The 60,948-nt window shown below is 35.1% G+C and overlaps 8 protein-coding genes across 23 annotated transcripts; 3 read left to right on the top strand and 5 right to left on the bottom strand.

Moving 5' to 3' along the window:
• The first annotated feature begins 530 nt into the window (after window positions 1-530).
• On the top strand, window positions 531-5,620 carry LOC109188349 (vacuolar amino acid transporter 1-like). Of its 2 annotated transcripts, none has more exons than XM_019338983.1 (13): window positions 531-855; window positions 1,372-1,614; window positions 1,911-2,233; window positions 2,452-2,666; window positions 2,818-2,841; window positions 3,157-3,337; window positions 3,447-3,666; window positions 3,831-3,966; window positions 4,061-4,080; window positions 4,351-4,499; window positions 4,672-4,715; window positions 4,805-4,867; window positions 5,313-5,620. In XM_019338983.1, exons 2-13 carry the CDS (start codon window positions 1,400-1,402, stop codon window positions 5,409-5,411), a joined length of 1,689 nt encoding a protein of 562 aa, XP_019194528.1. In that variant the 5' UTR covers window positions 531-855; window positions 1,372-1,399; the 3' UTR covers window positions 5,412-5,620. The 2 variants fall into 2 exon arrangements, with proteins under 2 accessions (XP_019194528.1, XP_019194529.1); XM_019338984.1 differs by lacking the exon at window positions 5,313-5,620 and adding an exon at window positions 5,252-5,276 and having other exon boundaries at window positions 4,805-4,899.
• A 2,531-nt stretch (window positions 5,621-8,151) lies between these two features.
• Window positions 8,152-12,566, top strand: LOC109187440 (pumilio homolog 4). The gene is made up of 10 exons (XM_019337627.1): window positions 8,152-8,811; window positions 8,903-9,611; window positions 9,705-10,272; window positions 10,346-10,487; window positions 10,577-10,684; window positions 10,967-11,179; window positions 11,254-11,364; window positions 11,450-11,644; window positions 11,761-11,935; window positions 12,202-12,566. Exons 1-10 carry the CDS (start codon window positions 8,152-8,154, stop codon window positions 12,234-12,236), a joined length of 2,916 nt encoding a protein of 971 aa, XP_019193172.1. The 3' UTR covers window positions 12,237-12,566.
• A 105-nt stretch (window positions 12,567-12,671) lies between these two features.
• Window positions 12,672-15,883, bottom strand: LOC109187207. 7 transcript variants are annotated; one of them, XM_019337336.1, is made up of 4 exons: window positions 15,740-15,883; window positions 15,527-15,640; window positions 13,892-14,350; window positions 12,672-13,731 (listed from the first exon to the last, which is right to left on the bottom strand). In XM_019337336.1, exons 2-4 carry the CDS (start codon window positions 15,635-15,637, stop codon window positions 13,033-13,035), a joined length of 1,269 nt encoding a protein of 422 aa, XP_019192881.1. In that variant the 5' UTR covers window positions 15,638-15,640; window positions 15,740-15,883; the 3' UTR covers window positions 12,672-13,032. The 7 variants fall into 7 exon arrangements, with proteins under 7 accessions (XP_019192881.1, XP_019192880.1, XP_019192884.1 ...); XM_019337335.1 differs by having other exon boundaries at window positions 15,527-15,883; XM_019337339.1 differs by having other exon boundaries at window positions 13,892-14,406; window positions 15,527-15,881.
• Window positions 15,884-29,382: 13,499 nt separating this feature from the next.
• On the top strand, window positions 29,383-38,319 carry LOC109188164 (ABC transporter G family member 24-like). Of its 3 annotated transcripts, XM_019338717.1 has the most exons (14): window positions 29,385-29,765; window positions 29,891-29,967; window positions 30,679-30,951; window positions 31,466-31,529; window positions 31,617-31,763; window positions 32,389-32,423; window positions 32,573-32,646; window positions 33,320-34,236; window positions 34,972-35,268; window positions 35,598-36,092; window positions 36,665-36,813; window positions 37,247-37,536; window positions 37,642-37,775; window positions 37,960-38,319. In XM_019338717.1, exons 1-14 carry the CDS (start codon window positions 29,530-29,532, stop codon window positions 38,114-38,116), a joined length of 3,345 nt encoding a protein of 1,114 aa, XP_019194262.1. In that variant the 5' UTR covers window positions 29,385-29,529; the 3' UTR covers window positions 38,117-38,319. The 3 variants fall into 3 exon arrangements, with proteins under 3 accessions (XP_019194263.1, XP_019194264.1, XP_019194262.1); XM_019338718.1 differs by lacking the exons at window positions 37,642-37,775; window positions 37,960-38,319 and having other exon boundaries at window positions 29,383-29,765; window positions 36,665-36,787; window positions 37,247-37,437; XM_019338719.1 differs by lacking the exons at window positions 36,665-36,813; window positions 37,642-37,775; window positions 37,960-38,319 and having other exon boundaries at window positions 29,383-29,765; window positions 37,247-37,437.
• A 48-nt stretch (window positions 38,320-38,367) lies between these two features.
• On the bottom strand, window positions 38,368-39,679 carry LOC109188166 (lysM domain receptor-like kinase 3). Its single transcript, XM_019338721.1, has one exon. It carries the CDS (start codon window positions 39,675-39,677, stop codon window positions 38,460-38,462), a length of 1,218 nt encoding a protein of 405 aa, XP_019194266.1. The 5' UTR covers window positions 39,678-39,679; the 3' UTR covers window positions 38,368-38,459.
• Window positions 39,680-41,359: 1,680 nt separating this feature from the next.
• Window positions 41,360-44,335, bottom strand: LOC109188165 (transketolase, chloroplastic-like). The gene is made up of 7 exons (XM_019338720.1): window positions 43,793-44,335; window positions 43,605-43,695; window positions 43,368-43,473; window positions 43,004-43,286; window positions 42,779-42,930; window positions 42,546-42,699; window positions 41,360-42,440 (listed from the first exon to the last, which is right to left on the bottom strand). The coding sequence occupies exons 1-7, from the start codon at window positions 44,309-44,311 to the stop codon at window positions 41,469-41,471; spliced, it is 2,277 nt and encodes a 758-aa protein (XP_019194265.1). The 5' UTR covers window positions 44,312-44,335; the 3' UTR covers window positions 41,360-41,468.
• Window positions 44,336-45,351: 1,016 nt separating this feature from the next.
• On the bottom strand, window positions 45,352-49,490 carry LOC109187876 (phenylalanine ammonia-lyase G4-like). Its single transcript, XM_019338248.1, has 2 exons — window positions 48,861-49,490; window positions 45,352-47,314 (listed from the first exon to the last, which is right to left on the bottom strand). Exons 1-2 carry the CDS (start codon window positions 49,277-49,279, stop codon window positions 45,565-45,567), a joined length of 2,169 nt encoding a protein of 722 aa, XP_019193793.1. The 5' UTR covers window positions 49,280-49,490; the 3' UTR covers window positions 45,352-45,564.
• A 6,137-nt stretch (window positions 49,491-55,627) lies between these two features.
• LOC109187878 (pentatricopeptide repeat-containing protein At2g36240) lies at window positions 55,628-58,125 on the bottom strand. Of its 7 annotated transcripts, none has more exons than XM_019338254.1 (4): window positions 56,624-58,125; window positions 56,505-56,532; window positions 55,962-56,114; window positions 55,628-55,815 (listed from the first exon to the last, which is right to left on the bottom strand). In XM_019338254.1, coding segments are annotated over exons 1-2 (1,419 nt in total). In that variant the 5' UTR covers window positions 58,042-58,125; the 3' UTR covers window positions 55,628-55,815; window positions 55,962-56,114; window positions 56,505-56,531. The 7 variants fall into 7 exon arrangements, with proteins under 7 accessions (XP_019193799.1, XP_019193800.1, XP_019193801.1 ...); XM_019338255.1 differs by having other exon boundaries at window positions 55,962-56,086; XM_019338256.1 differs by having other exon boundaries at window positions 56,505-57,342; window positions 57,514-58,119.
• Between the last annotated feature and the right edge of the window lie 2,823 nt (window positions 58,126-60,948).

The following is a 60,948-nucleotide window of genomic DNA, read 5'->3' as shown; positions in this document are numbered from 1 at the left end:
TATATATATATTAAAAACTTTGGTTAACCGTTCGGTTAATTCGGTTAACCTACATTTCGAACCGAATTAACCGTTGACCGAAGTTTTAAAATTCCTTTAACCATTTACCAAATCGAAAAAGTTCGGTTCGAAAACGGTTAACCGAACTTTGACAGTTCGATCGGTTAACCGAAAATTATCCGAAGTTTGCACACCCCTAATAATATCTACAAATATTATTATCATAAAGAATATAAGAAAATATATGGTGGATACATGTGCATGGTAACAATAATGAAAAAGATAACAGAAGTTATAACGGTAGTGATATTTTTGTCCAAAGAATTATATAGTACAACTCTAAAAACACGATTTACAAAATAATTAGTATTAAAAACATGGACATAAATGAGGGACATAACTTTGATTGAGACTTATTATGTTTTTAGATAATATAAGGAGTATCATTGTATTCGGTATTATTAAGACAAGTGCAAATTGGTTAGGAATATCCCAAATCTTATATTAAGAATAAATTTTAAAACATTCTTAATTAAACCAAACCTTCAATTCGTCGCCTTGCACATTCATGAATCATGATAGCTTCAAAGTTCAAACTCATAATAATATTTGAGCCCAACATTTTATGTAAATTGCATTATTACCTCTCCACCAGTCCACTGCATGAACTGCAATCAATCTCTTTCGATATATATATATATATATGCACAACACATCCCTGTATTTGGCAGTTAGGCACTCATCCAAGCTGTTCTCTTTCAGAAAGGAGAGGTTTTGGAGCTTCTGGAAAGTACTAAAGGGTGAAAAGCGGTAGCATTTCTAACTCCGGAGCATCCCTACAAGAAGAATAGCAGAGTAAGATTTTCGTTTCTTCTTCTGCTCTTTCTGTATGTATACATATCCGTGTGTGTATATATGAGCGCGAGGGAGATAGCATTTACTCTCGGATTCCAGAATCCTCCAAAAGTTCAATTTTTGCAAAATGTTTTAATTTGCAGCCACAAAATACTGTAGTCTATGTATGATTAACTTTATACTGATTTAGCCTTTAATCCTTCTTCCTCATGGAGCACCCTCAATTTTGTTGGTTATGTCTGCACTTACAATTTTACATATATCTGTTTCTATATAGGTGTCTGTGTGTTTTATTTTTTATTTTTATTGTTGTGGGCAGTATGTTTGCCTCTTTTGGTAATGTGAAATTGAAAATTTTCTTCACCTTTCTATCTGTTGATGTGTTTTGGGAATTTGGGATAAAGTTAAATCAGTATTTGATTTTTTTAGAGGATATAGTGAAATGTCAAGAAAATTTGTTGTGTGAAGAGTTGACATCTCATTGTATGCTGAATTTTTTTTTTTATATCTGTATAGATTTTAAGGTCTTCTAAGGCAAAAAGTTATGAAGAATTCAGTGTCTGACCACAGTTTCTACATAGAGAGTGAGGAAGAGGATGAGGAACAGGAGAAGGGTGAATATGGAATTGGGGAAAGACATGGATCTGATTTTTCCAACTACTCCAATGATCGTGAAAATGAGAATGAGAACGAGAACGAGAATGATCACCAGCAGAGTAAGCCCAATTCGTACACCAGTGCTTGGCCGCAAAGTTACAGGTACAAATCATTTTCCCTGACAAGTTTGATGAATATCTTAGCAGGTCTAGTCTCCAAGGTGTTTGATGAAATACAATGTTGGTTTTGGAACTGGATGGAATAAGGGAATAACAAGAAAGTGAAATGCAATTGCATTGTGTCTTCAATTTTTTCTGTTTCTTACATTGCTAATACTATGTTTTTTGGCCTTTCTAAACAATTGAAAACCTCAAAATACAATAGGATTTTTCATATCCTTTCTAGCATTCCTTAAAACACACTTCAGAAGATTAATATTCTCCATGTACTTGGTACAGGCAATCTATTGATCTGTATAGTAGTGTACCCTCTCCAAGTATCAACTTTCTGGGTACACCCTCGCTGTCACGTCTAGGCAGCTCGTTTCTTTCCTCATCACTTACAAAGAGACACACTCCTGAGGTATTGCCTACACTGCATAAACCACTCTTACCACCAAAAGAAGAGGAGCAGCAAAGACGAAGTTCGCATTCTTTGCTGCCTCCTATACCATCAAGATCTTCTGTTGTAAAGAAAGTTACCCCTGATGGGAAAGTCACCACAATCACACATGAAGTTCCCATGCCAAAGCAGAGCTCATTTGGCCAAGCAGTGCTAAACGGTATCTTTTGACCACATTTTCATCACTATGTTCAAGATGTAGTCAGTCAAATCACTTCTTAAGTACTCACATTACAATTCTTCTCATAAGAAATAGATTGAAAATTGTTTTTAAGAATCCAGATTTAGTTTTAAATTTTAATCGACTTCTGACCTCACCATTATGCAGCTAGATTACTCCTAATTTCATCTGATGCATAGTCCACATGTTTCAAACAGGCATTAATGTTTTATGCGGAGTAGGAATACTTTCTACTCCTTATGCTGTCAAAGAGGGCGGATGGCTTGGGCTTCCTATATTGTTTATCTTTGCTGTACTTTCTTACTACACTGGGATTCTTCTGCGGTCCTGCTTAGACAGCCAACCAGGGCTTGAGACTTACCCTGACATTGGGCAAGCTGCCTTTGGTTCAACCGGGCGGGTTGTCATATCTGTAAGTTCTTATGGCTCTCAATTTAGGTAGCTTTTCACTTAAAAGCAAATGCATTTTTTTTTTTACCTAGATGTTACACATTAAATTGAAAGTTTTATGGCTTGCACTGACACTCTTTTGTTTATTTCTCTGTTGTATTGTGTGGATGCAGATCATTCTATATGTGGAATTATATGTAAGTACAGATGCCTTAACTATGCAAGTCTTTTTCTGCATGTTTCTAGTTAGTTATGTAGAAATACAAATTAGAATAGTTTTATATTTCCCCAACTATTTGTATGGTATAAACTACTTACGCATTGTAATTCTTTCTATCTGGCAACATTATATCTTCATAGAAAAAAATTGGGGAAATATTCCTCTTCTAAGTGATTTTGCAAGTAATTTGTCAGGATTTATTACTGAGATCCTGATTTAATCGGTCCATTTCTAAGAGAACTACCATGGGTATTCTAATTGTGCGGAGCTCATATGTGGTAACTGCTTGCAGGCATGTTGTGTTGAATATATAATTTTGGAAGGTGATAACTTGTCATCTTTATTCCCAAATGCACATTTAAATTTGGGAGGGCTACATTTAGATGCACACCATGTTTTTGCACTGATGGCAACCCTGGCTGTTCTTCCTACTACCTGGCTGCGTGACCTCACTGTTCTTAGTTATATCTCAGGTGATCATAATAGTTCCTATTATTGGCGTTTGAACTGGGAAATGGGAAAGATCATAGCTTCTTTCTGCACACACCGACACATGCTTATTTTGAGTTCTTTCTGTTTCAGCTGGAGGAGTTGTTGCATCTGTACTGGTTGTTGCTTGCTTGTATTGGGCTGGCTTCGTGGATGATGTTGGCTTTGAAAGCAAAAGGACGACATTGAATCTATCCACTCTTCCAGTTGCAGTTGGTCTCTATGGTTATTGCTACTCGGGGCATGCTGTGTTTCCCAATATATATACATCAATGGAGAATCGCAACCAATTCCCTGCAGTCCTCTTAGCCAGGTACTCTAAATCAAGTGTAGCTTGGAATTTATTTATTTATTTAACCTCAAAAGTCAAATCCTAAGATTTATCTATAAGTGAAAAGATAAAATCTATTCTTCCTGTGAATGGCATTCAGTTTTTTCACCGTGTGTGTTCTTTGCTTGTGTTGATTATGGATGTAGTTTCGGGATAGTTACTCTGCTGTATGCTGGAACTGCTGTAATGGGATATATGATGTTTGGGGATTCATCCGAGTCACAGTTCACACTAAATATGCCAAATGATTTAGTTTCCTCCAAAGTTGCTGTCTGGACAACTGTATGTCATTCTATATCAGCTTCAGTTTCATCTTATAATTAGTAAACGTGAAATTTGCTATTCTAACTTGAATTTTATGCTATATCTTTTGCAGGTTGTCAATCCATTTACAAAATATCCTTTCTTGCGAAGTCTTTGTTTTAACCATATGCACCTCTACTTGAAATTCTTAGTAGCATTTTTTAGAAGTAATCACATCACACACTATACAGAATCGTTCTAACCAACAATTCCAACACAAAAGGATACGTGAACTAGCTATATAGATGCTTTCTTGTAAGAAATTTCTACTGCCATTACTCTCCTGATTGTGTTTCTACCTGAAATAAAACAATAAATTTCCCCGTGCATAGGCCAGAGGTTGTCTTCCTTAATTAGCTACACGTATGCATTAACCATTGCTCCTGTGGCAATGAGTCTTGAAGAATTGATACCCTCAGGCCAAGGCAAATCTCGTTGGATGTATTCAATCTTCATCAGGACAGCACTGGTGGTATCGTCTTTAATTGTTGGTCTCTTGATACCCTTCTTCGGTAAGTTTTCATGCTACAGATCTATTTCCTGCTGAAAAACACATCCTAAATTAAAGCTACTGTAAACATTCTATGTTTCATATTGGTTAAAATGATCATTCTTTAGCATTGCATCTTTGTTAAGGATGCTAGTTGTAAGTTCTTTAATCACAATAAATTCTTCCGTTTACAGGTCTTGTGATGTCCCTTATTGGATCTTTTCTCACCATGCTAGTCGTAAGTCACCGAATCCTATGCCATTTCCCTCACAGTTTCTCTTTTTACAATCACCGTAAGCCAGTATATTGATTCAAGTTTTGTTTCAGACACTGATACTCCCTTGCGCCTGTTATCTTAGCGTATTGAGGGGTAAAATAAGCTACATCCAGGTATGGAATCCTCCTGCTGATTTGGTCTCTGGTTCTCAGTATTCGGTTTTCACTTGATTATGACTTCAATAATTTATCCCAGACAGTTAAATCAAGTTCCAATCTTTTCTACTGCTCTTTTGATACTTTCATCTTAAATAACAAAAACACGATCTTTCCCATCATCTATTCCTCCATCAATCATCGTTTACTCCCACACTATAAAACCATATCATTCTTACCATGTATCACAAACCATCCATTATGCATAAACCGAAGCATCCATTATTCAATTTACTTATCCTGCATTCTTGACAACTGCTTCATTCACTAGAGAAAAACGCGAAATCCAGAAAACAGAACTATGTAGTGCAGTAACTAGAGTGGCTAGATGTACTCAATTAGTGACTGCTAGCTATGATTTGTGTTCTTAATTGTCTGATGAAAAACAACTTTGTTTTGGCAGGCATCAGCTTGTGTAGTTGTTATGGGAGTGGGAGTGGTATCATCAGCTTTTGGAACATATTCTGCCCTTTTCCAGATTGTTGAGAGTCTGAGTGGTTGAGCTGAATCTGTTTGTAGTTTAGATGCCTTTCACATACATTCATACTATATAGAACTTTTATCTACTCTAGTTGCTGGTTTAGTAGTGGTTTCTCATATTCTTTCTTCTATAATTACTTGGTTTCTTTACCTGTTCAATTGTAGTACCATGTTTATGAATGTTGTAATTTTATTTGAAATATATGATGAAAGAGATGAGTTTGGATTCCATTCCGTTTTAACTCAACAGCTTGATACAGTTCATAGCATACAATTAATACAATAGTTTCAGGGTATGTATGTATGTGTATATATATATCATGTGCAAAAGATTTGTGAAAAATGCTCATAAATCTCAACCATTGATTTAGTTAAGATCAATTGTTCTTTAAAAAAAAAAAATCGACAATTCTAATCTACAAAAATACGCACTGAAATATACAACAATGTGTACTACAAGGCACAAAGATGTGCAATCGAAGCAATTGTGATACCAAAAAGTGGAGTTATTCAACTTCAGTGTTATTGAAGCAAATTACCCTCACAAACCGTTTGTATATTTTGATATGATCAACTCACAACTTTCATTAAAAATTTAGTTATTGAAAAGACGAAACTCAATCATCCAAGGTAAAAGATATACTAAACAATGTCTTACTAGTATGTCAACCTTGATGCCATTTAATAATTTGTATGTTGGTCTTTAATTTTTGACCAATACAGGATCTTCAACACAAATCATAGACGAGCTTTGCATGAGGAGAATGAAAACGTAAAATAGAATGTGTTCGTGAAGTTTGTACTGGTCCAAAATTATGCATTGGAAGGCACAACAATATGCACTCGAAGGGAAAAACTGTGCTTTAGAAAGAGAAAAAAATATACACTTTAAAAAGGAAAAATATGCACTGAAAGAAGGAAAAAATGCACACAAAGACCAAAAAAAAAAAAACTTACACAAAATTACCATAGTGACACACACACACACACACACACACACACACACACACACACACACACACACACACACACACACACACACACACACACACACACACACACACACACACACACACACACACACACACACACACACACACACACACACACACACACACACACACACGAACCAATATTTGGAAACTAAAACATGTCAACCTTGATGCCATTGTTTAGTATATCTTTTGCCTTGGATGATTGAGTTTCGTCTTTTCAATAACTAAATTTCTAATGAAAGTTGTGAGTTGATCATATCAAAATATACAAACGGTTTGTGAGGGTAGTTTGCTTCAATAACACTGAAGTTGAATAATTCCACTTTTTGGTATCACAATTGCTTCGATTGCACATCTTTGTGCCTTGTAGTACACATTGTTGTATATTTCAGTGCGTATTTTTGTAGATTAGACCTATAATGGAAACTAAAACATGTCCGTCAAATTATTTGATGAAATGAATGATTCAAATTATTTTTATTTTAGTGTTCCTACTCTATCCTCTATTATATTATTTTCTTCCCTTAAATACCCTCATATTCCTATAAACTTTAGTAACTCACATGTTCTTTTGGGTTCATCAAAAGATAGCTGACATGCTTAATGTTACCAAGCCAGTTGTCCGATCAATTTGATTAAGGTTTATCGGGATTAATCAATGGTTAGCTGATCGACTTAAGGTTACTAAATCGACTGTCTGACTAACTTAACTGGGGTTCATTTTCATTCATCAATAGATAGTTGGTCGGCTTAAAGTTACCAAGGCAACTATCTAAGCAAATTGGCTAGGTCCATCTGGAAGGTTAAACCATCCTAGTTGCCTAGATTGTCTATAACTTATGCTCTCAAACCAAAAAACCAATAAATATCTTTTATGAAGAATCAAATTTAGAATCTTGTAGTTAATAATTATTAAACTAACTATTCGATCAACTTGATTGAAGTTATCTGTTGGAACCTGACTAATATAAATATATAGATATTATTTTGGTGTGGTTGAATATCAAGTACGTCAAGTTGTGGTTCATTTATTAAATTTGTATATTTGATTTAACATTAACACCATGCACGTCCTACGCGGCGAAACCCCTTGTCGTGTCTCTGTTTCAAAGCTCACTCTGATCTTCCTTAAAGATTTGTTCGTATCTCTCTCAGTCCGACGTAAATTTCCACACATGACCGAAGAAACATTCAGAGCTCTCCCCGTAGGTATTATTATTATTATTATCATTATTATGATGTTCCAGTTTTCGCCTTCCTGAATTTTCTCAACTTCTCGTTATCATTTCCTAAATCCTAATCTGCTCTTCTGCTAATCAACCTCTGTAAAGGAATTCTTCATGTGTACATGCATGTATGTAATGTATAATCCAGAAATGAACGCCAATGTGATTAAACACACACTCATCTTTCGATGTGTTCAACGATTATCTTCACTCGATTGCTGAGAAATTTCATTTTTTGTTGTTTTTTTTTTTATGGAATTCATCCAGATTTGTAGCGGCAGGCAGGCTCGCGGGTGCTGTCCGATGTTGATATGTGAATTGAAGTAAAAAAGGTGTGTAGTGATTTACATTTATTGTCGTGTTTATGTTTGTGTAGATGCGATGGATTTTTATTTTAATTGATGTTATTGAATTAGTTTGTACGTGCTTAGGGTTAGCTGAGATGATTACTAGTCGTAGTAGTGAGGAAGACAACCTTAATAAGGTGCTGAATGTGAGTAGTACGAGGAATCATGGGCTGGGCAGCGATACTGGGAAGGGAATGAGAGGATCCAGTTCTAATGGGAACGTAGAGAGTAAGAAATCGTTGGAAAGTGAGTTGGAGTTAATGGTGAAACGACAGCAACAGCAGATTGATCGGAGCATGTTGTTTGAGAGGGAGAGGGAGAGTGAGCTGAATATATTTAGGAGTGGCAGTGCCCCGCCCACTGTGGAAGGATCACTCAGTGCTGTGGGGAGTCTGTTTAGGAATCCCAACTTTTCGCTGTTTGATAATGGTAATGGTAATGGTGGTAGCGGGGGAGGAGGTTTGACAGAAGAAGAGATCAGATCACACCCTGCTTACTTAGCATATTACTATTCCCACGAGAATCTTAATCCTAGGTTGCCCCCTCCCCTGCTGTCGAGGGAGGATTGGCGGGTTGCTCAGAGGTTTCAGCAGGCGGGTGGGAGTGCATTTAGTGGGATTGTGGATTGGAGGAGCAATAGCTTTCTGGACGAAGGTGGCAGTTCATCGTTATTCTCAATGCAGCCTAGGTTGTCCCCTCAGATGGTAGAGGATGACTTGATGAAGTTGAGGAAGGCTGCTGTTACTGTTAGCAATGTTCCCAGGAAAAATTCTGTTGAACAGTTAGAGCAACAAGCTGAGGGAGCGATATCTGGAATGGGCATAAGGAGGAAGAGTTTTGCTAACATAGTTCAGGTGATTAATTTTCTCTGTGCGTTTCATAGGTACAATGTTGTTGTTCTTGGAAATTTGTGATTAAAGTTGAGAAAACTAACTGCTTTTGCAGGAGGCACTAGACCAACCTGCAACGTTATCAGATCGCGTTTCTCGCTCTGCAAGCATGGAGTCTACCCAAGCTTTACATACACTGCAAGCTCCCCCGGGGTTTTCTAGAGTTCAGAAAGTTAAAAATTCCTTTACAAGGTCGTCGTCTCCCTTGGATTCATCTCTGGCAAGGAGTAGAACGCCCGAGCCTCATCCCGTTGCAAGATCGAGTCCAGGCCTTGCCAATGGAGTAAGTATTGCTGCCTCCAAGAACCTCACTACTGTTCTTCCATCTGAGAAGACTGAAGTTGCTGAGTTAGCAGCCTCTTTTACCGGGTTAACTTTGCCAAGTAATCATCAACGTCTTAAAGACGATGCTCTGCTGCATTCTCAGCTTCAAATGAGAGTGTCAAATGGCGAGGAGCAGCAGCAATTTATTGACAAGTCTGCAGGAGCTAAGAGGTTGGGTAGTGCCACTGACTATGTTGGTCGGGTAAGCGACAAAAAAATTGTATCAGCCCTTCACAATTCTAATTTGGATTTCGAGGGGAAAATGAACTTGTTTAGAAGAAGATCTTTAGCCAACCTTCAATCGCCACCGACTGCTACTACAGAAATTGCAAGTATGGATAACTCTAATGCGCCTCTCCTCCAAGTTGTTGATGATTTCCCTTCTGGGTATACATATGGTCAGAAGCTAAACATGGCAATGAACAACAAGCTTGATATAGGTTACTAACCTTAACTTCTCCATCATCAAATTTAAACCTTAATTTGGTCTGTTTGTCTTGCATTGCTAGCTCCTCACATGTATGATCTTACAGGCTCTCATTTAAAAGGTGCGAATGGGCTCAACTCGAGGAGTGATAGGCCAAATCTTCAGTCCCCGGTTACAGATTCATGGAAAATCCAGTATCTGAAGAAAGCTGCTTGTTACGCGAGGAATACAATGGCTCCTCAAGGAAGAAATTTTATAGGAACTTCCCATGCCTATGGAGATTTGCAAGGTCTCGAAAAGGTGTACATTGAAGCCTTGCTTGAACAACAAAGGCAACTGTACCAGTCACCCTCTGTACATAATTGCGATAGCTTAGGTAATCAGTACCATGGGAATCACGATTCTTGTCAAGGAAATAATAGAACACTTAATTCTTTGCACCACCCCCCCAGGGTTGGGTCTAGAAGTTCTTCGTTCCAGAATGAGCATCCACGCATTTCCTCTACGTACAAAAACTCAACTGCGGAATCTGCACGCCCCCCCGTGTGGCATTCCGAGACTGATCCAAAAGTTGAAGGAAGATTGGCCGCCTCGTCACTATTAGAGGAGCTAAAGAGCAACAAAGCCAGATCCATAGACCTCATAGATGTCCTCAACCATGTTGTAGAATTCAGGTATATATGCTTATATGCTTAGCTTAAGCTCGCTTTTCTTTTCTTGAAACGTCTCTATTTCTCTATCATTTAGCACGGATCAGTATGGAAGTCGCTTCATCCAGCAGAAACTGGAAACTGCCAGCACCGAGGACAAGATGAAGATATTCCCAGAAATCATTCCCCATGCTCGGAATTTGATGACTGATGTGTTTGGCAACTATGTCATACAGAAGGTATGTTACGTTATTTCATCATCCAATGACACTAAATAAATATGAATGTTCTGTAGATGATTGATTGAATCGATTCACGAAATGTACAGTTTCTTCAGCATGGCACAGAGAGTCAAAGAAAAGAGTTAGCTACCCAACTTATTGGTCACGTTTTGCCTCTAACTCTTCAGATGTATGGTTGCAGAGTTATTCAAAAGGTTGATTCCCGTATCTTATCCCTTGATATTTGTCACCTACTTTCTATACACAAGAGACAGTGTGTGCATTTGCAGATAAATAAATACATTCAGCTTTTAACATAAGAATATATATATATTCATCTTGTTATTCTGAAAATAAGGTGATGAAAGTACCTATATCGAGAACATTTAGTAAGAGGAAAAGTATAGTAAATAGTTCATTGAACTTGATTCCTTAATATTGTGGTCTTCTTCTCTTCTCTTTGAGAGCATACGTGCAATGCCATATCAAAATCACAGGCACTGGAGGTTGTTGATGTTGAGCAGCAGACGCAGATGGTTTCAGAACTTGATGGTTCTGTTATGAAGTGTGTTCGTGATCAGAATGGGAACCACGTGATCCAGAAGTGCATAGAGTGCGTCCCTCAAGATCGAATTCGTTTCATTATATCATCATTTTTTGGACAAATTGTGGCTTTATCCACGCACCCGTATGGGTGCCGTGTCATTCAGGTTTGGACAGGCTTTTCTTTCTTATTACCCATTGCCATCAATCATATTCCGATCTACTTCGTTTACTTTTGCAGAGAGTCCTTGAGCACTGCGATGACCCTGAAATGCAAAAGATTATCATGGATGAGATCATGCAATCTGTGTGCACTCTAGTGCAAGATCAATATGGGAACTATGTCATTCAGGTATTTCAATTCTTTCTTGAACTAAACACTATCTTTTCTCATCTAAAAGCTTTGCTTATTTTTGTCTCTCTTTTAACTTGATTAGCATGTACTGCAACATGGTAAGCCACACGAGCGCTCTTCTATCATAAGTAAGCTTGCAGGACAGATTGTTAAGATGAGCCAGCAGAAATTTGCTTCCAATGTTGTTGAGAAGTGCTTGATATTTGGCACTCCCGAGGAGCGCAAACTTTTGGTGAATGAGATGCTCGGTTCCACAGACGAAAATGAGCCACTACAGGTGTGTGTGTGTGTATATCTATCTCATTATTGCATCATATTCCTAACCTCATCTTCTATTCTGAATTCCCTAGCTAACCAAAGAATGCTTAAACTCCTCTGACTGACTGACTATAGGTGATGATGAAAGACCCTTTTGGAAACTATGTTGTGCAGAAGGTTCTCGAGACCTGTGATGACCATAGTCGGGAACTAATCCTCTCTCGCATCAAGGTTCATCTAACTGCTCTCAAGAGGTACACTTATGGCAAGCATATTGTATCTCGTGTTGAGAAGCTCATCGCAACAGGAGGTAAGAACAGCCTTACTTGTCGCGTTATTGAGACATAGCTCAATTGGTTGACTAGTTCAAAGATAGTTAATAGTTCTGCTTCACTAGCCACAACTTTCTTTGAGAAACCTGTAAACCGTTGAACCACATCCCGTGGTTTACCTCTTCCACCAAGACTCCGAGGGAGGAGTAGGTGGGGGCACTCGGGATTGGGGTGAAATTCTTTTCTTTTATGAAAATTATCTTTTGCCTAATGTTTCTGAAGGCCATTAACTTGTCATGTACAGAGAAGCACATTGCCTTGTCCTCCAATTCCTCTTGAAGTGATCCAGCTTTGAACAACAAATGGACAGTTTGTACAGCTGATATGGGTGTCAGCTAGCTTCTAGTGGTAAAGCCTTGAACCATTGATTGCATGAGCGGCTTTCAATAAAAGTTCAAAAGCACTCCAGCAGCCAGAATAAGATTGTACATTGCACCAGTTTTGCTGAGAGCAGAGATGTACATTTGATTCATAACCACAAAGAACCCCCCAGTGTAAATAATGAATGGCAATTTCAGAATGCCGGAGAGTTGACACTTTGAATTACTGCTGTAAATAATAATTCCTTAATCTGCAGGCAATAATATGTACGACAGTTTACGTTTTTGGATTAATCAATCACTTCTTCATACGTTTGATACTAATGATCTTGTTTCGTAGATTAACAACATAGTAATAATGGAATAAAGCTTAAAAATTGGCCCTGAAAACAAGTAAGTGAAACATGATTATTGTACTAGAAGATCACGAGTTTGATTCTTGCCAACACGACTATCGCACAAGGTTGGACTACATGTCTACATGTATATCTTAGAATACATATACATATACACACACACTATCCTTCTTCCCATGAAAATCTCATTATCTGAAAAATTAAATAAATAGCATTGCTACATTTGCACCAAAGAATGCACATTTACAAAGTCCACCTGGAATTCTAAGTTAAAACACATTCTAAAATCTTGGAAGAATGATATAAATAAAACTGGCATGGGCAGCAGAGTAGAAGCAATAACCTGAATTATACCCATCAAGAAAGTATTAGAAATCATAGATGTAAAATTTTGCAATGCTAGAGGCTAAAGCTTGACCGAAACATTAGAGTTGGGAACTTGGTTTCCCCGTCCATCACATATAGAATAGCAGGTTGCATTCTGCATCTGTTCCCCAAGTTAAAATTAAGGAATGCTTCGATCTGAAATTGTTCACAGTTTGTTGGGCCTTGGACCAACCCACCCAAGCTCAAACCCCATCCAAAATCATCCTCGGGGGTATCAGACATAGTAATAGCCCATTGTAGATTTTTGGGATGTGATTTTGTCATCTCGATCCAGCCTCCGATTCTTGTACTGTTGTCAAGGTGTGACTCAAGCATCAAAGCCATAGATCCATCCAAGACACTGTCCTTCCTGATTGTGCCTATGAGCAGATCCTCTTCCTCCACAGATGCCCGAGATTGTTGGTGTCGCCGAAAAATGCCAATAGGAAAGGTCATGGATCCAAGACTATGTTGCTGACTAGACACTTTCAGCACTTTGTGGATACCCATAAGGGTCAGCTTTGTACTCTTGGGAAGTTGACAAACAACTTGTCCAAAAGTGCTGAAACAACTGAGAGCTCTGGAAGAGATAGGTGGTGCTCCTATGCCAGAGGCAAATTGAGCCAATGAAGCCACAATATTTGACTTTCTTGTCATTATACCAATGGCACAACCATTTATATGATTCAAGAAGGGTGGCCCTAGTGTTGAATAATCTGTAAGGGCCTTTTCCTGAAAAATTAATTGAAAATGGCAACTTTTTACCATGCAATTGACTGACTTACTTTAAGGGGGAAAAGATGGAATATAATCTGTAAATTCCTATGCAAACAGTCTATCACTGGAAACACAATATGTAATTACTAAATGGCAGACTGCAAATAATACTTACCTGGTGAGGAGAACTTGTACCAACACTGAAATCCCTGCATCGAGCACCCACTGGTATTGCAACTGCAGAGAACCAGTTGCTTACGTTTGCACAATATAGAACCTTAGCAAGACAAAGTGGACTGCCCAAGACATCACCTCTGCCTCTTTCAGTACCAACAAACTCTGTTACAAGTGTATCTTTCTCTCGAATGGTTGTTTCAAACCAGAGCCTGGAGTCAATTCCAGTCTTAATACCAGCTCTCTGAAGTGCATCACAGGTTGACTGATCAACGGTGTCCATCATCAACAATGCCCCAACTACATCAAACTCTCCCTTCACACGAGTGCTAGCTTCTTGGAATGGACTTGCTTTATAAGTTTTATAGAAGGAAAGCAAGCGTTCCACCTTCTCTTGTCTATCTCTCAGCTTCATGATATCTGAAAATGCTTCTCGCTGCAACCTCTTCAAGATTTCAATCTGAAAAGGACATCATTGGAAGAGTTGTAAAGCTCCATCATACAGCTTGTTGTTACCTATTGAAGCATCAAATTTGAGAAATTATAGAGAGCCAAAAGAGACAGCTATGTTAGTTATAGTTGTAATAGAGCTGACAAAATAGACTGTTAGGACCCCAGCTACATTAAGAACTTATGCTGTCAGTTTGGAAACTAATGATGTAGTCATCGTACTTGAGGTGAAAATAATGCAGCAGGCAACAATTCATTCAATTCAGGTAGTGGCTACAATTCAAATCATATCATAGGAAGAGGGCAGAGGCAAATTTAGACAAGTGTGAATGTCAGAACTTGAATCGATCTCTTAGCAAGGAAATTCCAAGTCTTCAGTATTCTTGGGCATCAACAAAATCAGGCTTCCCATTTTGGCCATTTCAAAGGTCAAATGATATTAGTTCTATTCTAGTTATCGTAAATACCCAATGAACAGAAAAAGACAATCCCAAAATTTCTCTGAACATTGCACCAGCTCTCCAACATATTAAGACACTCTTACTTGATCACTTCATTGGATTTACTACCAAATACATTAACAAAATAATCCCCTGAGTTCATTTCTAGAGAATAAACAATTCCTGAATCCTGACTAGTTTAAGACGTCACATAACAATGCTAGAGTGCAAATTATGCCATGACACAATACTCATTTTCATTTGTGCACCCCAGTAGTTGTCAATTATGTTTAGCTAAATGTCTAAATGTTCAGAATTGTAATGTTTAAGATAAACACTTATTACATTTAAATCAAAGTTCATGACTTCATCACATTTGAACTAAATGTTGACTGGAATTCATGCAGGTAAGTGAGCACGAGCTCATATCAACATACTTTAATTTGGCAAACCTATGCTCCCTCTTCAATACACATGCAATTTATTGAAGTGCTTATCTGCACTCACGTTGAACACTGCACACTCGCAGAGTATCTCCGAAAATACACCGCCTCCAGGACACGCGATTTCAACGACACAGCAACAAAACACAATTCATTCAGAATAAACAACCGAAAGTGTAAATTGCGATGAAAATCCATTATAAACACACTGCTTTTTCCGAAAATAAAATGCGAATCAACATAATTTACTTGCATATTTGAAATTAATATTAATAATATTGTGGAAAGTAAAATGGATAGTACCGGACTGCGGCGTTTGGAATTTTCGCTCCGGTGAAGAATGCGGGAAGCGAAGTCTTGAGTCGATTGCGCGAAAGCTTTCAGCTTTTCAACCACCATGGCTGCCGGCTCCATTTCTATGGGCATCGAACAGACAGTTTTAATTGAGCTGAGCAGAAAATTTTGGAGGAAATTTGAAAACGAAAAAACAAAACAAAACAAACAGATGAGAAGGGCGCTTGGGTCTTCAAAAACGGACCCTATAATTCCGCGATTATGGCATGATTTCCCCCTTAATTTAGATTAATGATAAATTAATCTCGCATAATCTCCTGTTTATCAGCCACCGTTGTTCGTGACTGTTTATTGGGCCATACAGATCGCATACAGTATCTCCCATGCGAAAGTCCAAACAAAGGGTGTGTTTGGTTTATGATTTACAAACAAGGAAGGAAAATCAAAATCATAGTTAGTGTTTGGTTGTTTGGTTATAATTTTTTAAAACAAATTATGAGATTTTATTACTCATTTAATTAAAACTTTTATTTCTTAATTAAAAATGATGAGGATTAGATTAATGATCGTAACTGAATCAAAGTATGTACAATAATGATATAAAGAGATATAGAGAGATAGATAGAGAATCATAATGCATAAGAGTCTTAATACTCCCCTTTAAGCTCAAGGTGGAGTAGCTGCAACGTTGAGCTTGTCTCGCAGATAGGAAAACCGAGCAGATGGAAGAGCTTTGGTAAAAATGTCAGCCAGCTGATCCTTCGTAGAAATAAAATGAACCTAAATCTCCTTTTTGGATACCTTGTCACGAACGAAGTGGTAATCAATCTCCACATGCTTTATTCGGGCATGAAACACCGGGTTTGAACATAGGTACGTGGCACCCAAGTTGTCACACCATAGACTAGGCGCAGAAGTCGGTGGAAAACCAATCTCCTTAAGCAGAGAAACGAGCCATGCATGTAACTTCAGCCGACACATCAGCCAAGGCCTTGTATTCAGCCTCAGTAGAAGAACGCGCCACCGTGCGCAGTTCCCGACAGGACCAGAAAATCAGATTGCTACCCATATAGACTACAAAATCACTCGTAGACTTCCTGTCGTCCAGATTGCCAGCCCAATTCGAGTTCAGGGAAAACATGAATAGCAGTAGATAGAGAATTGTGAAGACAAAGACCTAGACCAAGGGTACCTTTGACGTACCGCAAGACCCGTTTCATCATACTCCAGTCAGCTGTGGTGGGGGACTGCATATGCTGACAGAGCCGATTAACCGCATAAGATAAGTTCGGGTGAGTCACTGTCAAGTACTGTAGCGCGCTGGCCAGACTGTGGTAGTGAGTGGGATCAGCGTAAGGAGTGGCCTCAACATCATCACATCGAACGACCGAAACCGGAGTCGAGACCGGTTTGCAGTCTACCATCCCGACACGCTTAAGAATATCCTGGATATAACGTTGCTGAGAGAGAAAGACACCATCAGAAAGCGACACGGTCTCAATGCCAAGAAAGAATGACGGAGCCCCCATATCACGAATCTTGAACTCCTGAGCCAGCTTAGCCACAAGCCCTGTGACATGGTGTGAATCCGAGCCCATAACCAAGATGTTATCTACATACACCAAAAAATATAATTGTGCACCACCACCATAATAAATAAATAACGATACATCAGTTTTAGAAGGAACAAAGCCAACAGAAATCAAAAAATTGTGCAACCGAGTAAACCATGCACGAGGAGCTTGCTTCACCCCATACAGGGAACGCTGAAGAAAGCACACATGATCAGGCTTCGACTTGTCCTCATAACCGGGCGGCTGACGCATATACACAGTCTTAGCAAGGGAACCATTCAGAAACGCATTATGGACATCCAACTGCCGAATGGACCAACCACGCGAATGAGCCAAAGAAAGCAACAGTCGAGCCGTGGTGGGTTTAACAACCAGACTGAAGGTCTTGAAAAAAATCCTTCCCTGCAACCTGATTGAAGCCCTTAGCTACCAACCGGGCTTTGTGCCGTTCCACAGACCCATCAACATTTCTCTTTACCCGAAACATCCACTTACACCCCACAACATTCATACCAGGAGTGTAAGGAACAAGCCGCCAGGTATGGTTCTGAAGCAGAGCATTAAACTCCACATCCATGGCCTCACGCCACTCGGGATGCTGCACAACCTGCGAATAGCACGTGGGCTCAAGCGAATCGGTAGCAGACATCAATACCACATGCTCCTTAGGGCCCATACTCCGTGTGGCCATCACATGAGAACGCGGTCCAGCCACCTTAGCACCACGGCGAGGCCGACCAGCACGAACGGACCGCTCACAATCAGAAATTGTCCGCTCACTAGAGTCCAAATCCGGCAGCATTGGAGGAGGATCCGGAGGAGCCCCCTCATCGGGTAAGACTGGCGCAGGAACTGAGACAACGGGAGCAACACCCCAAGGCACCAACTGGGGCCTGTCAACAACCTACGAGGAAACACAACCAGCAAACGGAAAGATAGACTCATCGAATCGCACATGGCGACAGATAAAGACCTTATTAGTGTTAGTGACTAAACAACGATAGCCACGAAAAGAATCAGGGTAACTTAAGAAAACACACGGAGACGATTGATATTTTAGTATATGAAATTATTTTCTATATATAGAAAGGTTGTCTAGAGATTATAAAATTATTTTTAAAATTTTTCGAGGGGGTCAATTTAGTATATGAAATTATTTTCATATTTATAAAGGTTGTCTAGAGTTTATAAAATTATTAAAGAAAAATTTTAGGGGGTCAATCTAGTATGTAAAATTATTTTCAATATTTAGAAAGTTTGTCTAGAGTTTATAAAATTATTTCTAAAAATTTTTCAGGGGGGTCAATTTAGTATATGAAATTATTTTCCGTATTTAGAAAGGTTGTCTAGAGTTTATAAAATTATTTGAAATTTTTTTTTAGGGGGTCAATCTAGTATGTAAAATTATTTTTCATATTTAGAAAGGTTGTATAGAGTTTATAAAATTATATTTGAAATTTTTTCAGGGGGTTAATTTTGTATATGAAATTATTTTCTATATTTAAAAAGGTTGTCTAGAGTTTATAAAATTATTTTAAATTTTTTTTTCAGGGGGTCAATTTAGTATATGAAATTTTTTTCCATATTTAGAAAGGTTGTCTGTAGTTTATAAAATTATTTTAAAATTTTTTTTAGGGGGTCAATCTAGTATGTAAAATTATTTTTCATATTTAGAAAGTTTGTCTAGAGTTTATAAAATTATTTTTTAAAATTTTTCAGGGGGTTCAATTTAGTATATGAAATTATTTTCCGTATTTAGAAAGGCTGTCTAGAATTTATAAAATTATTTTAAATTTTTTTTAGGGGGTCAATCTAGTATGCAAAATTATTTTTCATATTTAAAAAGGTTGTCTAGAGTTTATAAAATTATTTTTGAAATTTTTTCAGGGGGTTAATTTTGTATATGAAATTATTTTCTATATTTAGAAAGGTTTTCCAGAGTTTATAAAATTATGGAATAAGGTTCAAATTGGCCACTGAACGTAACCTGAAAATGCAATTAGGCCACTGAACGAAAAAAAAGTACAATTAGGCCATTGAACACTCAAAAAATATGCAATTAGGCCACTGAACTCTCCAAACGTATGCAATTTTACCGGATAGCAGGTTACCATCAATTTTAGCAGGTTACCTGCTTACGTGGCAGTTTAGTTGGCATTTTTAATCATTTTTAAATAATTTTTAATAATTAATTTTAATAATAAATTTTATAAAAAAATGGAAAAAATTAAATAAAAAATAAAATAAAGTCGTTTTTATTTTTTTTAAAAAAATTTAATAAAAATTTATTATTAAAATTTATTAAAAATTTATTAAAAATGCCAACTCAGCTGCCACGTAAGCAGATAACCTGCTAAAATTGAGGGTAACCTGCTATCAGGTAAAATTGCACATTTTTTGAAGTGTTCAGTGGCCTAATTGCACTTTTTTTTTCGTTCAATGGCCTAATTGCACTTTCAGGTTACGTTTAGTGGCCAATTTGAACCTTGTTCCTAAAATTATTTTTAAAATTTGTCCAGGGGGTCAATTTAGTATATGAATTTTTTTTCCATATTTAGAAAGGTTGTCTGTAGTTTATAAAATTATTTTAAAATTTTTTGGGGGGTCAATCTAGTATGTAAAATTATTTTTCCATATTTAGAAAGTTTGTCTAGAGTTTATAAAATTATTTTTAAAATTTGTTCAGTTGGTTAATTTTGTATATGAAATTATTTTTCATATTTAGAAAGGTTGTCTTGAGTTTATAAAATTATTTTTAAAATTTTTTAAGGGGTCAATTTAATATATGAAATTATTTTCCATATTTATAAATGTTATCTTGTATTTATAATTTTTTTTAACTTTTTCAGGAGGTCAATTTAGTATACGAAATTATTTTTCATATTTAGAAAGGTTGTCTTGAGTTTATTAAATTATTTTTAAAATTTTTTCATGTGGTCAATTTAGTATATGAAATTATTTTCCATATTTAGAAAGGTTGTCTGTGTTTATAAAATTATTTTAAAAAAAATTTTAGGGGGTCATTCTAGTATGTAAAATTATTTTTCATATTTAGAAAGGTTGTCTAGAGTTTATAAAATTATTTTTGAAATTTTTTCAGGGGGTTAATTTTGTATATGAAATTATTTTCTATATTTAGAATGGTTTTCTAGAGATTATAAAATTATTTTTAAAATTTTTTCAGGGGGTCAATTTAGTATATGAAATTTTTTTCCATATTTAGAAAGGTTGTCTGGGTGTTTATAAAATTATTTTAAAATTTTTTTAGGGGGTCAATCTAGTATGTAAAATTATTTTCCATATTTAGAAAGTTTGTCTAGAGTTTAGAAAATTATTTTTAAAATTTGTTCAGTGGTTTAATTTTGTATATGAAATTATTTTCCATATTTCGAAAGGTTGTCTTGAGTTTATAAAATTATATTTTAAATTTTTCTAGGGGTCAATTTAATATATGAAATTATTTTTCATATTTAGAAAGGTTATCTTGTGTTTATAATTTTTTTTTTAAAAAAAATTAGGAGGTCAATTTAGTATACGAAATTATTTTTCATATTTAGAAAGGTTGTCTTGAGTTTATCAAATTAATTTTAAAATTTTTTCATGGGGTCAATTTAGTGTATGAAATTATTGTCCATATTTAGAAAGGTTGTCTGGAGTTTATAAAATTATTATAAAAATTTTTTAGGGGGTTAATCTAGTATGTTAAATTATTTTTCATATTTAGAAATGTTGTCAAGAGTTTATAAAATTAGTTTTGAAATTTTTTTTAGGGGGTTAATTTTGTATATGAAATTATTTTCTACATTTAGAAAGGTTGTCTAGAGTTTATAAAATTATTTTTAAAACTTTTCCACGGGTCAATTTAGTATATGAAATTATTTTCCATATTTAGAAAGGTTATCAGGTGTTTATAAAATTATTTTTAATTTTTTTTTCAGAGGGTCAATTTAGTATATGAAATTATTTTTCATATTTAGAAATGTTGTCTTGAGTTTACAAAATTGTTTTTAAAATTTTTTCATGAAGTCAATTTAGTATATGAAATTATTTTTCATATTTAGAAAGGTTGTCTGGAGTTTATAAAGTTATTTTTAAAAAGTTTTTAGGGGGTTAATCTAGTATGCAAAATTATTTTCCATATTTAGAAAGTTTGTCTAGAATTTATAGAATTAGTTTTAAAATTTTTACAGTGGACTAATTTTGTATATGAAATTATTTTCCAAATTTAGAAAGATTGTCTGGAGTTTAAAAAAAAAAATTTAGGGGGTTAATCTAGTATGTAAAATTATTTTCCATATTTAGAAAGTTTGTCTAGAGTTTATAAAGTTATTATTTTTTCAGAGGGGTCAATTTAGTATATGAAATTATTTTCCGTATTTAGAAAGATTGTCTAGAGTTTATAAAATTATTTTAAAAATATTTTTAGGGGGTCAATCTTGTATGTAAAATTATTTTCCATATTTAGAAAGGTTGTCTAGAGTTTATAAAATTATTTTTGAAATTTTTTCAAGGGGTTAATTTAGTATATGAAATTATTTTCTATATTTAGAAAGGTTGTCTAGAGTTTATAAAATTATTTTTAAAAATTTTCAAGGGGGTCAATTTAGTATATGAATTTTTTCCATATTTAGAAAGGTTGTCTGGAATTTATAAAATTATTTTAAAAAAATTTTTAGAGGGTCAATCTAGTATGTAAAATTATTTTCTATATTTAGAAAGGTTGTCAAGAGTTTATAAAATTAGTTTTGAAATTTTTTCAGGGGGCTAATTTTTTATATGAAATTATTTTCTATATTTAGAAAGGTTGTCTAGAGTTTATAAAATTATTTTTAAAATTTTTTCAGGGGGTCAATTTAGTATATGAAATTATTTTCCACATTTAGAAAGGTTATTAGGTGTTTATAAAATTATTTTTAATATTTTTTCAGAGGATCAATTTAGTATATGAAATTATTTTTCATATTTAGAAATATTGTCTGGAGTTTATAAATATATTTTTAAAATTTTTTCAGGGGGTCAATTTAGTATATGAAATTATTTTTCATATTTAGAAATGTTGTGTTGAGTTTATAAAATTATTTTTAAAATTTTTTCATGGGTCAATTTAGTATATGAAATTATTTTCCATGTTTAGAAATATTGTCTGGATTTTATAAAGTTATTTTTAAAAATTTTTTAGTGGGTCAATCTAGTATGTAAAATTATTTTCCATATTTAGAAAGTTTGTCTAGAGTTTATAAAATTATTTTTAAAAATTTGTTCAGTGGGTTAATTTTGTATACGAAATTATTTTTCATATTTAGAAAGGTTGTCATGATTTTATAAAATATAATTTAAAATTTTTTCAGGGGGTCAATTTAGTATATGAAATTATTTTTCATATTTAGAAAGGTTGTCTTGAGTTTATAAAATTATTTTTAAAATTTCCCAGGGGGTCAATTTAGTATATGCAATTATTTTCCATATTTAGAAAGGTTGTCTCGAGTTTGTACTATTATTTTAAAATTTTTTCTGGTGGTCAATTTAGTATACGAAATTATTTTCCATATTTAGAAAGGTTGTCTGGAGTTTATACTATTATTTTTAAAAAATTATCAGGAGGTCAATTTAGTATATGAAATTATTTCCCATATTTAGAAAGGTTGTCTGGAGTTTATACTATTATTTAAAAAAAAATTTCTGTGGGTCAATTTAGTTTACGAAATTATTTTCCAAGTTTAGAAAGGTTGTCTGGAGTTTATAAAATAATTTTTAAAATTTTTTTTGAGGGTCAATCTAGTATATGAAATTACTCCGGTTTGTCGTCCTTGAGTTCGATACTCGGGGGTACGGTGTCACAACTTTCGTTTACACTTCACTATCTCATATTCCATCCCACCAATATACACAAACATCAAAATGGCGCTGTTGCCGGGGATGGCAATAGGTGCTAAGTAGAGTGTGTCTACTTGGACAATTTAGGAATGTTTTGATAAGAGTGTTAGGTAGCCCATCAATTTGTCTTCCTTGTTGTTTTTATTGCTTTTGTACATATTTTGTTGCTTCTTGTCTTGAAATTAAGGTGAGTGCATATACTATTTCTACTTGTTGTCTCACCTCACAACTACTTTTAGTTGCGAAAATATATTTGTTTAGTGAAACTCTTGTGCAGGAAATTTGTCAAAACCATAGTAAATGAGCTCACCAATGCCTAAGGATTCATATCCTTGTGGTTGTCCATCTGGTGAAAAAGTCTTATTAAACCATTCTCATTAATGCAACCGTTATAAAGACTATATTTGTACCATAATATTCTTATACGCTGTATTTTTTTTTTTTTTTTACAAAAAAAACAATATGATTACATCACTTATTGTTTCATCAATGTGAACTGTAAAGCAAGTGCCATAATTTACAATATCTTGATAGTTGATATATACCAAATTAGCCATGGACAAAACACTTAAAATTACATTATTATGTTGTTAATTAATGACTTAGTCAGTTAGTCCACATCTTCAAAGTCAAAGGCATCAACTGTTTGAATCATTCTTGTTTTTTTTTTTAATGCAGATCCATATATTTATTTATAACATTAATGGCACGATAACAATCCATTCAATAATAACAATAATAATAATAATAATAATAATAATAATGCGCGAAAAGTAACCTATTCATCTCATTATGTGGGGCTCACAAAAAAACTAACCTTTGCATTAGAAAAATCTAACAAAAACTCACCCTCCCCATTCATGTAAAAATTTAAAATTCCATTATGATTTTTTGGCCTACAAAAACTTGATACAAAATCACAAATGTAATTGCTCTAAAATATAAAAATACTGCATTTTACAATGATGATGATGATTGATGGATATGAGAAATTAGTTAAGGGGGATATGATGTATGTAGTAATAAATTAAGGGAAATTCTATTTGCACCACCCATTTTGCTATTTACACCCCATATTTAATAGGTGTAATAGCTTTATAGGTGGTGCAAATAAAAAAGTGCTATTTACACCACCTCATTAAATATAGTCAAACATTAATCTTTTTATTTTTATTTAATACTCAATCTCTTTATTATTATTATTATTATTATTATTATTATTATTATTATTATTATTATTATTATGTTTTAATGCCTAATTATTTTGTGCAATATTTTTTAAGTTTTTATTTTCAATACATATATTTTTTTTAAGTTTCTTTTTTCAATACATCTTTTTTTGTTCAATACATGTTTTTTTTTAAGTTTATATTTTCAATACTTATTTTTGTTTATGTTTTAATTTTAAATAAAGAGAAATAATAATTAATTTTGTTATTCTAATATTTTTTATAACTCAAATTTGTTGTATACATTATTTTAAATTGATTTAACTATAAATTGAAATATAAAATGATTACTAGTGATATTTGAAATGAATAAATATAAATTGATTTTCTACCTATCTTTTTATACTGTAGATACCGTAACAATTTTATAAAGATGTATGTGGGTTATAGTTCTAACAATTTTGATGTAGTTAAAATTCTATAAAGATATGTGGGTTAGAGTTCTATTGAGACTTTGAAATATAAATTGATTTTTTACTTATCTTTTTATACTGTAAATACTGTAACAATTTATAAAGATATGTGGATTAGAGTTCTAAAAATTTTGAGGTAGTTAAAATTCTAATCATAAAATAAGTGGAGGTCAAGGCTTCTAATCATAAAATAAGTCTACTGCATGCGTTCCTACACTCTTTCTATTTTGAATTTTGTATTTACGGTTGTCCTTCCGTCTCTGTAGAATAGTTTCCTACAATCGTGTATTCTTTGTAGTATATATTGCTCTATGTACTCAATATTACTCAATAAATTGATTTTTTACCTATCTTTTTATACTGTAAATACAATAAATTGATTAATTTACAACTATATTCACAACAAATTAAATTAATTCAATATATAGATAGACTCACCAGTCACCCAATAAATAAAATCCCAAATTCATTATTCTTTATACTATAATTTTCTCTCTTGAAATGGAACAAAGAGATTGTTATTTAGTCAATTGAGAAATTATATCTAATTTAAATGAATCCTAATTACCTAGCAAGCAAGAACAAAGTGGCTTAAAATACAAATAGCAACACCCATAAAAATAAATAACAATTCATTAACAATTCAATTCTGCCTATTTGTTTATACTGTAAATACAATAAATTGCTTAATTTACAACTATATTCACAACAAATTAAATTAATTTACAACTATATTCACTAAATTGATTAATACTATAATTTTCTCTCTTGACATGGAACAAAGAGATGTTATTTAGTCAATTGAGAAATTATATATAATTTAAATGAATCCTAATTACCTAGCAAGCAAGAACAAACTGGCTTAAAATACAAATAGCAACACCCATAGAAATAAATAACAATTCATTAACAATTCAAATTCAAATAACAACTTAAAATACCTCATAATATCCTTGACTTTGATTTTGATCATTGTAACTAAGTAACTGGCTTTGATTCTGATTATTGTAACTAAAAAAATCTTCTATCCAATCATCCATGACTTATAGATTGTGTGATACATATACATAACACACACCCCACATATATATCGAGTCATATGAGTCCAATTTGTATTATCTGCCGCCCAAATTATCAGTAATTTCATCTCACAAACATCAATATTGACTAATTATTTAAAAAAATATGTATTGAAATTATAAACTTAAAAATATGTATTGAAATTAGAAACTTAAAAAAAAAGTATTCAAATTAGTAACTTAAAAAAAATATGTATTGAACAAAAAATATATATATTGAACAAAAAAAAAAAGATGTATTAAAAATAGAAACATAAAAAAAAAAATATTTATTGAAACTTAAAAAAATATTGCATAAATAATTAGGCATTAAAACAAATAAAAACAAAAAACAAAAAATAAAAAAACAAAAAACAAAAATAAAAAACAAAAGCAAAGCAGTGACTGGGTTCATCTTTAAAAAAAAAAAAAAAAAATTAATGTTATAACTAATTAGGTTTTGAATTAAAATATTATTAATTATACCTCATAAATGAGGTTTGGTCAAGGTGGTGCAAATAGCAAAATAAATTCTTATTTGACTATTTGCACCACCTATGCAATTATTAAAAGTTTTCACCATTTTATAATTTCAAGATACTTTATATTTACTTTTGGTCAAAAGGGGGTGCAAATAGCAACCCCCTAAATTAATTAATGTATGACAAATTAATTAAGCAATAAATTAAGAACAGGTAAAATCATTATTAGTACTCAAAGTCAACGATGTATGTAGTATAATCAATAATGTATGACAATCACCAGGAAATCAAAGCTGAATATGCGACTATGGCCAAAAGATTTACGCGAATAATGTTTTAAGTTTTTTGTTTTGTTTTGTTTTGTTTTGTTTTTTTTTTTTTTTTTTTTAATCAAGAATGAGAGGGACACCTGCATCTACGTTGATTTTTCTCCACCCTGCCTGAGGTTAGTTTCTTCCAGGAAACATAGGAGTTTATGAATAATTTAAGTTTATTTAATTTTGTGTGGCATTTTATCGTCTAAGATCACAAGACATATTTCATATAAAACGGACGTATATTTTTATAATGGTTGCATGCATTTTCATAAATTAAATAATACAAAATTATAGTGAAATTGCATCGAAAGTTGTGCATAATTGAAAATTTTACAGTATCATGTATATAAGAAATTATATTATTCAAAAAAAAATGTGCATGTTCAATCACTCACATATTTATAAAAAAAAATTATAAATATACCGTGTTAATTTATATTTTGAAAATATGACATTTTTTATGTGTAATATAATAGAATTTATCGTGATATATTATAATTAATTATTAATATATAAAAGAGAAAATGACACTTTTTCCCCCTTTGTTATATACTTATAGCACTTTTTTCCCATAAATTATTTAAGTGGCAGTTTCCCCCCCTGATATATTAAATGGACATATTTACCCTTAAAATAAATATTTCATTTATTTTTCTTCTACAACAAATTATAACCACGATTTGAAAAAATAAAATACATTAAGTGTTGAATTTAGAATATTTTAAAAATAAAAAAATAAAATTTTAAAAGAAAGTTTGAACCAACCGTTCAAATTGAATCCAAAATCGTGAACCGACGGTTCAAAATAAAACTCAAATCGCGATTATATATACTTATATATGAGAGTCAATATAAATGCGGAAAAAAACATATACTATTTGTAAATATTATAATTCTAATTTAACCTATTGCTAGTAGTTGTTCCGATTTAAACCTCCGTTTCACGGTTCAGGATCCATTTTTTTCCAGTTCACGATTTTAATAAACGGAAACCCAAATATTGGGTTATGTTATGAATCATAACCGAAATTTTTTAATTTGATTGCTATAGTGTTTGGTTTAGTTCGAACCGAATCGTGGTCATCCCTACGTATAAGCAATAATTTGTTGAAGAAGAGAAATCAATAAAATATTTGTTTTAAGGGTAGAAATGTCCATTTAATATTATCAGGGGGAAAAACCGTCACTTCTATAATAATTGAGAGGATAAATGTGAATGCATGAACAACTCAAGAGGAAAAAAGTGCTATAAGCATATAATACAGGGGGACAAAATGTCATTTTCCCTATATAAAAATACTAAAGTACCTATTGGCAAATTGGCATCGTGTCAAATAGCACCGAGTATAACTAAAATAGTTTTAGTTTTTTTTTTTTTTTTTTTTTTTGGGTCACAAAACTGGGTACAAATGCACAATTATACATTTTAAACTCTACTCAATTCATATTAGTGCGGTTTTGATCTACACTTTAAAATTTTTTCATAAAAATTAAGAGTCAGTAAGACTCTAAATATATAAAATAACAATTTCTTTTAAAAAAAATATATAAAATAATAATTCTATAATTTCACAAATAATATAAAAATTTTAAAATATAAAACACATCCTTCGATTATTCTTAATACAATCCCAATCACTAAATTGATCAAACTAATTCAATGTTTCTGCACGGACACTGTACTACTGTAGTAGCGTTGTCTTTTTTTTTTTTTTTTTTTTTTTAAATACAAAAATATTTGTTGGGGATTAAGTTTGTAATGTTGTAATTACTTGTAAATGTATTTATAAAGCCCAAAATGGATAGTCTAATTGGTACACGATTTTTTTTTTATCAGAAAATTACAAATTTAATTATTGTTAATACTTTTTCAATCAAATTTGTGACACAAATTATTACACCAAAAAAAGAATTTATTTAGTACACGCATTTAAACACTAACCATGAATCCCTCTCACCCTAAAAAAAAATGTATTTATAAATGGACATGGTTGTTTATGGACAAAATTGAAATGACAAGATAGACATTGGTGCGTTTCACATGTTGGTACGAGTAAAAATAAATATTTTTTAAATAGAAAATTTACATTAAACAATATCCGTATAACTAATAAAATAAATATTATAATTCTTTTTTTTTGATATATTAATGATTAGTTTTCATTACATTCTATTATTATAAATTTTCATCTATTCATCAAATTATTTGATAAAAAAAATTAACTTATAATCCCCATTGTCAATACATTTTTGAGTCTTTGATTTTTATTTTTGTAACAATTAATCATTTGTTCAATTTTTATTATTTATCTGTTTAATAAATATGGTTAATATATAAGTATTATTCAAACCTCTTACGTTAACATGTAATTTTTTCCACTCTCTTGTAAATTCTTTGAATTAAATGATAAAATTAAATGTTAGTCATATTTATTAAATTGTGAAATAACAAAATTTTAAAATGATAATTAATGGTGATAAGTAAATAAAAGTCAATAATATAAAGTGATAAAAATATAAAAGTATAACTAAATTTGACAATAACATACACTAGTCTGATAGTTAAAAGTAAAATTTATTTTTAGTAGATACTAGATAGCGTAATACTACTATAGTAATTTTTTATTATTTTTTTGAGTATTACTTATTCGACTATAGTAATACAAATTAATAAAAAATTAAAATTTGAATATATATGTCAAATAGAGAAATTTCGCATAAATTTTAGTTGGGCAGTTAGTTGAACCCGGTTAGCGTGAAGCGCGAATAGAAGAAATATCCACCCGTTCTGTTCAGGACTTCCGTGCGGGCAAAAATTTTCATGTCCGGTTTACTTAAGACCGAGTCGTTGTCTGTGTGCCTGTGTGGGTCCCAACTCTTTACTAATTCCCATCAAATCGTTTTCTACATTTCCAACGTCTTAACTCTTACGTCTTCCCCTTCAGCTCTTCTTCTTCGATTGTCAAATTTCTAGTTAAGACAATATTAGGAGTTAGAACTTTCACCACAGCTCAACTCGGACGGAGACAGGAGGAGCAATCGAGAAAAACCGGCGGCCGTGGAGGATGCCGCCGTCCATTTCCGCATTTACCGGCGCTGTTTTCGCTGCTTGCCTGTTAGTGAAGTTGGCGCATTCTCAAAGTTTTGAAGACATTGGCGGAGGAGGAACCTCCGCATCTGTAGATAATCTGGCGGTGCAAGAATTGCTGACTCAGGAAGTCTACAGCCGCATCAGGAATGTCACCTCGCTTGCTCTCAGCAGCGAGCTCGCTGAGAAGTCCAGCTTCTGCATTTTAAACATGTGAGTTGCAAAAGAGAAACTCCGTAGTAATATAGAACGAAGATGCCTTTTGGTTTTGTGTATCTAGCATTTTTTTTCAATTTATAATTTTCTTTTATAATACTCGGTATTTTATTGAGGTGCAGAGAAGAGGATTGGAATAATGCCTTTAATTTTACTCAGAATTTGAGCTTCGTGAATTCGTGTGTTGTCAAAACTCGAGGTAAGATTGTACTTCATTTTTTGCAATGTTTACTGCTAGAAAACTTTAAATAGTAAAAAGATATCTGAGCTTTGTGAATTTGTGACAAGATCTATGAATTTTCCAAGTTCATTAACTTTTATCGGATGTATTTTGACTTTTGAATGGTAACACCACCTGAATCACATATGTTGAAATTAAAGACTGGTTTAGGAGGTTCAGTCAAGCAATTATTTGACAACCTAATCTTACTTGTGTTTAAGTAAAAGGAAATGAGAGTGAAAACTCTATCAAGCTTAGTAGTATTTGATTAGGTCATTACAATCAGGATTAGATTAGTTCTGACTGGAAATCTTACCTCCCCACTCTCCATTTAGTAGGGATAGTTGATTAGTTCATCTGTTTATGATAGGGTAAAGACTATATTGCCCTTGGCTGATTGCCTGCTGCCTGCATAAGTTGTTAATGGCTTATATTAGAATATATGGTGGCACTCTTGCTAATGGAATGTTTACATGAAAATAACATAAAACTATCATTTCTTTCAAGAATGTGTTGATAAAATTAAAAATGATGCTATAAGTGAAACTGCATAAAAAATCATGCATGCTATATTCAATGAATTTCTTCCTTCCATACTGGAGTAAATTTTCACTCTCATATATGATATATCTGTCTCCATCAGTTGTAATTTCTAACTAAAGTTTAATGAATCTTTGTATTGGCAAACAGGGGATGTACCGCAAAGATTATGCACTGCGGCAGAAATAAGATTCTACTTCAGTAACACCTTCACGACATCAGGGAGTTCCAGTTACCTAAACCCCAACAGGAATTGTAATTTGACTTCTTGGGAATCTGGTTGTGAGCCAGGATGGGCATGCAGTACTGGCTCAAATCAGAACCTTGACCTCAGAAATTCACAAGACATACCTGCTAGAATCACTGATTGTCAACCTTGTTGTGAGGGCTTTTTCTGTCCTCATGGTATTACTTGTATGATACGTAAGTATATTAAAATGTTTTCCCACACTTTACTTTTTACTTAGGACTCTAAACAATATATATAGTTTATGTTCCTGTTACTTAAATGACCTTTCCTTTATTTTATGACTATAATTCATTGGGAAGACATTATTAGTCATTTCTGATGGGCTTCATAAATAATTAGCTTGAAGGGTCCATAGATTAAAAAAAAAAATTAAATAAGGACATCAATGCCATGGTGGTGTAGTATATTGTTTCCAACCTGTATTGGTAGTTACTGCTAAAATAATTGTGTCTCTCTGCTGAGTATTCAAAATTAAGCTACACATTGGCTGTCTGTTTATGCCACAAGAAAATGTACTAAGTTTGATGGTTTTCCATGCATGTGTGCTTTTGAATTTTGACTGTACTAGACACTAAAAGATAACTCTTATCTTATGACTTCTGTAATTGAACCTTAGATTTTAAAGTAAGTTTTGCTGACTGATCGTGAGGGGTCAAATTCTCTAATAAGTTTCTGTACTTTTTGAAGCCTGTCCATTGGGTTCATATTGCCCACTCGCAACGCTCAATAAGACTACTGGAGTATGTGAACCGTAAGTTTTCTACTTGATACAAGATTACAAGGTCTTATTTATCCTTCTCTTCCACTTTTTTCAACATGCTAATTTATTTGTCTTCAGATATAGCTATCAATTACCTCCGGGACATCCAAATCACACTTGTGGGGGTGCAAACATATGGGCTGATGTTCGTAGAAGCTCAGAGGTATTCTGTTCTGCAGGATCTTACTGTCCATCAAATACAGAAAAGATTCCATGTGGTAGTGGGTATTGATTTCTTCCTGAATCTTCAGTGAAGTTTCTTTATTGTAGTACTTTAAATCTCCCTCAACAGGCTACTCAAAATTTCAAGAATTGGATTGGTATGTGATTATGCGCAGCTGGAGATATCTTAATCAAGGTTAATTGATAAACACCAGAGCAACAATAGGGTAACACTAAAACCAGAACACAATGGAATCTGGAATAAGGAAAATAGTAACTCGTAACATGTCCTTTCAATGTAACATGCTACTTGTGAAGATTGCTTTGAAATCGCCTAGCAAATGTTGTGGTAGTCTTATGTGAAGGCTCTCTAGAAATTTTATATTTCTACCATTGTAACTTTGGGAAACTAATTGAATAAATTTTATATTTCTACCATTGTATTAATTTACCAAAATATAAATTTATAATTTATTGAAGAAATTACCAAGGGTTACAGTGATGAGAGTATGAGACTTATCATATGTAAACCAGTTCATGCTATATAATATGCTAACTTACTAACATTCACAGATACAGTTGTAAAAACAATAGTAATAATAAAACACTAACATATGTCCATATCCAAAAAAAAAAAAAAAGCCTGTCTATGCTTTGGTGAGACTAATTCTTAATCTTTAATCTTCAGGAATTACTGCCCTACAGGTTCCAGATCTGAGAAACGTAAGTTCTATATTGAATTTAAGAAATTATGTGTAATATGGTGGTGCAACAGAAAGTGTGTGTGTGTATCATACCTCTAGTATGTGGGTTAATTTTTCTTTTTAATTGCTGATTCATTCATGGATCATCTGACCTTCTATAGCTTACAGGATGCTTCAAGCTGACATCATGTGATCGCAACTCTGCAAATCAAAATATTCATGCATATGGAGCTATGCTTATAGTGAGTACTACATTGTTATTTATGCTGAGTTTTTCTTGGTACCTCAAAAAGAGTAGGGGGAACCAAATGTTTTGAGGTTTTAATACTACAAGTCCTAGGCAATAGGCATTGTAAACTTGTCTTTGAAGCATAATATTGTGAAAACGAAGAACAATACCTTGGTGATGCTTAAAATAGTGTGGCCCACAGACCAGTAATATCAGTCAAAAGCTTTTGCTTATTTCACTTTCAAATAATTGCTATTTGAATTGTAAAATAGTAATAACAAGGTAGTAACAGGATAGGGAAGGTGTAGCTTGAAAATTTAAGTTGATTGAAATTATTAAGAAAGATATGCAACTTCAAGAGCTCGGATTTAAGGCACAAATGAATTTATTGGAGAGCTAGAACACTATAGCTGACCTCATGCAAATAAGGTTGAATTGAGTCAATATTGATAACCTTTTGTTTTATCATTATGCATTTTATATTTTTTCAGTTTCTCTGTCAATTTTGTGATTTGTCATAGACAGACTTACAAATTTCATTTAATATTTCTTTTGTAATTATTTCAATAAACTTTGGTGAATCAAATAAGCATATCCTTCTTAAACCCTTTTTGTATTTAGACAACACTTCTGGTAACTTTTTTAATCATGTAACGAGGGAAGTTTTTGGTTGCTCTTTACTTCAGGCAGCTTTAACCACCATTCTCCTGATAATTTACAACTGCTCTGACCAAATTGTCAGTATTCGGGAAAGGCGACGTGCTAGAACCAGAGAATTGGCAGCAAAAAGTGTAAAACAGAATGCACAGGCACGCGCAAGGTGGAAATCTGCAAAAGAGGCTGTTAAAAAGCATGCAACTGAATTACATTCTCAACTATCACGCAAACTTTCTCGCAAGAAAATGGTCACATTTGATGAAGAGGCCAAAATTTTAAATGAAGCGGAAAGGGTTCCAGATTATGATCTATATCTATCTAGTTCTACAACATCCAAACAAGTAGCTATCTCTTCTCAAGTCAATGAAATTGAACCAAGTTCCTGTACGAGGATGATGGACGTAGGTGTTGATAATTCTAAATCATTCACTCCATTCAATTTGGAGATCAATGATAAAAATTTAAAGACAAAGATGCAAAAGGGGAAGCAAGTCGACACTCGAAGCCAAATTTTCAAGTATGCATATGCACAACTTGAGAAAGAGAAAGCTCAGCAGCAGCAGAATGAAAGCCTTACCTTCTCAGGTGTAGTTTCCATGGCTACACATATTGAACCCAAGAAGAGACCAACAATTGAGATTGCTTTTAGAGACTTAACTGTCACTTTAAAAGGGAAAAATAAGCATCTGTTGAGGTCTGTCAATGGGGCAATTTTACCTGGGCATATCACTGCTGTCATGGGCCCTTCTGGAGCAGGAAAAACTACTTTTCTTTCAACTTTGGCAGGGAAAACTGTTGGATGTAGAATTACTGGTTCAATTCTTATAAATGGAAAGAAGGAATCAATCCACTCACACAGGAAAGTAGTTGGCTTTGTTCCGCAGGATGATATTGTTCATGGAAATTTAACGGTTGAGGAGAATCTATGGTTCAGTGCAAGATGCAGGTATCTAATACCACTTGCCCCTATACTATTTTCTTATTAATGTATTGTATTGAGTCTCTCAAATTTGTAAATGGTGGCAACGATTGTCAAATTCTTAGAGCATACAATATAGCAAGTTAAAGTATTGTTTTATGCGAGTACCATTTGAATCTATTTGGATCTTTACACAGTCCCAGCAATGATGCTGTGTGAAAAATATACAAAACATGAAATATACAATTGGTAGCATATAACCTTATTGCTTTATGTGAGTACCATTTGAATCTATTTTTCTCTTTAAGCATTGTCCCAGAAGAGATGCTGTATGAAAAATAGGCAAAACATGAAGTATACTATTGGTGGCATAAACATTCATCTACTACACAATTTCTGGTTCATTCCCAGCACTTCATTTACTTCTCACCTCCGTCGTGCTTCTTTCTTTGAAGTAGGCCAAGATTACCTTTCACCCTCAAAAGAGCTCAGGAATGGTCAAAATGATACATCAGACAGCAACCTTGATTGTTCCCATGACAAATCTGGGGCATTGTTTCTCAATACAAAGAAGAAAAAACTTTGGCATCATGTTTGGTTCTATACTTAGCTTATTAACCTTTTGGGATAATAAATCTGTGCACCAACTCTTAAAGAACATTATCTTTGATCTGTAGTATCTCAGTGGATTCCTAGATGTTTATCTCATCAACTTACCATATATATTCACTGCTAATTGCTTTCAATTTAAATTTAATGAAGGTTGTCAAAGGACTTGCCAAAGAAAGATAAGGTTCTTATTCTTGAGCGAGTTATTGATTCCTTGGGCTTACAGTCAGTTCGTGGGTCCTTGGTTGGAACAGTGGAGAAGCGAGGCATCTCAGGAGGCCAGAGAAAACGAGTAAATGTTGGGCTAGAGATGGTAATGGAACCTTCACTCCTGTTTCTGGATGAACCAACATCTGGATTAGATAGTGCATCTTCTCAATTACTTCTTAGAGCACTTCGACGTGAAGCTCTTGAAGGGGTTAACATCTGTATGGTTGTCCACCAACCAAGGTAATAGTTGCTGATAAACTTTGCGGATATGCTTACCAGTATATTTAGTAAATTTTTTCTAGATTCACTTATGGAGTGTAAGAAAAAAAAGATTAAGCTTTAAGCATTTTGGTTAAAAAAAAACATGCACCAATGCCATTTCAGACTCATACATTCCTAATAATTGCAGCTGGGCTTTTGATCATGTTGTCTGATATATGTGCAGTATAGTTGCAAATTAAAATGTTAAAGGATCGTATGATTTGATAGAAACCATTTTCTAGTTTTAAATAAAACTAGAAGGTAAAGTCAATTACGGAGTATTAACTCTTGTCACTTTCCTATCTCAGCTACACCTTGTTCAAGATGTTTGATAATTTGGTACTTCTAGCAAAAGGTGGTCTTACAGTCTACCATGGCTCAACAAACAGCGTTGAAGGCTACTTTGCAGGCCTTGGTATCTATGTTCCTGAACGTGTTAATCCTCCAGACTACTTTATAGATGTTTTGGAGGGACTGGTTAAACCAAGCACCAGTTCAAGTGTGAATTATAAAGAGCTTCCTGTTATGTGGATGCTTCGTAATGGCTATCCTGTTCCCCAAGATATGCAACAAAATTCTCCTGAAGATGCTATTTTGCTAGCCAAAGTAAGAAGTAATGATCATAGCATTTCTGCTGCTGGTGTCAACGACGAACAATCCTTTGCCGGGGAAGTATGGCAAGACATAAGGAGCAAAGTGGAGCAGCGTCATGATATTATACAGCATAATTTCTTGAGGTCAGAGGACCTTTCCAACCGGAGAACTCCAAATGTTTTCTTGCAATACAAGTACTACCTTGGAAGGTAAATACCATTTAAGAAATCTTTCTTTGGTTTGTAAATCTTTCATGTTTTTTATTACCATTTCTAAAAAAATAACAGCTAAAATGCCTTAAAATGGGGAGTAAGAAAAAGGAAAATACTTCCCTGCCTAAATGGACCCTGTGAGTTTTTGGTTTTAATCTACCTTTTTTTTTTGACAACCTTTTAATATACCCTTCAATTATTACCTGAATTCCTTCCTGTTATTGAGAAATTACCATGCTGCTTCAGCTTCTTTCTTCAATTGTTGAAATGAGTAAATAGCATGGAGTATTTACTGGGGAAACAAGTGTAACTAAACAAAAATTGGTGTAAGATAATTGATTGAGCTGGACATCCAAATTGGAACACCAATCAAATGAATAAAATGATAAGGACTGATTGTGGCCACTTTCCAGGAAAAACTCCAAGAACATTTGATTCTATTGACCTACCCTACCAAGTAAAATAAGTAACATTTGACTGATTCCCTTTAAGGATTCTTACTAAAACTAACAAAACTTTACCTGACATATATTGTATCCTAATAGTTTATTGTTTTAAATGATATTTAGGGTGGGTAAGCAAAGATTGCGAGAAGCAAGAATACTAGCAACGGATTATCTGATTCTTTTAGTTGCTGGGGCCTGCTTGGGTTCATTATCCAAAGTAAAGGATGAAAGTTTTGGTGCACCAGGGTACACATACACAATAATTGCTGTTTGTAAGTTGAAACCAGTTTCCATGAGTTTAATGCTAAGTGACTTGACCATAAAAAAACAGTTAAAAACTTCACAAGTGTTTTCTTGCCCCAAGGTCCCCCCACACCCTAGCCCGACAGAGCATTTGGAAGGAAGTAAATTACGGTAACTCAGTGGCTCAGCAGATAGGGCCAAATGCTGGTGTGCACAAGGGATTTGCCCACTTTGAGCATAATCCCCACACTTCCGCTAGCGAGTTCCGAATACTGCCTATTGAACCACTAAGTTAAGCCCGTGTGGGCTTTACAAGTGTTTTCTTGACTTCTACATTGGGCTTCGTAATCAAAGATAGACTGAATTGTGAATTCTACAATCAGATGGATAGGATAGGAGTTACATTATGTTGCAGTAAGCTTATTTAGGCTATTTCTGATAGCTTATGTTTGCCATTTTCAGCTTTGTTGTGCAAAGTTGCGGCTTTGAGGACATTTTCATTAGACAAGTTGCAATATTGGAGAGAAAGTTCTTCTGGGATTAGCAGTCTTGCTCACTTTGTTTCCAAAGATACAATAGATCACTTCAATACAGTAATTAAGCCTGCAATGTATCTTTCAATGTTTTATTTCTTCTCCAATCCAAGGTCTTCTTTTGCGGATAATTACATTGTCTTACTATGCCTTGTATATTGTGTGACGGGCATTGGTTATGCATTAGCCATCTTCCTTGAACCTGGTCCTTCCCAGCTGGTGAGTACTGATTCACTCTTGAAATATCTAAAAAGTTACAGTTCAGTTTTTTTTTTTTTTTTTCAATCTAATCTCAATCAACTACATATTTTCCCCTTTGTGTAGTGTGCTGTACTGCTTCCTGTTGTTTTGACTCTTGTTGCAACACGCACTGGAGGTGGTAAATTCTTGAAGATTATTTCCAATATGTGCTACCCAAAATGGGCTCTGGAGGCATTTGTTATTGCAAACGCAGAAAGGTACCCGCTATGCCCTCTTCTATGCGGTATTCATTGTTTAGCCATACTGCTAGGTAGTTGCACCATAGCTGATAGCACTTACCAATGATCATGTGATTTATGAAATGAAGTATTTAAGATTGTGGTATCTGGCAACTGAGACTGTGCTAAACTTACATCTGACAAATGATGTTCTTAACTTCAGATATTATGGTGTTTGGCTCATAACACGCTGTGGTGCGCTCCAGAACTTCGGGTACGATCTTCATGACTGGAGTCGCTGTATAGCCACCCTCATCCTCACAGGTTTCGGCTGTCGCATTATAGCTTTCATTGGCATGATAATTTTTCAAAAGAAGTGAGTGCGCCATCTGGATACTTGTAATTTTTCATATACCCATTTTTTAGGAATGTATAGGCACACCATAATAAATTCTTTAGTTCCATTTCTTTTCTAGCATTGGAATAAACTTTTTTCTTTATCTAAAATGTATAGATATATTAGGTGAGTTTACTAACTGATCGAAATTCTTTATTTTGAAAAGTAATATTACTTAATTTTTAATTTGAATTATATAATATAATTTGATAGTTGCTGAATTCTATAAAATTGTATATTCAATTCAATAGCTTTTGATCCTGGAGTATAATTAATAGAATATTCATCTGATGTGATCATCTCTAATTATGAATAAAAGTCTTCTCTTATCGGGGCCCAAGGGACAAAGTAAAGTCAATAGGCAGACCGAGATTCTCAGCCCAAGTTTGGGACTCCAAATACATCTGCGAGATCTGACCCGAGACATGGCCCATATCCGGTCTATGGTTCGGGTCATCTTCCACACAATCTAGTGCAAGGCGTACCAGCTTCTCCGCCACCTCCACCGGGTACGAATCCCTCAGCCGCTTGTCAACCCATCCTCTGACCCCTCCGAAGCTGCCCACCGCCGCTCTCGCCGCCGAGATCACCGAAGTTCTTACATATTCGTCTCTCTCCCGGTCGAACACGTACTTCAAAGACTCCTGTCCCGATACCAACTCTAGCACCACCACCCCGAACGCGTACACGTCGGACTTCTGCGTCACAGCCCCGGAGGATTGAAATTCCGGCGTCATGTATCCTCTCGTACCTTCAAGCTTCAACATTTTACTGCTCGAACGCTTCAACTTCACGATTCCCGACTCGGATTCAACATTTCTCTTCGCGGTCTCACCGCAAAGCTCCGCCATAGCAAAGTGGCAAATTTTCGCGCTCAGCATGGGTTCGATGACTATAATGCTGGAGCCCTTTATATGATTGTGAACAAATTCGTGACCTAAACCCGTATAGTTATGGATGTAATCAATCCCAGAAGCAACATCCGAGACTATCTGAAGTCTCGACATCCAGCTCGAAAGCACGGTGAAATTAGGGTTTCGCGGGTTTTTCAGAGCATCACGAAGATTCACGCCGTGAATGAACTCGTAAACGAAGTAAATATAATCCCCAGAAATTGAGACTCCCTTGAGTGGGATCAAACTCGAGTGGTGGCTCCTGCATATCATCGCCACCCGATGGATGAGCTCCGGAGTTTCGATCGGACGGCGGAACTTCCTCTGAGTCACGACGACGTTTCGGTCTCGAATCGTACACCGCCACGAGGTGGAAGAGGAGGAAGATGAGAAAGGCTTGAGGGAGAAATCGCCCGTGGCGGCGCGGATTTCGGAGAAGTCGAAGATGTTTGGCTGCTCAGGGAGGTTCTCCTGGAGACGCGAAAACGGATTTCTCCACGGTGATTCCGAGGATGAGGTGCTTAACTGGGAATCGCCGTTGAAGTTTATAACGAAACTCGAAGTTGTAGCACTGTCGCTCATAATTTGGCCGGTTCTCCATGGATCAACAAGTTTTTCTGTTGGCCTTGGATTTCCGACCGTAGTCGACATGATTCGTTCGCAATCACTTCTAGACACCGAAAGGTCATCCAAAGCCAGCGCCTTTCCTGCCGGCGTGTTAGAATCTTCAGAGCTCGTACAAGTCTTCGTCCTAGGAGATGCAGCACTTTTCCTTGTGCTCCGGCGGCGGCGGCTTGCCGGCGAGGTTGGGTTTCGAGAGTGGGTCGTAGACGTATCCTTCCTGGACGAAGGATGGACTGTGTCTATGATCCGCTCCTTAATTTTGCTGATGAAGGAACTCATCATAGTTTTCCGAGACTGTTAATGGGCTCCGACATCGGAATGTAATCAGAATTTGGGTAGCTGGCAGCCGGAATTTTCGAGTTTGCAACGTTGCATTACATGTTTCAGTGCTTGACGCCTTGACACACTCATCATCCGTCTTTCTCAAGGAAAATTGGGTATGGAAGCTTTTAGTGCAGTCATTTTCTTTCGCTTGATTTGACCTTGACCTCAACTTGGAATAAAGAAGTGTTTTCGCACAGAACCATGGCCTATTCACATCCTCAAATTATTGTTATAAATTTTTCTCATTACTAAAAAAAATCAAATTTCTTCTTTAATTTGGAAAATGATAAATATAGGCTTGGAAGTAAAAATTACTCTTTCATAAGTAAGCGAACCATATATTATAAGGTAGGTGTCAAAATTTCTTAAAAATATATATACACGTCAGTATAATGTAATATAATTTGTACAAATTTAGTAGGGGCGGGGCGATTTTTGTCACAAATGATGCATGGACCTAACCTATTTCTGTCCTATTATAAGTTATTAACATACATACAGGGAGTAATTAACAAAAGAATTTAAAAGGAAAATAATTAATCTACGGGTTTATATGCATGTGGGACGTATCCACCGGTGATTTGGTCGCAGTAGGTCTCACAGGCGATCTCACAAGAGCTGTCGCAGGCGTTTTCTACCTGCAGGCATATTGGCATGCATTCTTTTCCACAACTTGACAATGCACGGCTGCTTCTTGAGGATAGTGTCGCCACCACCAGCACCGCTGCAAACAAGAGCTTCGCGGTGGCTCTGCCGCTTCTCTTGATTGCCATTTCAACGGGCCGGCCTGTTTATATATATTAGATCTCTGCTCTGTACAATATGTAAACGTAAAGATGAATTGATGAGACTTGAGAGATGGAATTTTGGGTGGCTAGCTAACCTCTGCTAATGATGGATAGGGTTTGATCAAATTTTATACATGGATTGGATCGGAGAAGCCTTCGGATATATAGGAATTTGTTTTAGTTGACTACCATCATATCTTACAAGTGGTTGGTAACGAAAACTTCTCCTGAAATTTTGAGCGGACCCAATGATTCTTCCTTTTTATTTTTAGTATTTTTGAATGGATGAAAATTGCAACCATTATCTCGAAGATTGCAATGAGTAAATACCTTTTCTTTGACTTGAACTGAGTAGTCAAGAAATAAATAAGTTTAAGTTATTTATACATGACTGACTTGTTAGAAAGTTAATTTGTTCATTATAACTCACAAAAAAGAATTATTATCAAAATGATTCATTGATTATAATAAAATTATCAATTTAGTCATTGACTATTTTTTTGATTAATTAAATCTTTTAAATTAACTTTAAAATCGTAATTAATTGTCAAAAGCACTTTGTGTACAGATGGCACCTGAGTTCGACTCGTTCGAGCCTCGATAGTGGCACAAACAGATAAAATTATCATTTTGTTCCCAAATTAATGAAAATTTAAAGTGAGTCTAGTTTATTTATAGCTGACTAAAAATCTCACAATTTGAAACTTTATTTTGATAGCAGAGATCTGGCGGTCTTGGAAACATTTTCCTCTGTAAAACCATATTTCTTGAAAACATGTGTGTCTGGTCCACTAGCTCCAAATTCATCCATGCCAATCACCACACCTTCATCTCCTACATACTCCCTCCACCCCAACGGCGATCCTGCTTCCACGCTAACGCGTTTTCTCACCGTCGACGGCAGCACCACCTCCTTGTACTCCCTCGGCTGCCGCTCGAAAAGCCTCCAGCACACCAGAGAAACCACTCTCACTCTCCTCCCTTCGTTTCTCAAAACTCCTGCGCTTTCTTCACATAAACACAGCTCCCATCCGGTCCCAATCAGTATAATTTCCGGCAGTTCTTCACCGGAATTGTCGCTTATAATGTACCCTCCTTTCCCCACTCCATCTGCCGATGTGCCGTCCATGTTGGCTGCCACTTTTTGTCTCGAAAGGGCCATCAGGCTTGGCTTGTCTCTGTTTGCGATAGCCACCTTATAGGCCCCTGCAGTTTCATTCCCGTCAGACGGCCGGAAAACCAGGAGGCGGGGAATGGCTCTCAGGCCGGCGAGATGCTCCACGGGTTGGTGAGTTGGCCCGTCTTCTCCTAACCCGATTGAATCATGCGTCATAATGTAGATCACTCCGGCATGGCTCAGCGCAGAGAGTCTGATCGAGTTCTTCATGTAATCTGAGAACACAAGGAAAGTGGCTGCAAATGGAATTAACCCTCCCCCGTGCAGTGCTATTCCATTTGAAATCCCCGCCATCGCGTGTTCCCGAACCCCATATCTGATATTTCGCCCCCGCGGAGAATCGGGCTGCTCGAAATCTCCATAGCCATGGAGATATGCCTGGTTCGAGCTCACGAGGTCTGCACTTCCACCAATTAGCCCTGGAACCACCTTGGCAAGATGGTTCAGACACTTCCCGGAGTATCCTCGTGTCGCTTCCACAGGATCAGACATCAACCATCTCTGTTCAGATTGTAATTGTTAAGAGTCCCACATTGATAAAATAATAGAGAATATATGAGTTTATAAGGTAATAAGTTAGATTAAATTTAAATCTTTACTACGTACCGGTAAAGAAGTTTCCCAGCCTGGAACAATCCCGCCATTAAGGAGAGCTATAAATTGTTTAGCTTCTTGGGGGTATTTGTTCTGGTAAGAATAAAGTTTGGAGTGCCACTCCTGCTCCAGTGTTTCTCCTTGTTCTGCCTGGAGTTTCATTTCCCTGAAACTAACAGACTACATTAGCCAAAGAATTTGGTTTTATGGTGCTCAAAATCTGCAGGAGATCGAATTGAACTAACCGGTAGAGCATGGGAATAACATGGAATGGCCCTCGCCCATTATCCCATCTAAGTTTCTGTTTCATTTGCTTCACGTCATCTTCCTCAAAAGTACCATGGTGAGCTTTCGATGTCCCCTCCTTCTTTGACAACTTTCCTATACATGTTTTCACCTGCAAATCATATATATAGCCAGATTTCAATGAAAAAGCTCCCTGAATGATGATTGAACATATATATATATACCCTGATGAAGGTAGGCTTCTGAGTCTCAGTATGAGCAGAGTTAAGTGCATTCTTTAATGCTTCCATATCTCCCTGTGTGTTATCAACAGTAATGGTGTTCCACCCCAGAGCTTCAAACCGGGCTGATATGTCTTCAGAAACGGTGAGATCAGTGGTACCATCAATTGTATTATGGTTATCGTCATAAAGCAGAGTGAGTTTGTTTAGCTTCCAATGTGCAGCCAGTGATGCAGCTTCGTTCGTTACGCCCTCCATGGAACATCCATCGCCCATTATACAGTACCTGAACAACCATTCAACCACAATGATTCCACTTGAAAACCAAATTAAAAACCGGATAGAGATGGAACTGGAGTAGACTTACGTTCTATGATCAACAATGGGAATGTCTGGTTTGTTGAATCTTGAAGCCAAATGCACTTCTGCAAGGGCAAGGCCTACTGCATTTGCTACACCTTGCCCTAAGGGGCCTTGTAATATAATATAATTATGGCAACACCAAAAACTTAATCACTGGATTGCCCATGTAAGATTCCTCAAATACATCTATCCATGGCTAGCTATTATTGAAGCAAATTAACTTTCTGAATCATATATTTACCTGTTGTGACTTCAATGCCTTCTGTTATCACATTCTCAGGGTGACCAGGTGTCCTACTTCCAAGCTTGCACAACCTCTTTAGGTCATCAATCTGACACGTACACCAAATTTTAAACACTTTCAAGATATATTAACTGATGATTCAAGAATGAAGAATTATCATATCACTTCCATTTTCAAGTTTGTACCTGAACAGATTGAAAGCCAGCGAGATGAAGGCAAACATACTGAAGCAAACTTCCATGGCCAGCACTCAGAACAAACCTATCCCTATTAAACCATTTGGGAGTTTGGGGATTGAACCTCATAACATGCCTATACAGGAAATACCCAACCTCTGCCAATCCAAGAGCCATCCCACCATGCCCAGCCTTTGCATGCTGCACACAGTCCACTATCAGCATCCTCACATTGTCCACACACCTCCTATCCACCATTTCTTGAAACTTGTCATCATCTTCTTCCCATTCATGAGCTGAACAAGCCTGTGATGGGTAAGCTCTTTTCAGCTCTTCTAACCAAGAAAGCCTGTAATCTTCATCTTTGGAGACCACTGTGTTTTTTAGGACTGGGCTCTTGCTTTTTGGATTGCTTCTGCATTGAACTAATCTCAAGGCAATTAATCTTTTGTTGTTTTGGGGAAATAATGGTTTGGCCTCAAGGAGAGGAGGGTTGGGCCTCAGAAGGAGTACTGTATAGACTGCCATGTTGTTTTCAGCTCTGATCTTTACTTTGGGGCTACAGAAAGGAACAGTGGAACTAACTCTTTGCATATATAATAATAATTTATGTTTAAATTTTAGTATAAACAAAGTTTGAGAGTGATACGTAGAGGGCAGGTGTAGAATAGAGGAAAGAGAGGGGATGAGAAGGTGACACGTAGCAGCCAATGCTTCAGCAGCCAACTACTAGATAGTCAGAAACTTTCAAGTCTAGATAACAATGCCACTTTCTTGAAGAATTCAATATTTTAACAATTTCTTTGATTATGATTTTATAGTTTGGATAAGGGAGGGCTAAAATTGATTATAATTGCAGGTTAAATAGTCTAGTGATTAAGAAGTTGCATTTAAAATTTATTTTTGTCGGTGAATTGAGTTGAGATTGAGTTAGATTCCTTGTATGCAGAAATATATAATTTTAGCATACTCAATTTATGAATCATGAGGACGAATTATTGACAGCTAGGAATTAATCCGACAAAACTATATTAAATTTTTAAGTTTAAAATGTAATTATATTTTTTTTTATCAATATGAAATCTTAGGTTTGAATAACACTTTGAGTGTGAACATTTAGTAAACTATTCAATTTGACAATAATGTATTGTTGTTGGGATTGTGACATAACAATATCCAATATCCAATAATGGTTGGGTGGATCATCTTCAAGGATTTCTATATAGTTAGTTGAAGATGCAAAACATACATACATACTTTGAGTTGGCCAAATGATTGTTATGAACTGGTGGACTGTAGTGGGGGTTGGTGGCCACCATTCACCAACGTGACCATTTCTATAGAAAGATTTTGGGCTAAAACAAAAAGTCAATGATACCAAATTATATATATTATCTGCAATTGATCCTATTGTCAAGTATATTATACGGTGGGGCAAACCACTAAAGTGGATTGGACAGTTAGCTTGATAATTGCTTGAGTTAGTTAGTTTAATCTTTTTAATTTGAACCGATCAGTTATATGAAATATAAAACAAGATTGCAGGGAACCCAAACAGTAGACTTTAATTTGATGAAGTTAAGAAAAATAAATGACTTCTTATGTTTATAATACATTTTTGTTCAACAAGAATGCAGAAAAACAAAGCTAATACAAACATAGCATGATGAATTTAAGGCTTTTCCAAACATATGTTGTGGCAACAGAGAGTTTACAAACAGTGCAAAAGTAAGATTAAGAAAGCAGAAATTATGATCTTTTAATTTACCCCATCAAGACTTCTAGCAGATGGGCAGAGGGGCACCATTCCATTCCTTCAAACAATCCAGCAGTGGATCTATGAGCTTCCCTTCACACATGGCTGTGAATACCTTGTCACATTCCTCCCCGGGCGACCGGACTTTCTCACCGGTTAAAAGACTGGTTCCTAGTTCTGCCCTCACAAACTTGTAGAGTGGGAAGGACCTGCAGTCTTGGATCCTGTTAGGAATGGCTGCCTTGCCATTCTCGAGCTCGCACCTCGCCCCCTCGATTTCTTTAGGCAAAATGGCTTTGAGTTCCTCCTCGAACGCCCCGATTTTGTGGAAGATGGATGTGCTGGAGCTCCTCTCCATTTCACCATTAGCCAAGGCATGATCAACCAGGACCTGCCTCAGCTTCTGCATCAATGGGTAGTTTTCGCTGCACGGGTCATCAGCGTAGGCGAACACGTACTCTCTATCGACGACTTTGAGGAGATCCTTTTCTGAGAATCTGGAAGGGTGGAGCTCACCATTGTTCCCCACTGTTAACACCTTCTTGGCAACCTGACTAACTGCGTTTTTAGTGCAGGCCTTGAGATTCTCCTCCAGGTGCCTCAGGTCAATGGCTTGGCACAATGCAACCATATAGGTTGCAGACATGAGCTTCAGAATGTCGAGGGCCTCGGCTGTTTTTCTCGACGAGATGAGCCCGAGAGAGTTCACGTCCTGGTTATGCTGCTCGGCGCTCTGGACATGATTGGTGACAGGGTTGCCAAGGAACTGGAGCTCTGAGCAGTAAGATGCCATGGCGATTTCTGCCCCCTTGAAGCCATAATCCAAGCTGGGGTTTCGCCCGCCTGAGAGATTTGAAGGGAGGCCATTGTTGTAGTAATCGTTAACAAGCTCGGAGAATTGAGCAAACATTAGTTTCCCAATGGCGGCCAGCGCCAGGCGGACGTTGTCCATGGAGACACCGATTGGTGTACCCTGGAAGTTTCCTCCGTGCAATGCTTTGTTCCTGGAAACATCAATTAAAGGGTTGTCGTTTACAGAGTTTATCTCCCTCTCAATCATCTTTGTGGATGCTCTGATCACTTCAATCTGAGGGCCTAGCCATTGGGGTGATGTTCTGAGAGCGTAGCGGTCCTGTTTAGGCTTCTGGAGAGGGTCTAATTCGTGAGTTTTGGTGGCTTCTTTTATGTATGAACTCCCATCAAGAATATGTTCCATTATTGCCGCGGCTTCGATCTGGCCGGGATGGTGTTTCAATTTATGTGTCAAATGGTCTGTGAATTCCGGCTTGCCATGCATAACTTCTGCAAACTGTGCAGACAAAACCTCTGATAAAACCGCCATTATGTTAGCCTCAAACAGCACCATCGACGCCAATCCAGACCCAACCGCCGTGCCATTCACCATCGCCAGCCCTTCTTTCGGCTGCAACTCGAAGAACCCAGACTCGATTCCGGCCCTCCGGAACGCCTCCTCCGCGTCCAGCGCCTCCCCGTTCGGCCCGACCGCCTTGGAGTTCGGCCGGCCGGTGATCAGCCCGGCGATGTACGACAGAGGGACCAAGTCGCCGGACGCCGTGATGGTGCCGCGGAGGGGCAGGCAGGGGGTGATATTGTGGTTCAGCAGCTTGGTTATGGCCTCCAGGATCTCGAACCTGATCCCGGAGTAGCCCTGGAGAAGGGTGTTGATCCTGACCAGCATGGCGGCCCTGGTGGCGGAGTGCGGCAGCGTGTGGCATGACTCCGCCCCGTTGCCGAATATTCCGGCGTTCAAGAACCTGTTCCAACGGAATTTAACGTTATACAAAAACACATATCAACAAAACTGCATAAACCATGTTTGGAGTGGTTAACGTTACTCTGCATGGCTGGAGATCAACACATCTTCCAGTATTATGAGGTTAGATTATATTCATATTTGATATCTTGTTGTGAGTTTATCCACTTTTGATCCCACGACGACTATATTGACACTATCAGGATTCTTGATTTTTAAACCTTGCAATTTCGGTCCGGACTATTATTTTTTTTTTACAAAATGGTCATTTCGACTAATTTTTCGTTAATTTTTCATCAGAGTTAGAACCATTTCTAGTAAAAACAGGCCGGAATGACCATTTTTGTAACAAAAAACCATAGTCATAGACCGAGATTGCAATGTTTGAAAGTTGTGGATCAAACCTGATAGTGTTATTAGAATTGTGGGACCAAGTGCGATAAACTCTCTTGTTGTGTATGATGTATTGTATTTTCTGAATAGTATGAATATCATAACTTTAAATGTCTTATATCGCATCAATACTAAAAATCAAACCAAACTACTTGTCTAATCCACTTACACATATATAAATATATAATATAATACTCCGTATATTATACGGGGGAAAATCTTAGAACAATCATATGAAACTATCACGTGGCAACTCCATCATGAGAACTAGTGGCCTTTCAGGCTTTCATGCTCCTCTAATCTTGTCGTTTTCCCATTCCCCATAACCAAACAACACTGCTAAAAAACCTAAGCTGTCCCCTGCGTCTGATTCTCTGATCCTAATTCCTCAGACTATTTTCTCCCGTGACTATCTCTGGTCCGTTTTAGATAATAACGTTAGCGCCGTGTAACAGAACCGCCAAGGTAAATCAATCTAGACTTATAATTAATTAATTTAAACTTAATACCAACAATCAACTTAGTTGAAATTACTGAATCTAGTTGGACTAGAATTTGCTTAAATTGTTTAGTCTATTTAATTAAAAAATGATACTCCCTCTGTCCCATTTTGCATGTCCTGTTTACTATTTATTGGTCAATCCAACTCTTTCTTCATTGCTTATTTTCTTTAGTAATTTTTAATTATTTTTAAATTTGATTTTTTATGTTTAATAGTACTTTTAATGTAGTTTCTAAATATATAAATTTTATATACTAAAAATAAATTTAATATTATGAAAAAATGAAGTAAAAATAGCTTCAGTCAAGCCTCGTTAAACGAACCAGACAAACAAAATGAGACGGAGGGAGTATTTAATAATTTATAGTATCTATCATTTTATTATATATGTATATATAGGTTAAATGCAGCTTTCTCCACTTTTTAAGTTTGGCAACTCACACCAACCTATCATTTGGGAGTTGGGACAATATCTAAAAATCTAAAAGGCTTTCACCTACCACAACCTAATACCCATCCCCTCCCTCACAAAACTTAAAACTAATAAAATAAAATAATAATAAAAGTATATATGTAGTGGTTAAGTAAAAAAGAAAAGAAAAGAAAAATGAAACGTTTAATTTAAAAAAAAAATAAAGATTAATTAATATACCTAATAAGTTCTTTCTGAAGAGCAGCGCCTTGCTTTGTCCGTCGATGAGAGGTTGCACCAAACCCGGTGGTGACGCCGTAGCTATCGGTGCCATTCTCCATTCCGGCCATCACCCAGTCGCTGCTGGCCTTGACGCCGGCGCGGGCCGCCTCCGACAGCTCCACCTTCACCTCCGGCGTCCCTCCTTGGGCGGCTACGGCCGCCACCTGAGCTATCGTCAGCGTCTCGCCTCCTAGCTTCACCGTCGCCTTCCTGTACTCCTCCACCATTCTCTTCACCTCGTCCAGGTGGCTGCCCTTCAGGGCCTCCGCCGCCGCGTTCCAGTTCAACGGGTCGTGCGACGACGACGCCCGGCGCTTCTGCTCCACGCAGAAACCGTGCGCGTGCCCGTTACTGATGATCCCATTGCCGTTCTCCATTTAACGTTGTCGGGCACGGCGGTTTGTTAACGATTATTGTATTCTGTGACGTCCCAAAATGGGAAGAATATAATTGAATAGGCGTGGCGCAAAAATAAATGAGAAATTGAGAACGAGCGGCGCTACAATAATGGAATGGATTAGTGGTGTGTTTGGTTAGGAAATTGCAAAGCTTTTACGAGGATTTTAGCTTTAGCTGAATTTCCTGAGTTTGTCGTGCAGAGGTTTGGTTGTTTAAATAGAAGGGGGGAGAAAGGGGCGTAGGCATTGAGTGTTGGGTGGGCAGGCCAATGTGGCAACGTGTTAGTTGAAGTGTCAGACTGACCGTTGGATCTCGCATGCCCCTAGACAGTCAGGATAGTGACACGTGGACACATGTCAGATCTCTTGCATGGCAAGCTCCGAGTCCCCCAAGCCCACAACTCATCCAACATTTGAGTGACGATGAAACTTACCGTCACTATTCGAGAACATATACGAGTAAATTTTAAAAAAGAACAATCTCAATAATTTGTTCAAATTATGGGTTTTTATCATATAAAAACAAAAATATTTTTTTAAAAAAATGCATGTTCAACAATTTTGTGCATTGTTGGTGTGTACAACGTGCGTCATATTATTTTTGCTGGTGAGACTCACTTTATTCGAAATAAATTCTTCTCTGTGCAAGAACTCTGTCCTCTCTTCTCTCTCATGTTTTTCTCTCTTCCACCTAACCTAAAACCCAAAAACAACACCATAAAATTTTTTGTTGGTACGATAATGTGTTTCACCTTGTCTAAGTGACTAAGTTAAAACTTGGTTTTCTTTAATAGGGATATTAATTAACTTAATGGTGTAAACATAAAGAGCAATGGATAAATAAATAAATAGAAATAATGGTGTTAGTGTGGTTGGTGAGACTATGAGAGAGAGGGAGACAGTGAGACACGAAAACGTGATGTCATATGATCTCTTAATTAATTTCTAATAGATTTTGAAAATGAATTTTCCAAAATTTTGTACTCAAGTAATACTTAAAATAAAATTTCAGACTCAATTTTCAATTCTTATTAAAAAAAAATAGGTAAAGTGGATAGAAAACTCATAACTAACATTATCTACCAACAGAATAAATGTTCCCATTTATGAGATGTTAGAAATGGTATATGAACATTATTCTTGTTTTAAACGGTTCCATTAAGAAAGTGTTAATAATAATCAATTTTATGATTTTTGAGTATGAGAATTATGTTCTACCCACTTGACCACTACTTAGTAATACTAGATGAGCGTAAAAGATTATTTGTATTTCAGTTTTGATATGTACAATGTTAGGTTAAGTTTTTTTTTTTTTTTTTTTTTTTTTTTAAATTACACACAATAATACTAAAGGATGACCTTAAAAAATATCCTTTAAAGGTATTAAACTTTTTTTTTTTGTATTTGTAAAATAATAATTATTTATGGTGTCACTTTACGAGAAAAATTCATAGTCACCGTCTGACGAAGCACATAAGATAAAGAGTAAATACCCAAAATGGTCCCTCGACTATAGCTAAATTCACAAATTGGTCCTCGACTTTCAATTTTAACCAATTAAGTCCTTAACTTTGTAATTTTAACATAATTTAGTCCTCTGTCTATTTGACCGTTTGTTGACTGTGACTTTTGAGGATATATATGTAATTTCATGGTTCATCGTCGATTTTTTAAGGTTCTGGTTGTACGTATTTCCAGACCGCACTGTTACATTTTAATCCACTGTCGAAAGCAATCTACCAAATCCGGTCGCCTTTCTTCATCCTCCCTTTGGATTCAATGTAGTTGAGTTCATACCAGAGCGAAGAAGACGACGTTTTTCCGAACCAGTGCAACGTCATCCTGGAGGCCTCCATGTGCTCCGATGAGAGCTGAAGGTTCTTCTGAAGATCGTCGATCACGGTCAACAAACGGTCAAATAGATGGAGGACCAAATCGTGTCAAAATTACAAAGTTAAGGACTTAATTAGTTGAAATTGAAAGTTGATGACCAATTTGTGAATTTAGCTATAATCGAGGGACCATTTTGGGTATTTACTCTAAGTTAAATTATGCTTCTATGTAATATGTTATGCTTCACTTGGAGACCTATAACTGTATACTTGCAGCTTTGGAAATGGTGATAGTTTAAAAATTGGCATTTTATGGAGAAAATTATTGGAGTCTCAACAACAGAATAATTTATTTTCTAATTTTCTGGAAAAAAAGATTAATTATATTTTTTATACAACATCTAGTATTTTCAGATCGAATTTGGATCATAACTCTTTAACACAGCATACCTTATCTTGAATTATATTAGCAATCAACTTACCAATTGTTCCAAACTACTGAATTAACACTAGCTTTCCATTAAAAAAATTAGAAAAACATTCTTAATATATTTTAAAAGAATTTTGTGAGTTTTAAGGGAGAAATATGTCCAAAACACAAAAACACTCTAAACAATTTCATGCATCATAATTTATTGCGCCATTAGCATTTACTTAGTCTTTGATTTATAGAAAAATCACCATACAACTATTCGATATTCTCTAAATAAAGTTCACATTGTTACCTAGCTAATAAAAGTTCAAGATAAACCAGTTTAGATTGCACATAATTAACGACTCAAATCGAAAAGGCCAATAAATAATTATTACATTTAATTAAATTTAAAACTTTATAATTACTAAATTAATTGATATTCACATTTATTTAATCTTTCTCCAAAAGATTGAATTTTCAACTCCAAAGACCCCCACACCCCATCCCGACGGAGCATTTGGAATGATATAAATTACGGTGACTTAATGACTCAACAGACATTGTCAAATGCTTGTGCATACAAGAGATCTGTCCACTTTGAACATAATTCTCAAATTGTGACCCCCACATTTACTTATAATCTTAATAAGGGAGATGAAGATGACAGTTAAAGCTAACCTAACAACATTATTGACTTACAAAAAGAATAGTACACTGCTTTTTCTTTTCTTTTCTTTTTGGGTGTGCGTGGGGAAGCCGGGGGGGGGGGGGGGGGGCGGGGTGGGTGCGCTATACTAATTTATAAAATCGAATATGAACAAAAATAGTACTCCCCTACTTTATCATATTAAAGAACTAGTTTAGTACAATTACTATATTTTGCGACCAAACCAAATTAGATTAGAACCCATTCATCAACTCCAAAGATGACAAGTTTTGTGCTGGAGAGGGCAAGTGAGTAGAGCATATTTGTTATATTAATGTTACAAGCTTAATTTTTATTTGTACATTTTCAATCTAATTGATACATGTTTAATATCTTTAATGGTAATAAAAAAAAAATCTACTTTAGATGTTTATTTATGACAATTTAAATATTTTATTAAAATTATTTTAATCATAATAATATCAAACATTACTACACAATAAACATAATAAGTCGTACTGTGAACAATATTGTCCAATGGTATTGTTCTCTTCCCTTTTTCGGGGGTGGGTGGGAAGGGGGATCATAACTTTATTTCCTTCATAATTCATAAAAGAAAAAATGAAAATAAAGAACACATGTTTAGTGAGAAAATAATAGTACATAAAATAATATGAAGAGAACAAAATATTGAAAATAACAAGTAACTTAATAATTAATAAGATGGAACGGCCAAACTCATATATATATATATATATATATATATATATATATATATATATATATATATATATAAGAACAAGTTCTAAGGTAAGAAGTGAGAAGTGATATGATCAATCTATTTGAGTATATCAACGGTTGTTGGTTGCTGAAAAATAAAGAGAAAAAGTGTAGACTAATTTTATAAATATTACAAACTTAAAAGTATAATAATTATGTAGTACAACATTTATAGCATAAGGTACAAAAAAAGTTAACAGAAAAAATGTACATAAAACCAGAGACATAACTTGTATTGAAACTTATTATGTTTTTAGATTTAGATTAGATTTAGATATGTGGACGTAGAAGGTTTAAGTTTAGGTAAAAATGTGTTCCTAGTTAAAAAATAATAACTAATTTAACCTATCAATTTAGATAGATCAACAATTGATAGTTGCTAAAAATAAGAAGAAAATGAATGAGTCAATTTATAAATATTACAAATAATAAAATTAACTCTGTATTTTTTTTCGTACAAAATGTTCAATCATTGATAAATTTTAATTTGCGATTGTGATGACAAGCTACAGCCAACAGGCTACCAAGTCACCATAATTTTGTGAAATATGACTTAGCCAAGGTCAAATTGTTGACCTAAAAACATGACCGTATCCAATTTTGCCAAACAAAAATAAAATATAAAATGAAATAAGAGGCTTAGATTTTGTTTGGTACACCTAATTAAATATTTAGCTAAGTTTTTAAATTTAAATTAATTGTGTTAGACCATTAAGGTTAAAAGTATTTTGATAAAATACAACTATAAATTTAACTATAGTTTAAAATAGATTATAATTTTCTTAAAATGGTCTTACGAAACAAGTCTTAATGCATCATGTACACTTTTCTTCCTTAGTAAGAACTTAGCATAGTAATTGAAGAAAAACTCGTATAAATTTACAATTTTGTATTGAATTTCAAAAATAGATTAGGTTGATTTATCTCTTTATGAGCTTGGAGGCAAGTCCATGTAGTCTAAAATATAGTATGATGAAGTTGAAAACTCTGGATTATCAAAATTAAAGGAAAATTTGAATTAAAAAAAAAAAAAGTAATACTCCCTAAATTCTGAGAATTGAGAATTAATCTTCATAATGACACAATAATAGTAACTAAAAATAAATAAATGATAATTAAAATAATATATTCTTATTAAATAAAAAAAAAATTATAGGGGTTGTTAGCTTGCTCTAAAGTCATGTTCACCACCAACCACCATATATTTCTTTAAAGGAATTCTTGACATGGCATTTTAGAGAGGTTAGGTGAAGAGAGAGATATAATGAATTTTCACGAGTTATTGACCCAATTTATAATTTTATATCTCTTCAATTTGTATAAATCTATCTGCCAGTCACAATCAAAAATTTATTTAATTGATTGATTGATAATTAAGAGTTTAAGACCAATGGCTTCATAATTAGAATTAAATTTTACTTTATAAAGGTTGGAGTGAACAATGCCAAAAGAGTCGCAACAAATTTTCTGACATCTTTTACCTTTGTTGGTTCAACAATTTTATACATAATAATTATTATATTTACTATTAGTGTATTAATCATCTTAAAGATAACATGTCCTTTGATGAATAAACAATTAAACATACAAAAAATAAATTATTTATCTTTCTGCCTATTTTGCAGGGTATTACACAAAAATGAAGTTTGCTTAGTCTACACATTTAAATAGTAGATGTGAGCTTCTATCGTTAAAAAAAAAAAAAAAAAAAAAAAAAAAAAAAAAAAAAACCTTAAGCATCTTACGTTAAAAAAGAAGTCCAAATAAAAACAAGTTTGAACTAACCTTTAGATGCATGCATGCCTCCCATCTTTTTATTTAGCCTATTTTGCACTCATCAAATTATTTTAAAACCTTTAATGACATATTGACTTTCTTGATTTGAGCTGATCTCTTATAAATAATCGAGATTAGTTAAATCTTTGTGGTCACCGACTCACCATTGTCATCCAAAAATAAATGATATATGGATAAGATAAAAGATTCCAAGAATATTAATTATTGTATTTATTGAGCTGATTAAATAGTGGATGTGCGTTTGAGATTTGTCTCTATCTCGTACCTTAAGTTCGGTGTAAACTGTTATGCAACGATGTCGTCCTACGTATGAACCTAAATGTGATAGGAAGGTTTGACTACGTTTAGTTGGTGGAGAATGGGGGTTGGTGGATGTGCATCCTTCTTCTTAACAATATTCATTTTAATTAATTTATTAATTAAATCTTTTTACACCCACCCCACTCACTACCCTTCAAAAAAAAAAAAAAAAAAAAGTCAACACTTAATTCGCAAGTGTGAGTAAATACTTGTCTCCTTCAATTTGCGGGACTAGCTTAATTGATTTGACCGATTACAAAGGTCCTATTTGATCAAATAGTTAATCTATTAGTCAATTTTGATTTATTTGACCACCACTGTTAACTGTTTGACTTGTATATGAATGTTTGATTAATTAGCTTTTGTAACAAGTTATTGCTCTAAAATGTTAAAATTCAAAAAGCTACTCAAAATAACTTTTTTCTATTAGCTTTTTGAGAAGTCATTTTATATGTAATGAGCTAACAGTTAACAGTTAATTTACCAAACATTTTTCTACAATCAATTAATACTATCAACTAATTAAACCTATTAACTCAATCAGCTAACAGCCATTTACCAAACAACCCCAAAGTCTTGTTCAAATAGCAGTGTAGGAATCCGAATCCGATTGTTCACCTTAGGGTCATTAGGAGACTTTAATTGATCAAAGAAGATAAAGACCTTTTGTGCACTGAGTGTACATGCAGGGATGAAAACATGGAGACTGATAAGACAACTCGCAATGAAAATTCGAACCATGTATCTGCAATTAACCAGTAAGCAATCAGGAGAGAGGCTCGGTTGAATCAGTCTCATAAATTCCCCGACTCAATCGTCAACATTGAAGGCAAAAAATCTATCTTTCTATGCATATACTAACACAAAATGAGGGTTTCAAAATCAGTTCACCTACTCAGAATCCCCAGAGAACAGCGTCATGGACATGGAACCTTTGCTCCCATATCTGGGACCATAATCTTGCTCATACGATTCCTTGTCCAATAAAAGTTCTTTTCATAGTATCATCATGTGACCTGTGCACTTAGAAGCTGCAAATGTTACCTGAGAAGAAGAAGAAGATAGATTTTGCTAGCCATAATACACAAAGGAAAATGCCACTCTATAATTTAGTTTGTGAAGACAATTTTGATCAGTGATCTTCACAATTCGAGCAGAAAAATAATGTTATAAGCTTGGAGCCTTTACATTCCAGTGCCTTCTTTCAAGTCAACCACATCAAAACAACGTTTTTCTAATTCTTGGCCTTTAACTCTTCGTGTTTATGTATTTAGCATGTAATCGAGATAAGGATCACATAATGACACATACAAAATCAGATGCAAAGGAAACGGTTTTGTACCAAATCAAGACCGAAATGATGCATATAAAAGCAGAAGCAAAGGATCACAAATGATGCATACAAAATCAGAGGAGATGGAAATGGTTTTGTACCAAATCAAGACCGGGCTTTTTGCTGCATAAAACGAAGATTCCCCACTGTATCCAATTACCGTCATAGATGATATCAGTAGCATTGTCTCCATGAAAGATAATTGTTGCTAACTCGGTATCAACATTTTGCTTTTGCGAGTTCGTTCATGAACCTGTTATAAGTAAAAATATCCGGTATAAACCCATTATCCAACATCTCATCCACTACAATTTCCCCCTCTTTCCTTTTACCCTCCCGGGTAAACCCAGATATCAAAATACTATATGTCATGGCATCAGGCCGCAATCCCTTACTACAACCCAACATCCTCAACTTATTCGCTTCCACTGTTTTCCCAGCATTACACATATCACTGAGCAGACAATTAAACGTCACGCCATCAGGAACTATACATTCGCGTAGCATATCTCCTACAAGCTTAGACGCTTCTTCAATCTGTCTCGCCTTTCTCAACCCTTCAATCAAGGTTATACAAGCAATTAGACTCGGAGTGTTTCCCTTCCTCCATAGCTCATTAACCAACTCCATTGCTCTCCCAACATTACCTTCATCACACAGCCTCTCAACTACAGCAAAGTAATCGAACCCGCTTGGCATTACTCCTTTCCTCGAAAAATCGACCAACAAATCGCAAGCTTTGTTGATCATCCCCTTTCTACAAAGCCCATCAACCAAAATCTCACAACTCACACTTGACATTTCATGCCCTAATTCAATCATCTCATAAGCCATCCCAATCCCCTCCTCAATCTTCCCTTCCCAAAGAAACCTCTTAATCAAAGTGTTAAAGCTAACCACATTTGGTACACAACCATAGTTTTTCATCTCCTTGAACATCTGCAATGCTAACCCTAACTGTGAATTTCTACAATGGCCACTAATCAAGGTATTGAAAGTAATGAGATCAGGCTTGATTCGATCCTTAATCATTCTATTATAAAACTCAAGAGCCCTATCGTAATGCCTAAATTTAAGAAATCCATGAATCATAATATTATACAGAGCTACCTCAGGCTTTCCATCGATCAAGCGCTTCATAGTATCAAATGCAAGCAGTGCATCGTCGAATTTACCGGATCTGCAGTAAGCGTTGATAGCAAAACGGAAAATTGGTTCAGTTCTAGGGCAAGAGAAGATACCGTCGGCGCAGGGGCAGGGATTGGCGGCGATGAATTGGAGGAGGGATGAGAGCGAGTCGAGGCGGTGCGAGACGGCGAGCGTCCGGGCCATCCACTCGAAAGTTGAGTGGTCGTGGCGGAAGGAGTCGACGGAGGCGGCGTGGCGGAAGAGGTGGAAGTCGAGGTGGGTGAGGGTGGGGTGATAGTGGATGTGCTTCCTGATGAAGGAGAGGAGATCTTTGGGCGTGAATGAAGGCTTTAAATGGGTCTTCACGAGGCGGGTAAGCTGCGTTTGCGTGGCCGGAGGCAGAGCGCCGACGGTAGTGTCGAGGACCGATAGCTGAAGAACAGACGGCGGAGTTGGGTTGTGAACGGCGGCGGATTTCGGTACCTGTTTTGGGAGTTTTCGATAAGCCATTTTTTCACTCTTAGGCTTCAGATTTTAAATGCTCCCTTTTTTATATTCCCATTTCCCAGTCCCAAATTCTCAATCCTCGTTTTCATTTGTACCCCAACCAATGATATTTGGCCACGTCAGAAAATATGTGTGCAAGAAAGGAGGCCAACAATGGAGTTCTTGAAATTGAAGTGTAATGATTCAGAGGATACAGGAGAAGAACAGAACGAGATTCACTCGTAGAATATTAGTTAAACACGACACACAATATTAAAATTATCAATGAAGACACGTTGACTTGATAACCCCATTCGATTCTTTATAAGAGTGGTTTTTTAGCTTTCTCAATTTTAGTGGGTGAGTTATAAGCAACTTAGTCCGATTTACTTTCTGTTCTTCCATCTACCTTTGCATTGTTCATCGTTTAATTTTTTGCAATCCTCAATCTCTTCTCTCTATTCCATGTTGCCTATCTTCTTCTTGCTAGCTAGAGTGTTAAAGAACTAAATACATGGGATTCCTGAGCATTTTCTGGGAATTGGTTTTCCAGTTGATCTTTTGATTGGATTCTATATATTTCTTTGTTTATTCCCGACCGGAAGATAGTGTTAAGGTAGGCACTATTGTCAATAAGTTCAATTCAACAACTAATTAATTTAATGGCCAAAGTTGTGCGGCCCAACGATAATCCAAACTTGGAAGCCCATATGTTATTTAATGGCAAATTATATTATGCACCGCGGTGCATAATCGATTATGCACCGCGCGTCTTTTTTTTTAAATGAAAATAAACAGTGTTTGTTTCCGCCGTTTCGCACCTTTTTGCAAAAAGTAACTCTGTTATTCAGTGTCATTTTGTATACACTGCAGTTTCAGTTCAACACAACTACAGTTTCATTTTGATATAACTATAGTTTCATTCGATATTTATAGACTCAAATATGTGAAAATGTTATTTAATTTTATTTTATATACACTATAGTTTCATTAAAACACAACTACATGATCATTTTGATATAATTACAGTTTCATTGTACAATATACACTCAAATATGTGAAATGTTATTCAGTTTCATTTTATATACACTGCAGTTTCATTTCACTATAACTACAGTATCATTTTGATATAACTGCAGTGTCGGTTTAGATATACTGTAGTGTCAGTTGGTGTTTAATACACCAAACAAGCGGACTCCATTAACTCTAACGGCGGGCCGTTTCTTTACTTAAATAAAACGACGTCGTTTTGACAATGTAGGTTTAAACACACCGTAGTGTCTGGCGCGCGGTGCATAATCGATTATGCACCGCGGTGCATAATATAACGACCCTTATTTAATGAGATTAATAGCATCGTTACAGGCACAACTTAAATTTTCAGAGGTGAAAAGAAAAAATCCAAGGTAATTAAGTGTTGTTACTTGTTAGGCGTATTAAAAACCTGACATTTCAAGCGTTTCTAGTTTTATACAACATTTTTTTTATTGAGATAGGGATCCAAACTTGTAACCTTCCATTTAGAATAGTTATAACGATACCATTAAACCACAAATTACTTAGCGGTGGCTTCTCTTAGGAAACCAAATTTGAATATTTAAATTTTGTTTCAAACATAATTTTGTAGGGTTAAATTTATAAATTTACCTTAGTTTTGTCAGTTCCAGGGGCAGACCTACAATGGGGGCAGTGGAGTCAGCTGCCCCCATTCCTTATATAAGAGCACCTCCAACCGGCAGTAAAACACCAAATTTCAACGCCATCGCACTATAATTTCATCTCCAAGGGACAATACTAAAACGCCATCTCGCCAAATTTTTTAGCGTTAATGAACAGTGTCGCGCCATATTTGGCGTGGCACTGTTCATCTGCGTCAAATATAAAAGGGAGAGGAAAGTACCATTTTCCCCTTGCTCTTTTTTAAAATTCCAAATGTATCCTTTTTTTGTTTTATATATAATTTTTTATTTTGTTAAATACTTATACTTAAAGTTTGTATTATTAAATATAAATTATACCATTTTAAAGATCTCGTTGAGACGATCGAAACAAGACTATATTGAATATATATTAATTAAAATTTCAAATGCATCAAACATAACAAGAACATAATAAAAATTAAAATACATACAATATACATAAAAAATGACTAGAACATAATATAAATTAAAATACATATGACATAATATTGATATTAGACAATTTAAAGATAAAGAAGCGCTCATTATGCACTTTGTAATGCATTGATTGAGCATTTGTGAAAACGATTTAGTAATTCCGATAATTCAATGTAATAGATGTTGTATACTATATTATTATAGAATAAATTAAAATTTTTAAAATAATTAATGTTATAAAAAAATTAATTTTAATAAAAATTATTATTTACATTACAAATTATATTTTATATTAAACTAATTAAGTTCGAACTAAATTATATTAAACTAACTAAATTCAAATTAATAATTGAAAAATAATTTTTTTTTTTAGTGTAAAAGTTTGGTGTTTTGGTGTAAATGGGTTGGAGATGAATAAAATTTGGTGTGAGAATATGCTGAGAATATTCCTTTTGATGTGACATTTGCTGGAAAAATTTGGTGTTTTGGGGTTGGATGGGTTGGAGATGCTCTAACCCTTGTAAGTATATGTGTATATATAGTACAAGTTTTAGTATAAGTATTATAAAATAGAGAAAAATTATTAGAATATGGCTTAGCCTAGTTGGCTGAGTGCGTGGTTGGCCTGAACATAGTCTAGGGTTTGATTTTCCTTATCTACTTTCAACATTTTCTTATCTTATTAACACTACATTTTCTCATTATTTCACATTTTCACTATTATTAATAGTACATATTGCTTCAACACAATAATATAATCTTCATTTATATATTAATAATGAGATGAAATGTGTAATTTATAATGGATCTTTTA

This window comes from Ipomoea nil, unplaced genomic scaffold (assembly GCF_001879475.1).
Source record: "Ipomoea nil cultivar Tokyo-kokei standard unplaced genomic scaffold, Asagao_1.1 scaffold1421, whole genome shotgun sequence".
NCBI lineage: Eukaryota > Viridiplantae > Streptophyta > Magnoliopsida > Solanales > Convolvulaceae > Ipomoea > Ipomoea nil.
Note: the sequence above shows the minus strand (reverse complement) of the source record. Positions and strands in the feature narration are given on the sequence as shown.

Bases quoted from the DNA above. Each gene is read 5' to 3' on its own strand.
- LOC109187876 (XM_019338248.1), bottom strand. From the start codon at position 49,279: ATGGAGAACGGCAATGGGATCATCAGTAACGGGCACGCGCACGGTTTC. The intron at 47,315-48,860 runs GTATATTAATTA...CCGTTGGAACAG, and splicing joins CTTCAGAAAGAACTTATTAG to GTTCTTGAACGCCGGAATAT.
- LOC109187878 (XM_019338252.1), bottom strand. From the start codon at position 58,041: ATGGCTTATCGAAAACTCCCAAAACAGGTACCGAAATCCGCCGCCGTT.
- LOC109188349 (XM_019338983.1), top strand. From the start codon at position 1,400: ATGAAGAATTCAGTGTCTGACCACAGTTTCTACATAGAGAGTGAGGAA. The intron at 2,667-2,817 runs GTAAGTTCTTAT...GTGTGGATGCAG, and splicing joins CCGGGCGGGTTGTCATATCT to ATCATTCTATATGTGGAATT. The intron at 4,081-4,350 runs ATATCCTTTCTT...AATTAGCTACAC, and splicing joins GTTGTCAATCCATTTACAAA to GTATGCATTAACCATTGCTC.
- LOC109187440 (XM_019337627.1), top strand. From the start codon at position 8,152: ATGAGAGGATCCAGTTCTAATGGGAACGTAGAGAGTAAGAAATCGTTG. The intron at 10,273-10,345 runs GTATATATGCTT...TCTATCATTTAG, and splicing joins AACCATGTTGTAGAATTCAG to CACGGATCAGTATGGAAGTC. The intron at 11,365-11,449 runs GTATTTCAATTC...TAACTTGATTAG, and splicing joins ATGGGAACTATGTCATTCAG to CATGTACTGCAACATGGTAA.
- LOC109187207 (XM_019337335.1), bottom strand. From the start codon at position 15,649: ATGCCCATAGAAATGGAGCCGGCAGCCATGGTGGTTGAAAAGCTGAAA. The intron at 14,351-15,526 runs GTACTATCCATT...TGTCCTTTTCAG, and splicing joins ATTCCAAACGCCGCAGTCCG to ATTGAAATCTTGAAGAGGTT. The intron at 13,732-13,891 runs GTAAGTATTATT...TTAATTTTTCAG, and splicing joins GTACAAGTTCTCCTCACCAG to GAAAAGGCCCTTACAGATTA.
- LOC109188166 (XM_019338721.1), bottom strand. From the start codon at position 39,677: ATGTCGACTACGGTCGGAAATCCAAGGCCAACAGAAAAACTTGTTGAT.
- LOC109188164 (XM_019338717.1), top strand. From the start codon at position 29,530: ATGCCGCCGTCCATTTCCGCATTTACCGGCGCTGTTTTCGCTGCTTGC. The intron at 30,952-31,465 runs GTAAGTATATTA...TACTTTTTGAAG, and splicing joins TGGTATTACTTGTATGATAC to CCTGTCCATTGGGTTCATAT. The intron at 37,776-37,959 runs GTACCCGCTATG...TCTTAACTTCAG, and splicing joins GTTATTGCAAACGCAGAAAG to ATATTATGGTGTTTGGCTCA.
- LOC109188165 (XM_019338720.1), bottom strand. From the start codon at position 44,311: ATGGCAGTCTATACAGTACTCCTTCTGAGGCCCAACCCTCCTCTCCTT. The intron at 43,696-43,792 runs GTACAAACTTGA...TGTACGTGTCAG, and splicing joins CTGGCTTTCAATCTGTTCAG to ATTGATGACCTAAAGAGGTT. The intron at 43,287-43,367 runs GTAAGTCTACTC...ATGGTTGTTCAG, and splicing joins CCCATTGTTGATCATAGAAC to GTACTGTATAATGGGCGATG.